Source organism: Bos taurus, chromosome 21 (genome assembly GCF_002263795.3).
Source record: "Bos taurus isolate L1 Dominette 01449 registration number 42190680 breed Hereford chromosome 21, ARS-UCD2.0, whole genome shotgun sequence".
Taxonomy (NCBI): Eukaryota; Metazoa; Chordata; class Mammalia; order Artiodactyla; family Bovidae; genus Bos; species Bos taurus.
In genome coordinates, this window is record NC_037348.1 from 60,725,544 (window position 1) to 60,797,243 (window position 71,700).

A 71,700-nucleotide genomic window follows, 5' to 3' on the forward strand; every position below is an offset into this window, starting at 1 on the left:
GAATCAAAGCAAATGGAAAGTGGTCAAACAGAAGATGGCAAGAGGGAACGTCCACATTCTAGGAATCAGCAAACTGAAATGGACTGGAATGGGTGAATTTAACTCAGATGACCATTATATCTACTACTGTGGGCAGGAATCCCTTAGAAGAAAATGGAGTAGCCATCATGGTCAACAAAGGAGTCTGAATTGGATGCAATCTCAAAAACGATAGAATGATCTCTGTTTCCAAGGTAAACCATTCAATATCACAGTAATCCAAGTTTATGCCCTGACCAGTAATGCTGAAGAAGTTGAAGTTGAACGGTTCTGTGAAGACCTACAAGACCTTTTAGAACTAACGCCCAAAAAAGATATCCTTTTCATTATAGGGGACTGTAATGCAAAAGTAGGAAGTCAAGAAACACCTGGGGTAACAGGCAAATTTGGCCTTGGAATACGGAATGAAGCAGGGCAAAGGGTAATAGAGTTTTGCCAAGAGAACGCACTGGTCATAGCAAACACCCTCTTCCAACAACACAAGAGAAGACTCTACACATGGACATCACCAGATGGTCAACACCAAAATCAGATTGATTATATTCTTTGCAGCCAAAGATGGAGAAGCTCTATACAGTCAGCAAAAACAAGACCAAGAGCTGACTGTGGCAGACCATGAACTCCTTATTGCCAAATTCAGACTTAAATTGAAGAAAGTAGGGAAAACCACTAGACCATTCAGATATGACCTAAATCAAATCCCTCATGATTGTACAGTGGAAGTGACAAATAGATTCAAGGGATTAGATCTGATAGACAGAGTGCCTGAAGAACTATGGACGGAGGTTTGTGACATTGTATGGGAGGCAGGGATCAAGACCATCCCCAAGGAAAAGAAATGCAAAAAAGGCAAAATCGTTGTCTGAAGAGTCCTTCAAATAGTTGCGAATAGAAGAGAAGTGAAAGGCCAAGAAGAAAAGGAAAGATATACCCATTTGAATGCAGAGTTCTAAAGGATAGCAAGGAGAGATAAGAAAGCCTTCCTCAGCGATCAATGCAAAGAAATAGAGGAAAACAATAGAATGGGAAAGTCTAGAGATCTCTTCAAGAAAATTAGAGATACTAAGGGAATATTTCATGCAAAGATGGGCACAATAAAGTACAGAAATGATAGCAACAGTTAGCTTTTATTGAGAGTTGACTCTTCCAGGAACAATCCTGGTGACTTCACACACACACACATATACAAACACACACACACACACACACACATACACACACACACATCTTATTTATAATCTTAAATGTCGAATAGGCATTTTCTATATTATTATTGTCTCCATTTTTCTTTAGCCTGGCAGATAATACAAGGAAATGGTTAGGAACATGGATTTGGGGGTCAGGGAGACCAGGTTGCAACTCCCAAGTCCAATCATTTGCCAGCCGTGTGACCTTAGGGAATGTATATAACCTTTCAGAAAATCCTTCAGAGAAGGGTTGGGGCTTCCCCGGTGTCTCAGTGCTAAAGAATCTGTCTGCAATGCAGGAGCCACAGAAGATGTAGGTTCGATCCTTAGGTCCCCTTGAAGATCCCCTGGATAAGCGCATGGCAACCCACTCCAGTATTCTTGCCTGGAGAATCCCATGGACAGAGGAGCCTGGCGGGCTACAGTCCATAGAGTGGCAGAGTCAGAAATGACTGAAGTGACCTGGCACACATGCATGCAGAGAAGGGTTAATGAGGTTAAAAGGAGCTCTTGTAGATAAAACCCTTAGTATTAATACGTGGCATGAGTTACGTCCTCTAAAGATGTCCCGAGGAAGACCCAGAGGACAGAGGGCTTATCTAATTCATCTTTGCATCCTTGGTGCCCAGCATTCTGCCTGACCTCCAGGGGACACTCCTGACAAATATGGGGGGGGGGGGGCAGTTCCTGTGGTGCAGATGGACGTCCTGGAAAGATGTGGCCCTGACGACTCACGAGCTTCCTCAACCTCAGCGTGTTCGTATATTCCCCACCTTTACTGAGAAAAGCGTGAGGAATAGCAATATGATGCAGAGGAAGTCCTGCCTGTTGTCTTCTTGCTCCCCTCCGCCCCCACCATATTCACACTGTAAAGGATGAACATGCTGGCTTTGACTTTGACACAAGCCAATTATTTTTCAGATCTTTGTGAACAGTGAATGAGATGTTCATCCTGTCAAATCACATTTCCCCACAGGCTGCCTTGTTTCTTGGAACAGGGGGGCCCCGGTACAGGCTGTGCATGGAACGTAAGCTCTGAGCCTGTATTTATTGTCAGCACTGGGCTCCCTGACCAAATCAGATGTCCAATTAGAGCTGCATATTGGAAAGTCTAGGCTGAAGAAAGAGCCAGCTGCCAATATGGCGCCAGGAAGCAGTCCTTCTGGAGTTTCTGTGGACCAGCTGCCAGGCTGCCACCACCCATAAAAACTGATTGGAAATTCAGGAATGTTGCTCTCGATTGCACTGGAAGATGCTGGATCTCCACTGTGGAGCATGGGCTGCGATGCCAAGTGGTTTTCTCAGAAAACTGCTGCCTTTGGACCTCTGTTCCATTTTTTATGTTTTTTGTTTGTTTGTTTGTTTGTTTGTTTTTGTTTTTACAGCTGCTCTGGGTCTTCCCTGTGCATGTGAGGGCTTTCTCTCGTTGCAGTGAGCGGGGGCTACTCTTTGCAGCGGTGCAGGGGCTTCTCTTGTTGCAGAGCATAGGCTCTAGGCACTTGGGCTCAGCAGTCATGGTGCATAGGTTCTGTTGCTCCACGGCATGTAGAATCTTCCTGGACCAGGGGTCGAACTCGTGTCCCCTGTATTGGCAGGCAGATTCTCAATCACTAGCCCACCAGGGAAGTCCTTGGACCTCTGTCTCTTAAGATACAGGGTGGGTTTGCAGGGGTTTTCAACAAGAGTTACTGGCATCTCAGTAATACTCACGATGATGATGGCAATACTAATAACTAGGAAAAGTCTTGTCACAGGGCCAACAAAACCCACTCGGGCCATGGTATTCTCTAAAGCCCCACAGGGATGGGATCTGCCCTGGTGAGAACCCCTGCTAGGATGCTGGAGCTTTCTTGGCCGGGGAGATCCCTTCTCCTCTGTGGGTGAGCTGCCTCTTTCTCCTGGCAGGCACACCAGAGAGGACAGTAGGGTGAAAAGGGGGTGTGGGCTTGGTCCAGGCGGGGGAGGCAGCAGGAATAAGAGGTCCTCCGAGGAGGAAGGAGGTGAGGTTGCCTGCACCCAGCTGCTGAAGAGCGGCGGTGGGGATGTGGGTGCTCGGACATCAGGAGGCCCGGGCTCTGCTTGCTCCGAGGCACCCAGTGGACCTGGACAGGGTATCTGTTTCACCTGGGAAAGCGGTTCCTGCCTGTGATGAGGTCTTTCACAAACTCTTGTCCACTCTCCCTGGCTTTGGGATGAATTTTGGGGGTCTCCCAGATCAGGCTGTAGCTTTACAGTTCACATTTAAGGTGCACCTTAGGTGCTAACACTTAGCTACCAGGTCTGGGGAGGAACCCGGTTTTGTGGAAGGTGGGAAGTAATTTAGGACACATTGCGCATAATGCAGGCAATTGGAGGGGCCCCAAATCTCAAAATAGTAAGGTACCCCGAGTCAGATTAAAGGGCCCGCCCCCAATGTCGGCAACTGGGTACAGGGAGCGGGCAGGGTGGGGAGCTGCCAACACCGGGCTTGGTTTGAACAGCATGAAGCTGTTCCCGACATCTGACATCCCGGGTCATCTGTTGGGCGTTAAGGAAGGAGGAGCGGAAAGCAGCGAGCTGAGTGACCCGGGATTCCAAGGGGAAGAGACAGTCAGCGCAGCGCAGGAGCAAAAATCCAGGAATGAGGGAGAGAGAGACCAGAGGAAGGAGGAGGCTCCTCCTCCGCCCGCGTCCCCAGGTCCCCAAGTATGCCACGTGGGTGGGAGCGTGTCGCACACACCCACGCGCCCACTGCCACAGTCCTCGCGTGCCCGACCCGGCCCTTGCAGTAGCCGGGTCTCCACGGCCACGTCGCCGCCACCTGCTGCTGCAGCCCTAGCGAGGGGGAGGCGCATCTCCGCGGCGCCCCCCCTCCCCATCCGCTCCGGCTCGGTGCGGGCCTTCCCCCACCCCGTATCCTCCAGGCCAGTGCTGGAGGACGTCTTCCCCGGGGCCCCCTCCCCAGCGCAGAAGGGGAGGCGGAGGGAGGAGCTCGGGCCGCGGCCACCCGCCCTCCCCGCACTGCCCCCTCCTCGGAGCTCCCCTCCCCTCTCCTCCCCTTCGCTCTGTTGCCGCAGCCCCGCTAGTCGCGCGCGTCAGCGTGGGCTCCCCGGAGCGAGTCGCTAAGTAACGGGGGCTGGCTCCGCAGACCCCGGGCCGGGGAAACCCGCGCGCGTCTTCAGCAGCGGCGCCGCGGGGCGGGGGCGGGGGCGGGGGCGGGATGGGGGCGCACGGGCCCTCCCCCATCCGGGCCTGCGGACCGGGGCTGGCACGCCGCCCGCCTCCCCGGCTCCCTTAAACCCGCGCGGCCAGTCGCCGCCGAGGTGCCCCTCCCCTGCAGGGACCTCGACGCCGCCAGCCCTTCCCTCCTTCCCAGCCGGTGCGCACAGCTCCGCGCGCGGCAGATTGGGCACCCCGCGGCCGCGATCGCCGTCGTCGCCGGTAAGCCGCTCTCGGGGACCCGGGCCGGGGAGGGGAAGCGAGATGGAGGGGGTGGGGGGGAACGGCCGCCGGACCGGCCATGTGCTAAAGTTTCTGGGGCTCCGTGCCCCACCAGGCGGGCGCGCAGAGCCAGGCGCAGCGGCGCGGTGGGTGGGGCGGCGCGGTCCTGCCGGGCGCCCGCCGCCCCCGGACCCGCGGGGCGCAGCTCTGCGCGCACTCACGCTCTCTCTTCCTCTCTTTCCCTCCGCGCCGCCTCCCCGAGGTCCTCCTGCCGAGCCCCGCGCGGGGCATGAGGAGCCCCGGGGCGCCGCCCGGAGACAACCAGGCTGCGCGCACACCTCGCCAGCGGCGGACGGGGACATGAGCCGCGCGCGCGGGGTCCGGCGCCGGGCGGCCAGCCCCAGCAGGCGGCGGCCAGCGGATCGGCGGTGCCCGGGAGAATGAGGCGGGAGCCGGCGGCCGCCTCCTGGTTCTCCACCTCGTCTTCCTCCTTCTCCTCTTCGCCTTCCTCCGCCTTGGGCGCCCCGGGCCCCGGCCGGGCTGTGGCTCTGCTGCGTGCCCCGCGCGCCCCCCCGCCCGCCTCCGGATGCGCTGCTCGGTAAGCCAGGCCCTCCGCCACCGGAACAAAGCCCCTTTGCCACGGACCCCGGAGGCTGCCTCTGAGCCCCTGCCCGGCCCCCACTCACCCAGAGCCTGCCTGCGGCGCTTCCGATTGAACCACTGTTTTCCCCTATTCCCCAAGCCCTGCCTGGAGGCCGAACGCTGCCGGGCTGCGTTCGAGACCTGGTGCCTCCCTGGGCTATCAGGGAGGTGGATACGGGCTTGACACGCAGGCAGGAGACCTGTTTGGTCGAGATAATGACATAGGCAACCTGGGTTCAGTGTCCATCATTTGTGGGAAAGAGACGACTCATATATAGTGACCTGGAAAAGGGTGTCCAGGCTGTGCAGGGCAGGGAGCCTCCAAACCACCCGAGGAAGTGGGTTCCCCTTCTTCTGCGGCTCAGATGAGGAAACTGAGGCCCAGGGAGGTTGATGACTTAATCAAGGTCACAGGGCCGGGAAGTGCAAACCAGGGAGACCACAGATTGGCAACCAGGGAGCTCTTTCCCCGCTCCCTGGAGAGCTGATCCCTTTGTAACAAACACACCTGTCCCAGTTCTCCTACTACCTGCTTTTATCTGGGGTTGCTGTGCCCATGTGAAAATAGTTGTGCTGACGAGTATCTGCTCGGATGACATAAATCGCTGGTGGTGTGTATGTTTTCATCCCTCCCTTCATCATGCAACTGCTCAGCCTTAATGTGAACTGTTCAGTGCTCGGCCACTTCTGTTCAGGTGGGAGGAAGAGATGTTCCCCTGGGGGCTCTCTCTCTTTTATTCTTTTTCTCCCAGACCACTTAAAGGAGAGAAAGGTGGGCATTGGCATCCTCCTGTGTGCTTCTTCTGTGCTGCGTGTGCCTAGCACATGCTTGGCTTCAGAACTGAGTCCTGAACCTTTCTAAAGGGTGAGGGCTCATCAAGGCTGGTTGGGTAAGTCTTGGAGATGGTTACTTAACTGGCTGATCCCAGATGGCCACCGTGTAGGAATCAGCCCTGTTGGAAATTTCATCTTGGCTCATGTTTGCCAACCCTCCTTGTCAGCAGAACGTCCCACAGCTCAATCCAGAAGAAAAGGAGAGGGGTTTTCATGTAGATTGGAAGCCTTTGCTTGCTCCCAGCTCTCTGGTTTTGCCGCTAACTGTCTGCTTAAGTGCACTTAGAGCGACCCTCAAGGGGGAAGCCACACAGAGTCGTTTGGTCCTCATCTGAATGGCTTGTTTAGTCGTTTGAGTCAGCAAGTGTTGGACATGGTTGTCTACAGGACTTGGATGGTACTGGTGTCAGGTCAGGGAAGGGCCATCGGTTTCCCTGATAGTAAAATGTCAAGAGTTACACTAGATGAACCCTCAGATCCCTTCCAATGAAATGATTCTTCTAGTGGGAGAAGGGTGGGTCACAGGCTGGAGCTGGGGTGTGTGAGCTAGTCAGACACATACGTTTGGACGGATAGCTCTACACTGAATAGGTTGTTGATCTCCAAGAGGAGGACGTGGTGCCCGAGGGAGCTGCAAAATTCAGGTTGCATCCACAGGAGGTGAAGCCCAGGCCGTGCTTTAGTGGATTATTTATTGGGCTAAAGTGTGATAGCTGTCAAACGTCCCAAGGTGCCAGATTGGGGTTATGGGGCAGGTTAGGCATTGCATTTGGAGAGATGACATTGATCTCTAAGAACTGATGAAATACAGCACATCGACTGGATGTCCAGCCGGCTTGAAAGCGGCCAGCTGGTGAGCCTGCCTGTTCTTTCCAGAAGGAATCCATCGTAGTTGCAAGGTAAAACCTTCTCCGACTAACCCAGTAATGCCAGGAAATAAAGTGATTTTTAGACGCTCTTCTCTGCACTGTTTGCTGATTGTATTAGCGAATGGTGACGCTTGCCTCAGCAGGTATTCAGGGGGTTTGTCACATGAAACGGGCCACAAGGCTGTTTAGACCTTGACTTAGTCTTTGCCTGTTGATTACAGCTAAATTCATCAACTTGACCTATGGGCTCTTAATGGAGTTGTCATAGGTCTTTTAAAGATCTGGATTAATGAACCTTTTAAAGCGTTACTGAATCTCCAATGAGGCAGGCATGTCCCACCTTTTTCCCCAGAAACTAAGCTCCCAGTGGGTTTTATGACTGTTTGTTGTTCACAGAACCAGAGCAAAGCTTTTATTTTTGACAAGCTCGCAGGGTCTGTGAATGGCAAGTAATGCGTCTTGTGTGGGCATATTAATCTCCCAACATTGTGTGTTTTAGTGCCTCATGTCTAATGGGTGAGATTTTGAATAAAAATGAATGCAGAGAAACAATTTTCATGAAGTTACTTTTGAAAATGATAATGTAATTATGAGAGAACAGTTTTTGTGTCGTATATCATGCTGTTGCTACCCAAAGCCGAGTTTCACAGGAAAATGTTACCCTTGTTCCTCATCTATAGTTTTTAATTCATCAGTTCTCTCTTTATTTTTTTGCTCTTTTTTTTTTTTTTAACCTTCCTGGTGGGAAAGTGTGCGATTGAGAACAAAATCTCCATTTTCGATTCTGCTTTGTCTTAAACCCACTTCTTGTCTGGAAGATCTCTAAACCGGACCTCTTCCACACCACACCTATAATGGCCTCATGTTCAAATATATTTCAGTGCCTCATGTTTCTGTTGAGACAGCAGGAGAGGTCTTATCACAAATGAATGACAAGATGTTTCCTCATGAGTGTCCCATTTCTAACTAGAACGTTTAGACCGGGAACTCTTGACTGGGGCTGACTAGCCCCTGCCTTGTGAGAACCCAGTTTGGACACTGCGGTACTTGTACAGGGTTAAGGATGTACACAGGTACTTACGGGGGTGGGGGGGTGGGTGGGGGGTGTAGAGAAAAGAAACATCTTCCAGAGGCCAGGAGACCTGGAGATTATTTTTGACTCTGTTTATTGGCTTTGTGACCTTGGACGAGTCACCCGCATTCTTGGGGTCTTCATTTACGTCTGTGCCATGAGTTTGTGTGTCTGTGTGTCTCTGTGTCCCTGGGTGTGTGTGTACATTAGTGCCAGGAGGTCCTCTTCAACTCTTAAGCCCGACGAGTCCTCGGAATCTAGATGCAGCTGGTTATTAATAGCTCCAGAATGCTCTGTGCTTTAAGGTTACATAACGTTTCCTATTAAATATCCGTATAAACAGTAAAGAACGGGCCATTATAAACAATCGTCTTGATAATCCTAAGGGGGAGCACTACCCTGAGTATGTGATGAAACAACTTTTCATCTCAAAAACAGCGATGCCAGTTTCCCCATCGGGGCGCCTTGCGGGGTGGAGTCTTGGCACGCATCTCAGAGGGCTGAGCCGGGACCCTCTTTAGGGTCCCTGTGCCAGGAGCCGCAGGAGCCCTTACGTAATTTGGGTCCATGGAGTAGGAGAAATGTCACGTCTAACTGTATAGCTTGAGGTCCAGGGGCCGTGGAGGTTTCTCCGTAGTCTTTTCAGGCTGTTCCTGGAAGGTAGGAAGATAAGTGTGTAATTACCGTTTGCAGTTGTTTTGAAAATGGAAAGTACTTTAATTAGAGCCTTGAATTCAGCTGAAGCTGAGAAATGGTGAGAAGTTCGTCGATTTGGCAGTGGTGTTTTTGCTGGGTTCCCTGGGCAGGCTGGCTTGTCACACTTAAGCAGTCTGAGGTCAGAGGTCAGCATTCCTAGCGAAGCTGCGATTGTTGTCAGATACAGAGGGTGGAAGAAAGGAACCACCAGTCTTTACACATTTAATCCTCCTGACTCTGCTGCAAAGTAGATCTTATGAACCCCTGTTCTAGATTCAGAGCCTGAACTCAGAGAGCTGCGGTGTGTCACTCAGGGTCACATAGTTACGGAATGGCAGAAAAAAGCACGATTTCAAGTGCTGGGGTTGAAAACACACCCCCGCCCTTGCCCCTCAGACTTCATTCCCATGGGTGCTGCAGTGTGTCTGGAAACCAAATTGTGTCTTTCTTGTCAAATTTCTAAATAGCGCCATGGCACAGAGAGAGCGTGTAGCTCTGACGTAGGTAACATGGGTGGTGGGGGGCAGCTATCTAGTTCTTAAAAGACTTCTGCATTCAAGAGGTTGAGTTTCTTTGAACTCTGTGTCGAATGTATTAGATTCGAAAGATAATTAGAAATAAGTCAAGTATTACCCTATAAAGGTTAGAGTTGGTGGTTCTTTGGAGGAAGCTAAAATAGCTCTGTAGGTCCCATGTCACCCTGGGAGCGATCATGGGCTGACACGTGGGATATTTTGAAAGGCATTGCCAGCCTGCACCTCACAAAAAGGGACACAGACTAAAAGTTATGTAACAGAAGCTTCCGAAATGAGTATGACTCTGGTTCCAGGATGCTACACGGGTTAATCCTCCCCCAGACAACAAAGGAGAGAAGGAAGTAGGAGGAACATATAAAGGTCCACCTCCAGCTCTTAAGAATTTCCAGGGCTTGGAGGAGGGAATGTCAGTTTCAAGAACTTTTCAAGCCCTGGAATAGAGATGCAGTCATAGCAGAAACTTGGTGGAGCCTGCAGAAGTCACCCACGTTAGTGTAGATGTTGCCATCTTTGCTGATAGCTCCACAGATCTGGAAGATGTCATCCATACCCAGGAAGGAGACTCCAGAATCCCGTCTGCAACACACAAATTTACACAGATGCTAAAGGGAGCTCATTGAAATCACCCATCCTTACATTCTAGCAATGATACTCAAGCTGACTGTCTTCACCAGCAGTTTAAATTCCTTTCAGCAGTGATTCTGGCCTTGCCCACATCAGAGCAAGTGATGTCTTAACAAAAAGGACCCTCTCTCCATCTCCTCTGGATTCCTAAACGGCTTATATGCCAAGAGCGTCGAGATTTGTGATAGGTGATTAATGAGAAAAAGCAGACAGAATGAGTTGAAAACTCAATTGTGATTCATCTGTCATCGGTAAAGTACCAAAATGTCTTAGCAGCCAGCACAGTGTTTTTGATTTGGTGAACTAGAAATTACATGGTTTGTCCCCAGTGAGACCCATAGAATTTTTACCTTTTGCACCCAAACCTTGAGTGGACAGATTCCTGGTAGCTTCACTTCTGGGCCAGATGTTCAGTATATGGTTATTCAGTGACAGAGAATGCGAAACTGGCAGTACAGAGGCTTTAGGGGTGACGCAGGAAGGCAGTACAGTCCCTGGCCTCTGATTGGTGATTCCTATCAACAGTTATTGGGGCCCAGTAAGTAGAAATGATTTAACGTCCATTTCCAGCATTGAGAATCACAGAATAAATTTACTAAAGAATTCTAGATATCTCATGCCTTCTTCATATGTGGCTTGTGACAAGTGTAAATGAAATCTTACATGGGGTTAAAAAACCTGCACCTTTGTAAAGCCTTCTGGTAGACTTCGAGGACCTGTCTTAGTATTTGCTAGGCTGGATGCTTCTGCACTCAGCATCGTTGAAACCAGAATCACAGGTCAGACAGGGTGTTGGGGAGGGTCTGTGTATTCTCACTTGCTTCAGTTTCTTAATAAACTGTGATGAGCCACTCTGTATGCCTCATTTAGCACCTCTGAGCAGAAGCACACATAAGGAATGCCCAGGGCTTCCTGTTTTTTCATCATCCCAGCTTTTGAGCCTGTATCTGCTAATATAGTCTGGGAGCCTGACCAAGACTGTTTCATTCTGCCACAGATAAACCACGCAAGTCACATTGGCCTCAACATGAGCCCCCTTCCCCATTGAAAGATTCTTGATTTTTTTAAAATTCAGAAATCTTTTAATGATTGATATCGACAAGTCTTCTCTTTTTAAATACAGTGAATGGGCCTTGAGAGCATCATGCCTAAACTGGAAACAGTTTATGAGCGCATGTTCCTGGTGAGAGGGCTGTAATGAAAACTTCTAAGCGAGTTAGCCTGGCTTTGCAGTGTTACACTCTCAAGATAGACATGGAAGCCTGCATTCTCCACCTGGAGGCAGGAGTGGAAGGATACACTTGTTCACTATGAGGGAAGGCTGAGGCTTTTCACAGTTTGACCGAGATAACGTGGGTCCGAAATCTCTGTAGATGCTGAGGTTGCTTTTCCACGAGGTCTGGCTGTCCTTGGCCTGCTCCAGGACAGCCCTGTGGAGTTGGAGAGCTGCCCCGTCCATCTGTCCAGGAGTGTTGCCATCTCCACCCTGTGTGCCTCTCTGGTCCTGCTTGATCACTGAGATCCGCCCCCATCATTCTCCCATCAGACAGGTGGTGATCATCAATGGCTGAACAAAAATCTGTTGTACACCAGCTCCGTCTAGGCACTGCTGGGCATTGGGGCCAAACTGGTAGACGATGGACAGCTGCAGTATATCTGCGCGTGGCTCCTCTAGGCCTGGGAGGGCACCCCTGCCCATCTGCAGCGGAACAAAGGAAGCCAGTGAGGAGGGCCCAGCCTGGGAGTCAGGGGGCCTGCTTGTCAGCCCGGCGCCCCACTCTTGTCTCACCTGGGCCCCTGGGACAAGCCTCTATCCCACTCTGACTCTCTGCTGGCTGTTAGGTTCAAGGATTGAGTCATAACATAGGGTTTTTCCCAAGTGGGATACAGTGGGACCACTTCCATGAAAGCATCTGGGGAGCTTACTAAAATACAGATTCCTGGGTCTTGTTGTGGACCTACTGAGTCAGAACCTCAGAGGGTGGGGGCCCAGAATCTGTATTTTAGCACCCTCCAGGTAATTCTTAGCTCAGGAGCAATAAGCAGGTGAGAACCCCTGGCTCTTGCAGGTGGTTGATCACTCATGCCCCTTCCTGCCCCCAAACACCTAGAATACAGCATCCAACTCATGCTGACCCATCTCTCCACCTCCACCCCGGCTGCTCTTATGGCTCTCAGAACCTTTTGTTGTGCTCCCCCGCCACCCTCGACAGTTTGCTTTCCAGCCGCTGCCGGAGGGAGCCTTCCAAAGGATCGGGGTCGTCTCTGCTCGGAGCTCGCCAGTGTCCCCGAGAGCACTGACAGGGGCTGTCTTCAGGGCCCTGCACCGCCTGGCCCTGTGTCCGACCTTGCCTGCCCCGCCCCTCGCTTCTCCCCTTCTAGCCGCACACCGGCTTCCATGCTGTTCCTGAAACCGTCGCAGCTGCCCGAAGCCCTGTCACTCTCCAGGAGCCCACGGGGCCTGGAGGCTGGAGGGGAAGGGGGCTCAGCAGGTGGGGAGCAGCCCTGATGAGCTGCCATGCTCCGTGCCCCCACGGCTTTGAAACCTTGTCCAGGTGACGCTGTCATGCTCACGGGGCCAGTCTCAGCTTCCAGGCCCTCCGCCACATATGCACTGTTTTAGGAGCAGCCCTTTAACTCAGAGCACCGGATTATAGGGTGATTCATCCCTGATGGGGTCATCGAAGTGGGTCTGGAGTTCTCTTCCACAGGAATTTTTCTAGAAAGACCCTGATTCCATTCCTTCCACTGGGTGAGATGTTTCTTCAGCCACAGTTAATCCTGGGGTGGGGGCCTGCTGTCCCTCCTTCTCTTTCTTCCAGAAACATGCCCAGAGCACCAGCTATGTCCAGGCACCATTGCAGGCCCCCCTTACACGGGAGACGCAGTGGCTCTGGCGTCTGCTTGCTTTCATCTCTGATGCTGGCTCTTGCTTTCATGCAGATGCAACAGTGAGGCCTGGGCTGGAGTCCTCTGGCCTCCGTCTTCCACCGAGGAAGAGGTGGAAGGTTTATCAGAGTGACTTTCTTGGGCCTGCGTGAAGCAAACCACACTCAGAAATATTGTGTGCTGAGTAGGAGGGAGAGATGGACCACTTCGTAAGATTTGTCTCCAAGCAGAGCTGAGTGCGTGACCTGGTATAGAGATGGAAGATATAAAGATGATCTTAGATGGGTCAACACAACGTTAATTCATGGTCCCTTGAAGCCAGTCTGCCTGTCAGTGTATCACTTGAAAAAGGCCATGCAAACCTCAGGACCTTCTGGGTCCTGCCCACAGTAGGTGCTTTTCCTTGAATCTTGTGGAAGGAAGCCTGGTCACTCTTAGCATCCATCTTGCACATCCTTGCAGTGGACACATAGACCAGGCCATCACTAAGAGCCCATCAGGGAGGATGGTGTGGGGATGGAGACAGGCAGGATGCTCTTTGTCCTCAGGGGACTCAGAGACAGTTGGGGAAACGTGTGACTACCTGTAGCTAATTAGATTGGTTGATGTGCCCTGCGAAGGCGGAGGTGGGTTTAGATGGGGGAGGGTGGGGGGCGTTTGCCATGAGTCTTGAGAGACAAGTAGGGATTTGTCAAGCAAAGATGAAGCCCAGAGGCATACCAGGCAGGAGGGAAGAGGAGAGCAAAGGTGCAGAGGCTGGGCCATTGCAGGTAGATGAGCAGGTGGTGCAAGGCTGTAGCATCGAGCTGCAGGAGCACAGGTGAGTCAGTTCTGGCCCTGCGGGAGTGTGTCTGGAAGACCGGGTCTCTCAGGTGATGGGAGCCATGGGAAGTGCTTGAGCGAGGGTGTGGCTTTTAACCAGATAGCTGGTGATCCTGTTTCACACTCCCTTTATAAAGTCTATATTACCGTGAAGGTGTGTAGAACACACAGGCGTGTAAAAAGAAGACATTGTCTCTGCGGGATGAGCGTGACTGTCTGTGACCTGCACCCTGCTACTGCTCTGTGTCTGCTGAGGGATAGATACAGTCTGGCCCCACTGCCCAGACCCCAGCTCCACCGACCCTGCCGGACTCCGAGGGAGAGCGAGGTAGCCGCTGGCTGCGGCGCTGGCTGCCCAGCCATCGTGGCCTCCAGCCAACAGGAAATGGAGCGGGCAGTGTCCCAGCCTGATTCACTGAGCCGTGGGTCTCCCTGCGCCTCTGCAAGTGCATTCAGGCTGCTCCTGGCCTAAAAACGATGCTCCCAGACCTACATCCACAGCTGAGAGAATCCAGGGTGTGTGTTTGCCGGCTGGCCTCCCTGAGCTCCCCCCAGTGATGGACTCAATGCGTGGGAAGAGGGTCAGTGTCAGGAACCTAAGCCCGTGCCGGTCGAAACGTTAGCCTTGAAATCGGCATCCTTGGCAGGATGGGTGACTTCTGCAGAGCCGGTGGAGTGGGCACAAGGCAGAGGGTCCGAGGGGTCACTAGTGGATGTGGTTATGCCACTTCCATCCTCCACCTTCTTGTTGCCAAGAGAAGGAGAGGGAGATACAGAGCGTGTCCTGTAGGCCAGCGGGCAAATTCTTAGCTGTTTCTGGGGAGTTTGGCCCTGGAAAAAGAGCCTTCCCTAGGGCAGGCTGACTGCCAGATCATGCCAAGGGCAGAGCATCATGGGCAGTTTGAAGAACTGCTGTCCACTGGCAGGCTCACTGTCCGGGAATGTGGGCTGGGAGAAGGGATGCAGCTCCACCTCTCAAAGGCCCCGTTTGTAGGTCAAGAAATAGAGGCCCAGAGAGGTGAAGCAACTGGCCCAAGGTCACACAGTGGGACTGGAGCCCAGCAGGGCATCAAATCAGTCTGGAGCCGGTCATGATCTTTGAAGTTGGCCAGTGCCCAGGGTTGGCGCAGGTCCACTTGGAGATGGACAGTTTGTACTCACACTGCTTTGCCCCCAACCAGTCAGGAAGGATGTGGCCTTCTCCTTGCTCCTTTGCCTTTCCTCTTGGAAAGCCCAGAGTCAGGGTTCTGGGCAACCCCAGTTGGAGGGGGCTGGGAGTGACCCCCTAGGTCTCTGGCCCTTTTGTGGTTCATTGCAGTTCTGCAGCGTGTGGGGATATGTGACTCGAGAGAATGGTATCAGAGCAGATTAGAATGCTTCTCAGGATCTGGGCATGCGTAGCACTGAGGCTGTGGTCTGTTTGGAGCTCGGGGTATCCGGAAGAGCCCCGTCAGTCATCCAGGAAAGCCTGCCACCCAGGTTCTCCAAGTTCCTTGGATGTACCCGAATTTAATCCAAAGCACCCATGGTATCCCCATCGCTGTCTCTGTTCCTGCATGTCCAGCACCATGGACAGAGTTTCCTTAGCGTCGGAGCGACTCCAGGCCTCTTAGGGGCTGAGTGAGGGGTGCTGTGTGGAAAGGGGCTTGTTTGATGAACTTCTGTAGCAACCCGCCTCTCCCGGCTGTGTTTCGCCTTATCAAGTAGGTGCTCCCAAATGCGTGAGAGCTGATTGATGGCAGTACTGTCGGCTGATTTCACAACAGTAAAACCTTCAAGGCTTTATTAGGCAGATATATAAGTACAGTTCCCGTTCATAAAATGCATCCATCACAGCCCTCAGGAACGTGAAGGAATTGTTTGCAAACTTTCCCAGGTTATTACCCCCCAAACTTGTTTGAATATATGTATTAGATAAATAATCTTGGGAGGCCCGTGTGTTATGGCAGTTTGGGACAGAAGTAATCTACCTGCTGGCAAGTTTCACAGGTTTCACTGCCTTATTTATACTTATTTTTAACGAAAGGAGAGAGCAGAGCTAAAAAATATTATCCTCTTGTGGAGGGAGGCTAAATGTTCTGGAAAATGTCTGAGTGCCATGCAGATAGGCAGGGTGATTATTTTGAAGATGTTTTGAGTGTCTGCCTTTAGTCCCTCTGCTTTTCTGGTCAAGAACATAGCTCCTCCCAGATGGAAATGGCAGTTCTTCAATGAGAATTTTTTTTTTTAAGTGCCTTTTACAAAACTTTATTTACTTAGTTATTTATGCCTATGCTGGTCTTCATTGATGCACGTGGGCTTTCTCTAGTTGTGGCGAGTGGGGGCGATTTTCTATTTGTGGTGCTCAGGCTTCTCACTGGTGTGGCTTCTCCTGTTGCAGAGCACAGGCTTTAGGAGTGTGGCTCAGCGGTTGCGGAGTCCAGGCTCAGTTGTCCCACGACATGTGAGATCTTCCTGGATCAGGAATGGAACCGTGTCCCCTGCATTGGCAGGCAGATTCCTCACCATTGGACCACCAGGGAAGTCCCGTCAATGAGATTTTGACTACTGTCACAGCTTCTTCCAGGGGGCATGTGTTTTAGTTGAACCTGTTTTTAGAGTCAAACCATGCAGAATCTAAGTCACTGCGTGTGCAGTTTGCTTTAGGCTCTTCAAGCCCTGTTTCTCTTCCGTACAGTGGTTGTAATAACAATGATAATCATAGCATTTACATACTAGGTGCTTAATCTCGGTGGAAACTGTGCTAAATGTCTTTCCATGGGCTATTTAATCTGAGCAACAGCTCAAGAAAGCAGTTACTTTTATCATTCCCATTTTACAGATGGGGAAACTAAGGCTTAGAGATTGCTGCCTATAAAACATCTCCAAATAGTGGCTTTTTAAACACTAGGCATCCTTTATTTTTCCTCAGGAGTCTAGGGGCCACCTGGGCTCAGCTAGATGGTTCTTGCTGAAGGCCTCATGTAAGATTGTAGTCAGGCTGTGGTTATGGCTAAAATCATCCAGAAGCTTCCTCACTTCCACGCATGGCATTGGGCCAGGAGGATGCACACAGCCTGGGGGTGTGGGGGAGGGGGCTGGCACAGCTGAGGCTCCTTGGATCTCTGGGCAGTCTGTCTACATGGTCTGTCCAGCAAGGCAGGCCAGGCCAGCCGGACTTCCTACACTGGCTCAGGGCTCTAGTGCGCATGTCCCAAGAGGGCGCCGAGGGGTGGGAGGGCTCTCTGTATCTCCCTTTTATGGTCTTGGAACTCACAGTGTCACTTCTGGCGTAAGCTGTCCCTTAGAAGCAAATCACTAAGGCTGTCTACATCAGGGCCCCTGTTGAAGGGAATTACGTTGACGAATTTGGGACACATTTTAAGCCACCATGGAGAGCTTGGGTGGCTTGTACAGGTGGTGGTCTATGGTGGGCGGCCGAGTGGGATGTGACTCAGGCGATCGGACCCTGAGCACTTCCGGTCATTCTGCTGACATTTACAAACACTGACCACCTTGCTCTGCGGGAAACTGGAGCTCCCTAAAGCCCTGCACCCTCCTGTCCGCCTTCCAGGCATCTTCCCTGAAGAAGCACACAAAGCTGCTGAGAGTCTGATGTCTGCTCGGTGGTTCAGAGAGGCGCTGGTGCAGACCACGTGTCATCACCCCTCCTCGCCGCCTCTTTCATTCCCTCGCCTCCCTCCCCTGCACCCAGGCCTCCTGCTCATTTTCACCGGCCCTTTTGCCTCCATGGGCCTTTCCGCCTCAAAAAGTATTAAAAGTTGTATCTCATGATTGAATTAATGTCACGAGGAATACTTTTGTATTATATATTGTAACATTTTCTTCTAAGTACAAAGTTGTGTTTTTTTGTTTTTTTTTTTTTCCTTCTGACTTTAAAAGAGATGGAAACGTGCTCATGGGTCCTCAGCCCTGTGCTCGCTGCATCTCATGGAAAAGTCAGACGTCCCTGCATCTCCTTCCCTGCCTCCTTTCTCTCCCAACCCCGCCCTCCCATCGCTCTGTGTCCTCTCCTCTCTTCTCCCCCAACCTGCACTGCTTCTCAGTTGATTCTGGTCCCTGCTCTGCAGGCCATTCTCCTGCCTTGGACCATGATGCCCTAGGATCTTGTCTTACATCCTCTGGGCTGGAACCAGGACTGAGAACAGAACGTTTCCGATGACTCTGGGCCGCCTCTTTCACCTGGTCCTTCATTGGGGATGGGCCTTGCTTGTGAGAAGGGACTTAGGCAGGGACTTCTTCCCCATAAGCCCACAAGCAGTCACCCCTGTCTGGTTCTGGTTTCTGGCTCTCTCACTTCTTGTTTTCCCAGAAGATTTAGAGAGGTAACAGTGCAGAGAAATGACTTCTCTCGGGGCTGTTCCCAGGGAAGTCCTGTGTCTTGATTGGCACATGGGGTGGCAGGAATCAGACTCCCCACCCCACCCCAAGTAGGCTTATAATTATCTTTCCATCCACCCAGAGACTTTTCATTGAGCAGCTGCTCTGTCCCAATAGGACCCACCCAGTGTCTGCCCTTATGGAACCCAGAGGGGTGGAAAGACGGAAAAATCAACATGTGGATTATTATAAGCCCTAGGAGATGGTGGGTAAGGAATCAGCACATCACGGAGACTGAAAAAAAGTGCAGTCTCGCTTCACAAAGGAGAAGCAGTCACAGAAAAATCGTCAGCTGTCAGGACGCCTCCCTTCGCCCTGTCGGGAGCCTGGGGTCTCCCTTCACCCTGTCGGGAGCCTGGGGTCTCACCACCTGGCACCTCCCTCCTGCTCCCGTCTCTCAACTCTGGCTCTCTCTTCTGTTCCTCTGAGCTTGTGGCTCAATCGTAGTCATCCCCAAGTGGCAGCCTCAGCCCTATATCTGCATGACCTCACAACTCACCCCCTCTTCTTGGGGGCCTAGATTCCCAGGAGACAAGCTGAGTGGCCTGGCTTGGGGGTAGGAGGCTTCTGGTCTAAGCACCTGTAGCTGGGCTGCTGGAGTCACGTGGCGGGGAGAGCTGACTGTCCTTACATGTAACTGGGATGGTTCCCCAGGAAGCGCATGCAGAGGGGAGGTTTCACTTCCCCATTTCATGGTGTAGGGTTGCAGTTGCTAGCCTTTTGATGTCCGCAGGTGGGGAAATTTGTTTAATCAAGGAATCAGCATGAGATTGCCAAATTCTGATCTGCTCTCAGTTAGCGTCCTCAGTTGATGAATACTAAGGAAAAAAATAGGAAGACTCTACTATTGGAATTTCCAAAGAGTATTTATTTTTCATTAATTCACTTAATTAAATCTAATTAATTAACCAATCAACATGTAGTGTTCTTTTTTTTTATTTCATTTTGCCAAAGACAGCTAAGATCTTGGTCTCCTTAATGCCTGTGGGTCCCCCTTATCTGGTCTGTGAACTCACACTGGGGATCATGGGCATTAAGGAGCCTGTAGAGGTCACTTGAAAGTGAAAAAAAGTGAAAGTGTTAGTCACTCAGTTGTGTGACTCTTTACGACCCGACCCCATGGACTGTAACCTGCCAATCTCTTTTGTCCATGGAACTCTCCAGGCAAGAATACTAGAGTGGGCTGCCATTCCTTTCTCCAAGAGATCTTTCTGACCCAGGGATTGAACTTGCCTCTCTGGCATTGCAGGCAGATTCTTTACCATTGAGCCACCAGGGAAGCCTCAGAGGTCACTTAATGATAGTGACCTGTGCTGGCCCTGGGCTCAGAGCCTGACATGCACCATTTAATTCCGAGCCTCCTGTAGTCACTGTTATTGCCTCCACCTTGTGCGATGGAGAAAACAAAGCTCAAAGCCTTGTCCAGAGTGGCACAGATGGCACGAAAAGGAGTGAGATTTGATTCTAGGTATTGACTCCTTAAAAAGGGTCTTTTTGGGTGAAGGTGATGGTCCCATCTATAACAGAGGGAAGCATGTGATATGGGTGAGCTAGCACAGTGAACATGCTGCTCAGAGACTAACAGAGCTGCCCTGGAAATCTCCCCAAAGAGGTGTTTCCTTAGTCAGCCCCTGAAGGATGAGAAGGAAGCATTGGCCCGAGGAAGGAAGAATGCTCCCCAGGTTGGGGATGGACGCAGGAATGTGGACGCAGGTCTGGGAGAGCATGGAGAACCATGACAGTCAGAGCCAGCCCAGCGTGGGGTACACTCTGTGACACCAACCAGTCTGTGATTTAGAAGGACAGCCCGCTTGGTAATGTGGAGGTGGAAGCAGCATTTGCAAACGAGAAATCCTTGCTGGAAAACACTTTTAAATAGAGCAAATGTTTTCAGTATGCAGAGACACTCAAATGAGTCAACTGATTTTTGAAAATGCATTCTGGTGAGAGCTATACTGAGTTTCACTTCCCTAGAGGGCAGCCTTGAGAGTAACGTCGACTTTGAACATTAATTCCCTTCTTGGAGAAAACCACTGGCTTTTAGAACAACTTCCACTTTGTTTCATGTTGTTACTGTTGTGTTGCTGAGTTGTGTCTGACTCTTTTTCAATCCCATGGACTGCAGCACTCCGGGCTTCCCTGTCCTTCGCTGTCTCCTGGAGTTTGCTCAAGTTCATGTCCATTGAGTTGGTGATGCCATCCAACCATCTCATGCTCTGACTCCCCCTTCTGCCCTCAGTCTTTCACAGCATCAGGGTGTTTTCCAGTGAGTCAGCTCTTTGCATCAAGTGGCCAAAGTATTGGAGCTTCAGCTTCAGCATCAGTCTTTTCAGTGCATATTCAGGGTTGATTTCCTGTAGGATTGACTGATTTGATCTCCTTGCTGTCCAAGGGACTCTCAAGAGTCTTCTCCAGCAGCACAGTTTGAAAGCATCAATTCTTCAGCACTCAGCCTTCTTTATGGTCCATCTGTACATGATTCCTGGAAAAATCACAGCTTTGACTATACGGACCTTTGTCAACGAAGTGATGTCTCCACTTTTGAATACACTGTCTAGGTTTGTCATAGCTCTCCCATGAAAGTCTTGTAATTCATACAACCATTTTGTTCATAAAGCCCATCTTGGGCCCAGTTGAATTTTGCAGCTCTGTGGGTGGATGGGTGGAGCTTAATGGCCTGAAATGACAGGTGACAAGGCTCAGACTGCCTTGGGAGCGTGCCCAGAGGGTCACACGGGTGGAGCAGGAATGTGGACCAGGGTCTCTGTACTACCAGGTCTCACCCCATGGACGACTTCCTACCACATTCACAGCCCTGTGATTCTGCGCAGCACCTGCTTATGGGCAGGGCTTTTTGATCTGACTGTTCCTTTGTCCGGTGTCCTTGCTGAGTGCTTAGTTTCCTGGGCTGTAGTAACAATAACACAAGCTAGATGGCTTAAAACAACAGAAATGCATTCTGGAGGCCAGAAGTCCGAAATCGAGGTGTCAGCTGGGCCACGCTCCCTTTGAAGATTTTAGGGGAAACCTTGCCTTTGCCTCTTGCAGGTTTCCCGTGGTTGCTGGCAATCTGGGTGGTGTTTGGCCTATAGCTGTATCATTCCAGTGTCTGCCTCCATCCCGTGACGTTCTCCCTGTGAACCGAGTGTCTCTGTACCAAATGTTCTCTCTTCTCTTATAAAGACACCAGGCATTGGATTTAAACCCATACTAACCAGTATAGGGGCTTCCCTGGTGGTTCAAGCTGTAAAGAATCCGCCTGCCAATGCAGGAGATGCAGGTTTGATTCCTGGGTCAGGAAGATCCCCTGGAGAAGGAAATGGCAACCTGCTCCAGTATTTTTGATTGGAGAATCCCATGGCCAGAGGAGCCTGGTGGGCTACAGCCCATGGGGTCGCAAAGAGTGGGACACGACTCAGTGACTAAGCAACAACAGTCCAGTATGGCCTCATCTTAACCTGAGTACATCTCCAGAGACCCAAATAAGGTCACAGGTACTGGTGGTCAGGACTTGAATTTGTTCTGTTGAATTGTATCTTTGGGGGGAACAAAATACAATGCATCTTCTGAGAGACTGCCTGGGTGGTGGGGTCTCGAGTGGACCATGCCTTCAACCAGAAGGTTCCGTGAGTAGTCACTTATCTCTGGCCCAAGGGGGTCTCACCTGTCCCCTTCTCAGGTTGACTTGGCACATACTCCTGGAGAGTCCTCTGGCTTCTGTGTTAGCATGGGGCAAGAAGTCAGCTGCTGTCAGCTTAGAGCTCACCGGGACGGGTTGTGCCTTTTGGGCATCTGTTTGGGATGCTGCCAAAGCCTGGATGCAGTGAGTGGGTGGCAGCATGGGCACACGGCATATTGGAGGATGCAGGGCGGCCCGGCTGGCTGGAGCATTCTTCTTCAGGGCTCCAGACGGCACCTGGCGCCTTGCTCAGTCTGGGTGTTGTTCTGACTTCAGGGAGACCAAGGGGCAGCTGTGTTTGGGGAGGTGGCTCAGTGCTTAGACGTTCAAGCTAGTCTGGCTCTTTCCCCACCAGTTCGCAGACATCTCCAGGGCAGGGATGTCTGGCCAGTTCTATTTTCCCTCCAGCACAGTTTTGGGTGCATGGGATCCGCCACGTTTTTACAAACTCAGTCACCCCATGGCAGGCACTGGGGGCCCCTGAGATACTCGTGGGCGAGTCTCTTTGCTTCGTGCGCACTTCAGGGCTGCTTCAGGATGCAGTGAGCTGGTGTGTATGTTCATTAAAACCCCATACTTGAGAAATGTCAACTCTAGTCATAATGTAGGAGATGTTTGAGGAGAAAGTGGCAGGACTTGATTGAAGAACAGAGCATTGTCAAGGACGGCTCCACACCATCTGGCTGCAGGGATGGGTGGGAACAGATCTGAGGAAAGGATTGGGGGTGGGTGGAGTTGGCCCTCTGGTAAACTTGTTGTATTTGCAAGTGGAAGCGTGGACACGCCTGATGCTCTAGATCTGTCAAGTCTGCAGCAACTGTGGCCCACAGGGTGGGAACATCTTGTCACTAGAGGAGACCAGAGAGAGGAGGATAGGCAGGGACCCTTTGTGTGTGAGTGTGTGTGTGTGTGTGGTCAGTTGCTCAGTTGTGTCCAGCTCTTTGCAGCTGTATGGACTGCAGTCCACCAGGATCCTCTGTCCATGGGATTTTTCCCAGGAAGAATACTGGAGTGGGTTGCCATTTCCTCCTCCAGGGGATCTTCCCAATCCAGGTATTGAATCCAAATCTATTGCATCGCTCCCATTGCAGGTGGATTCTTTACTGCTGAGCCACCAGGGAAGCAGGGAGCCTTTAGAGAGTTCTAGAAGGGGTCTTCTGCCAAGACCTTAGAGGAGAACCAAGGAAAGAGAGGGCACCAGGGGCGGGGGCAGTAGCGGAGTTTGGGCAGGAGCAGTCTGTCCTGTTGGTAGCAGAGAGGCAGGCTGGGACACTTAGGTTTGAAGGATGGGAATTTCGGGTCTTGGGAGATGGAAGTCTGGGGCAACCTGGGTGGGCATGGGTGTGGCAGACCTGAAGATACTGCCTGCCTGGCCCTTTAAGGAAGAGGGGCCGCCAGGAAGAATCCAAGTGGCCCAGGACCCCAGCACAAGGGCCATGCCCCACTAGTTCCTTGTAGCTCTGACAGTTTGGAGCTGGCTTCCCCCTTGGTGTGTGGCCCTGGTTCCAGAAGCTGCCTGAATGCTCCCTGAGGGCAGGGCTGTTTCTGAAAGACCACAGGCTCCCCCAGCAGCCAGCAGAGCGCCCAGTGCGCCATACATGGGCACACTGAGAAGACCCGTTACCCAAGGCTGCGTGCCCAGTCTGCAACCTCAACTGCCTGCTAGGACCTCCTGGAGAATCCTGATGCCTGGGCCTCCTCATTTTGCATTTGTTGTTGTTCAGTCACTCAGTCGTGTCTGACTCTTTGCGATCCCACGGACTGCAGCACGCCAGGCTTCCCGGAGCTTGCTCAAACTCACGTCCATTGAGTCGGTGATGCCACCCAACCATCTCATCCTCTGTTGTCCCCTTCTCCTCCTGCCTTCCGTATTTCCCAGCATCAGGGTCTTTTCTGTTTTGCATTAGGATTCAGCTAGTCTGCAGTGGGGCTGGGACAGCAGTACTTGAGAAAGCTCCCACGGACACTGCCTCCAAGGCTGAGATGCGAGACGGGGACTGACCATGGCTCCACTGCTGGGCCTGCTTCATCCTCCAGCCTGAGGCCCCGCCTTGTAGACGTGATGCGTGTGGTGGATTTAGCACAGTGCCTGGTGCCCAGACACCCTTGTGCCCGTTGACTCAAACCAGAGAGCCAGTTGACTTTCCTGGAGGCCTAGTACTTCAGTGTCCACGCTTCCATTGCACGGGGGCATGGGTTCAATCCCTGGTCGGGGAACTTAAATCCTCCATGCCGTGCAGGGCACAACCAAAAATTAAGGAATAAATTAAGATATGTTTTTCAAAAGCAGAGAGCCGATTTGCCACGCCCAGACTGGGCAGACTCTGTTCAGGGAAACGGCAAGTTTCTGGAAGAGGGAAGAGGGGCAGCTTGTGCCGGGTGGTCCCGTGCTGGGTCAGTGGGATGGGGGAGTGTTTCAGGTAAGAAAAGCTCATGTCCTTCGACTTGGTGTCCTTTAGGGGTGAAACAAACACCGTTTTGTCAGAACTTGTGTGCTTGGGATTAGGCGAGGCAGTTCCTGCTAATGAGCTGTCATTGAGTGCACGCTCTTTGCCATGTCTGTGCAAGGAAGGGTTGCTGCTGTGGCTGCTAAGTCGCTTCAGTCGTGTCCGACTCTGTGCAACCCCATAGACGGCAGCCCACTAGGCTCCGCCGTCCCTGGGATTCTCCAGGCAAGAACACTGGAGTGGGTTGCCATTTCCTTCTCCAATGTGCGAAAGCGAAAGTGAAGTCACTCAGTCATGTCCAACTCTTAGTGACCCCATGGACTTCAGCCTACTGGGCTCCTCCGTCCATGGGATTTTCCAGGCAAGAGTACTGGAGTGGGGTGCCATTGCCTTTTAAGGAGGGATTGGGGACCCCTAAATGAATTAGTTTAGATAGTCATGCCCTGATGGAGCCCAGAGGGCTTTGGGTTCCCTCCCCGGGCTGCCTGAGATTAGGGGAGGGAGAGAGGCGGTCTAGCTTCGTGAGGTGGTTCAGGGGTTTGCAGGGCCTCTGTGGCTTTCATGCTCATCAAAACATTTTTTTTTTCCCTGAGTATAAACTGTTCCTGGTCAACAGAGGAAGAAGGCTTGGCATCAGGCCCATGACCTTCTGCAGGTGCTCAGCTGTAGGTCTATAGATTGCTAGGTTTTTACATTTACAAAAAATCCCTAAGGCTGTGCCTGAAAGAGCAGGCTTTTCCACCAGTTGACCTGCTTCTTTTTGCACCACTGCAAAGCTTCAAGAGCTCTAAATAGAGGAGCCTGCCTGCCAGTCCCCGCGGCAAGCTGCTGATGGGCGTGGAGGGGCGTACAGCCAAGGTCTGGAGGTATTTAGTGACTGGCAGGATGGGAGGATGCACCTCCACTGGGTGGAGCGTTCATCCGTGTGTGCCCTTGCCAGACAGCATCTCTTTGGTGGCACTGGGCTGGAGCCAAGGGCAGAATTGGACGATGCAGGCTCACCCTTCTGGGAGTCAGGTCAGAGAGCGGCATCTCTGGATGATGCTCAGAGCTCAGACCAGCACTGAAACCAGAATAAGCTCCTCAGAGAGGTTTCCTGGGGAGGGGCCCTCTGAGCTGTATCTTAAAGGAAAAGCAAGAATCAGCCACGTGAAAGAGGGCAGTCCAGGCAGGAAGAACTGGGGAGGGGAGCGTGCTAAGTCAATTCAGTTGTATCTGACTCTTTGGGACCCCATGGACCCTAGCCTGCCAGGCTCCTCTGTCCATGAGATTTTCCAGGCAAGAATACTGGAGTGGGTTGCCCTGTCCTTCCCCAGGGGAATCTTTCCAACCCAGAGATTGAATCTGCGTCCCTTATGTCTACTGCGTTGGCAGGTGGGTTCTTTACCTGGGAGCTCAGCTCTAGGCAAAAGCGTGTTGGGACCTGGCAAGGACCAGTGGGAGGGGCAGGACATGAGGCGTGGGGCAGGAAAGGCAGATTTGCACGCAGGTTTGATCTGATGGGAGAAGTACTGGACCCCAGCCTAGCTCTGTGCCCACGGAACTGGATTCCAGCAGAGCACGTGTGGGCCTGCTTTTGGTGCATGTGTGTTCACGGGTGTAGGGTCAGGGCCATGGAGAGTTGCTGTAGGATGAGTCAAGCCCAAATCCGGGCACTGGCATGATGGAGTCAGCCAGGCTCCTGTGCTTTGCCGGGTAGTTACCATTACAGCCTCACAGTAGGTCCCAGGAGTCAGCCCCCACATCAGAGTCAGAGATCACTGAACCTCACATTTCCGCAAAGTGAGACTTACTGCATTCTAGCAATGATGTAGAATCCCTACAAGGTCCCATCAGGGATTTAGCCCACCACTAGGCCTAACGTGGGAGGGGGGCGTCTTTGGTGAGGAAGGCTTCCCAGAGAGAAGGCTGGAGGGAGACTCTACTCTTTACACCCCTAAACTGTCTGCAAACTATACAGCTCTCTACTGCCATATTCCATCAACAGAAAGTTGTTGTTTTTCCAAATAATACAGACACAAAATAAGTCTGCAGACGTTTTGGGGGGCCTGGGAACTTTAAAAAACGTATTTTCTGAGTAATATTCCGTTGCATATATGTACCACTGTTTCTTTATCCGTTCACCTGATGATGGACGTCTAGGTTGCTTCCACGTTCTAGTGACTGTAAATAGTGTTGCAATGAACGTTGGGGTAGCATTTGCCTTTTTGAATTTTGGTTTCCTCAGGGTATATGCCAAGTAAGTCAGAAAGAGAAAAATGAATATCATATATTAACAAAAATATATGGAATCTAGAAAGATGGTACTGATGAATCTGTTTACAGCTCAACAGTGGAGATGCAGACACAGAAAACAGACTTATGGACATGGGTGAAGAAGGGGGAAGGAGAGGGTGGGACGAGCGGAGAGGAACATGGAACCATATACACTGCCGTGGGTAAGATATAGACAGTCAATGGGAATTTGCTGTATGACTCAGGGAACTCAGATCAGGGCTCTGTAACAACCGAGAGGGGTGGCAAGGGGCGGGAGGTGGGATGGAGGTTAAAGAGGGAGGGGACACTTGTGTACCTACAGCTGACTCACGTTGATACATGGCAGGGGCCAACACACTATTGGGAAGCAATTTTCCTTCAATTAAAAATAAGTAAGTTTGGGGGAGAAAAAAACTATTTGCAGGTGAGGTTCAAACAGCTCCTCTAGTGCTTTTATTTACTTATTTATATAACTGTTTTCCCCGTTACCCTTTCATGACACTTCCGTCTCCACATTTTGGAAGCTGAGGTTATCAGTGTTTTGGAATTCTTCTGGCCTTTCCTCTCAGATTCAGAATCACACACCTTTTATGGTTGATGTTACATCGGGGTTGTTCCCATTTACTTCCAGTCCTGTATTTTCTGCCACATGCTTTGTTGTAAATTGACTCTAAAAATCAAAACCAACAGGTGACTTGATGTAATAATTGCTGTATCAGAAGTGTCTGATGCTGGGTTAAACCATGTCCTGGGATTCCACTGCTTCCTCCAAAGATCAGCTTCACAACCCCTGGGTCCCTCATGGCAGAATGCTCCATAACAGATTCAGATGGATTCTCTTTGCTGAAACTCCGTCCACTGTTTAAAATCATGCCGTATTTTTGTTTGGATCCTGACCTTATTGTGCCGAGTTTTGTGTTTTGTTTTTTCCTCCTTGCTGGAATTTCTCACTGTCTTTCTTTTTCCTTCTTGCTTTATCTGTGTTTATCGTATCTTCATTTTTTCATACTCTCCCTATTTTTCATACCACCTGCTCTATTAAGCCTCTCCCAGTTTTTTGTTTTTGCTTTTTGTCCTCTCAAGACCCTCTCTGTTCCTGAAGCAGGCTGCTTCCTCTGCATGTCTGCTCCCTTGAGATCATCTGGGTTTCCCTTTACTGCTTTCCAGGGTTGGGGTCTCCTAAGAAAAGATACTTGGAAAGTAAACTGTCTGAAAATGTCTGTATTTTATACTCACACTGAGGGCAGACTTCCGGTTCAGAATCCTTTTCCTAAAGAATCTGGATGACTTTAGAGCTGTCTGCCTTGCTGATGAGAAGTTTGATTCCAGATCCCTTGTAGATTTTCTGTTGTCATTGTTGTTCACTTGCCAAGTTGTCTGACTCTGGGACTCCATGGACTGCAGCACACCAGGCTTCCCTGTCCTTTACTATCTCCTGGAGTTTGCTCAAACTCTTGTCCTTGTTTTGATGATGCCATCCAACCATCTCATCCTCTGTTGTTCCCTTCTTCTCCTGCCCTCAGTCTTTCCCCGCATCAGGGTCTTTTCCAGTGAATTGGCTCTTCACATCAAGTGGCCAGAGCGTTGGAGCTTCAGCTTCAGCATCAGTCCCTCCAATGAATATTCAGGGTTGATTTCCTTTAGGATTGACCAATTTGATCTTCTTACAGTCCAAGGGACTCTCAAGAGTCTTCTCCATAACCACAATTCAAAAGCATCATTTCTTGAGCACTCGGCCTTTTTTATGGTCCAAGTCTCACATCTGTTCATGACTACTGGAAAACACACAGCTTTGACCTTTGTTGACAGAGTGATGTCTCTGTTTTTTAGTATGCTATCTGGGTTTGTCATAGCTTTCCTTCCAAGGAGCAAGGGTCTTTTAATTTCATGGCTGCAATCCCTGTCCACAGTGATTTTTGAGCCCAAGAAAATAAAATGTCACTGTTTCCACTTCTTCCCCATCTATTTGCCCTGAAGTAAAGGACCGGTTGCCATGATATTAGGTTTATGAAGTTGACTTTTCAGCCAGCTTTTCCCCTCTCCTCTTTCAGCCTGATCAAGAGGCTCTTTAGTTTCTCTTCACTTTCTGACATTATAGGCATATCTGAGGTTGTTGATATTTCTCCTGGCAATCTTGATTCCAGCTTGGGCTTCATCGAGCCCAGAATTTCTGCATATAAGTTAAATAAGCAGGGTGACAGTATACAGCCCTGATGAACTCCTTTCCAATTTTGAACCGGTCTGTTGTTCCTTATCTGGTTCTAACTGTTGCTTCTTGACCTGCATAGTTTCTCAGGAGACTGGTGAAGTGTGAAAGTGCAAGTGTTAGTCACTTAGTCATGTTTGACTCTTTGTGACCTATAGACTGTGGCCCACCAGCCTCCTTCGTCCATGGAATTCTCCAGGTAAGAATACTAGAGTGGGTTGCCATGCCCTCCTCCAGGGGATCTTCCCAACCCAGAAATTGAACTTGGGTCTCCCACATAGCAGGCAGATTCTTTACCCTCTGAGCCACCACTGATGCCCCATCTCTTTAAGAATTTTCCACAGTTGGTTGTGATCCATATGGTCAAAGGCTTTCACGTAGTCTATTTCCCGCTTTTCTTTCCTGGCAGACGTTAGGAATTTTTCCTCACCCTTCACATTTATGCATTACATGAGGATACATTTCATTCATTCATTGCTCTGGACACTTAACGGACTCTGTAAACTGAAGACGTAGTCCCTTAGCTCTGGGTGATCCTAATATATTTGATTTTTTAACATATCTCTAATTTGTGTCCATGCTGCATTTCTGAACCCCTTACTTGTTGGCTCTTAAACCTTCCAGAATGGATCAAGATATTTCCACATTTTTTTTCCTCATATTTTCTTATTTTTTTGACTTTCTGCTATTTAGTCTAGATTTTGTTGATTTCATTTTCCAGTCCATCTTTTACAATCACTTTTAAAAACATCTTTGCCGAAATATTTTTAAATCCTAAGAGCTTTCCCTTATTCTCTGCTTCTTTTCCTGGTAGGAAATCTATTTCTGTTTCTGAAGTCTATTTCAGAATCTATTTCTGTTTCGTAACTATTATTATGCTGAGTGGTGGGATATGAATTAAAAATTGTGATTTCTTTATGTGCTTTAACCCATGAGTTATTTCTCTCCTCTAAGGTCAGTTGTTGTGTTTGCTTATCTGGGTCTTTCTCTCGTGTTGCCCATTGGCTCCTGTGCTGTTTATCTGGAGTTGAGAAAAGCCTAGCGGCTGCTGTAAGTTTCTTCCCAGGCAGATGAATGATCGGACTGAGAAAGACTGAGGAGCTGGCCAAGGTCCCACAGGGAGGAAGAGCAGAGCTGGTGCACCCAGCCCTGTGCTTTCTGATCTGCTCTTCTCTGCAACTTTGTTTCTTGGTAGCTGAGTGCTTCTTTCTTTTCATATATGACTAACCTGCTAAGTCGCTTCAGTCGTGTCCGACTCTGCGACCCCATAGACGGCAGCCTACGAGGCTCCCCCGTCCCTGGGATTCTCCAGGCAAGAACACTGCAGTGGGTTGCCATTTCCTTCTCCAGTGCATGAAAGTGAAAAGTGAAAGTGAAGTCGCTCAGTCGTGTCTGACTTTTCGCGACCCCATGGACTGCAGCCTACCGGGCTCCTCCGTCCATGGGATTTTCCAGGCAAGAGTGCTGGAGTGGGGTGCCATTGCCTTCTCCAATATGACTGACCACCTCACCCCATAAAAAGGTTTGTATCTTTCATGTCTGGATGCCCTGCCCTCCGACTCCCATCCATCTGAGAAGTTCTGGGACTCCGTCAATGTCAGTTATTCTCTTCTGCCACCTCTGACTGTGCTGATTGTACTTGTGCCTGTCAGGCCACGCAGACTGATTTAGGGTTTGGAAACACAGACAGCAAATTTAGGGCATCCATCCCCGTGCTTTATAACGAGTAGGTCTTCAGTACCTGTTTTTCAAGAGACTTGATTGATTTTAGGCCCAGACTCATTCACTTTGCTGACTGTCGGAGTGCTGGCATTTTCTGCTAATAGTAGGTTGTGGGAGAAGGGTGGCATCAGTGTGTCAGTAAGCAGAGGAGAGATTTGATCCTCAGAGCCCTGGAAACACCAGTTCTAAACGAAATGTTGCAAATGCATCAGCTTTTCTGTAACTTTCCCCTTTTGCAATTCAACAGTTTTCTTTTCCATTTTTAAAAGGGCAGAAAGAAGGTTAGGGCAAACAGAAGGACTATAACAAATGACCCCAAAATGTACTGTCTCAGATACACTGGAAGTGTATTTCTCATGCATAAACCGTCCAGTGGGTGTGCCTGCTGGGTGGACAACTCTCCTCCAGGCGGCGGCGCGGGGACCCAACTTCCCCATCTCAGACTTCTCCATACTCTTAAGACCTTCTCGCCATTTGTCCCAGGCTGGAGGAATAACAAAGAGGGCAGCCCGACTGCTCCACCTCCCAAAGCCCTGGCATGCATCACTTAGCTCGCATCCAGTGGTAAGATCTCAGTCACATGGCCACACTTCACAGCAAGACAGATGGGAAATGAAGCCTGGCTGTGTACCAGGGAAAAGGAGACCTTGGACTTGGTGAGGCAGTCAGCAGTCCCCACCAGAGTGGGTGTTGTGAGCCATCCCGGGGATTTGCTGGAGCCCCACCCATCAAGTATTACTGTGTGCCCGCAGCGTGCCAAGCCCTGTGCTAGGTGCTGGCCATCCAGAAAAAAGTAAGATGCATTTCTCATCCTACCAAGTGTAGGAAGAGGCTGAGGGTGGTCAGAGCATCGGTGAGATGCAGCATGCCTTGTGCAGTACCAGGGAGAGTAGTTGGCCCAGCTTCTCAGCAAAGGAGGAAGAGTTATTTCTGCTGGCAGATGCTGGTGGCTTCAACAGGTGCCTGGCTTTCTGATCCCAATCTACTCTCTCATATATTTCCCGACTGAGGCTATTGAATAATGGGATGCAGGAGCTGGAAGCAGCCCCACAGATTGTCTGGTGTCATGTCTGCCTCACTTAATTTAAAGATGGAAACAGCGAGACCTGCAAAGAGGGAGTGGCCAGCCTCAGTCACACAGCTGGACAGGGACACTTCCCAGGCTCTGCACAGGTGCAGATGCTTGCTTTTTTTATTCTCCTTTTCTCTCATTTCCTTTCTGACTGGGGTCACATTTCCCATGCACTTGTCTCTGCTGCCCCAGGAGGAGGTCTGCTTGAGTTCCTTCTGAGTCCCGTGGTTTTTGTCAGGGGACGTGCAGATCAGCCCCGGGCTGGTTGCTTCTCCCAGACCCCATGACCTTTCCCCAGGTGGGAGGCCTGCACAACCCACTCCCAGGCTCCCTGCAACCCCAGAAAAGACCTGAGTCCTCCCTCTCAGGACAGGAGACCCTCTCATTGAAGAGACTACCTGGGCACCCCAGTGTACCAGTGTACCAGCGCCCCCTAGAAGGACTCCTTGGTGCCCAGGGCTTTCTGCCTGCATAGGAAGAATTCAAAGGGGTTCATGACTCCAGATAAGGTGCAAAATTGGGAAAACGTGGAGTAAATATTAACAGCGGGTACTTTAGTTCACTTATCCTCCTCTTCTCCTAGTGAGAGCTTTCTCCTTAGAATGTTCTGACTTGTGGAGAGGAAACAATACACTTACTTAAAGGAAATTCACAGGAGCCCTTCAGCTTCGGAAGGTCCTCAAATCGCAGAGGAGATCTGAGATGCAGGCACATATTGGGAGCTTTTGGCTGTTCCTTGATGGTTTTTGTTTATTCTGCAAACTTGTATGAAGTCTTTCTGTAAGCGTAGAACAGTGCTAATTACAAGGGGTGGGCGGGGCAGTCTCTGCCCTCAGCAGGAGTCTGAGCCTCTGTGCACAGCGAGAGCTGAATGTTACTAGGTGAGGATGGCAGGACGTGGCTAAGGATGAAGCCGGGGCCAGAGCTGCAGAAGGCAGAGTCCTGTTCCAGGGTCCCTGGGCCCCAGCGGGTGGAGCCCAGGGCAGCGGAGGAGTCTGCCATTTGCAGCCTTGGGTTCCTTTTTATTTTCCCTGTTTTTTTTTAAATTGGAGTATTTGGGAGCTTCCCAGGTAGCACCAGCAGTGAAGAACCCGCTTTCTAATGCAGGAGACGTAAGAGATGGAGGTTGTATCTCTGGGTTGGGAAGATACCCTGCAGGAGGGCATGACAATCCACTCCAGTATTCTTGCCTGGAGAATCCCATGGACAGAGGAGCCTGGTGGGCTACCGCTGATGGGGTCGCAGAGTTGGACACGACTGAAGCAATTTAACACGCAGGCATAGTTGATTTACGATGTTGTGTTAGTTTCTGGTGTATAGCAAAGTGATTCAGTTATACATACATATATTCTTTTTCATGTTCTGTTCCCTGGCGGTTTATTACAGAATATTGAATATAGTTCCCTGTGCCATACAGTAGGACCTTGTTGTTTATCTGTTTTATCGGTGGTAGTTTGGATCTGCTAAACCCAGGCTCTGAGTTTATCCCTCCCCACCCTCTTTCCCCTTGGGGAGCCGTAGGTCTGTTGGATGCAGGCTGCAGACAGAGGCTGCCTCGTGCCCAGGGCTGTGCTAGGCAGTGAGTGGGTGGCCTGGACACAGTGCTCATCCATGTCAGCTATTCCTGTGTAGGACATGGTGCTCAGGGTCCCAGGCAGAGAATGGTCCCAGAAGGACAAGTGTTGCTGGATTTCTGACCACCTGTCAGCATCTAACAAAAGGCAGTAAAAGAGGGGCAGCACTGCCTTTAGAAGCAATGAACCCATCTGGCCCACATCCCCATTTTATGGACAGACAGTCTCGTAGCGGGAAGTTCTGGGCTGTTTTATGTGCAGATAGACAGGACTGAGGGAGCATGGTTTACAAGTGCTTCTGTTAAATTCCTTTTTCTCTCTTTTTCAGCCGCCTTTAGCATTTTAAGAGCGTGTTTTCCCCCAGCCTTTTATCTTCAGCGATCATTTATTGATTCTCTCTTTTATTTTCTAACATAACGTTTGAGATGAGTAGGAAGCGATTCAAGGAAGAGTTCCAGAAGGCGTGTGCTTAGCAGAGAAAGGAGCACAAGCTATCGTCTGGCTGGCGGAAAAGCTTTCTGACAAGAGCAACTGCTCGTGGGAGGCAGTGATTCCTGCAGCCCTGAGATGCTCCAGCAGAAATCTGGGCACCCCTGCATGGAAGATCTTAGAAAAGGGGTTGAGTGACCAGGGAGTGGTCGGATGGGAAGACCCCTGATGTTCCCGTCTCCTCTCCCCCATGTGAATCATAGACAAGGAATCCTGCTCATGCATTCAGACTTCTTTCTGCAGATGTTGCCTGAGCATCTTCTGGGCACCAGCCCCCGTGTAGGTGGTGTCGGTGTCGGAGATGTCAAGGGAGCCAATGTGCTTGGGTTGAGTCATGAAATAGAAATTATGCAAATATAGACACTTCCTTGGTGGTCCAGTGATTAAGAATCTGTCTTGCAATTCAGGGGATGCAGGTTCGATCCCTGGTCAGAGAATTAAGATCCCACATGCCCCAGAGCCACTAAACCTTCATGCTGCAACTAGAGACTCTGTGGACTGCAACGAAAGATCCCGCATAATGCAACGAAGATCCCACATGCCATGACTAAGACTTGATGTGGCCAAATAAATAATTTTAAAAAGAAAGAAGGTATGCCGATATAGACTGTAGGAGTTAATCTGATAGATTTGGGCTCACGACAGTGTAAGGGTTGATGCCCCTGGATCCTGCTGTCATGGACAAATTGTTTACCCTCAGTGGGCCACACTGTCTCATCTGGAAAATGGGCACTTATTTAAAGCAACTTTTGGAGTCTATTTGATTCACTTGACATTGTTCTTGGCACTGGGGCTTCGCTGGAGGACAAGATTGCCTTCATGTGGCTAATCTTCCAAGCAAGGAAGAAGAGGAAGAATGAAAAATAATATGCTTTCAGGTCATGATCAGTACCTTGAGGAAAATAAAGTAGGAATGTGAATGAAGGATGAAGAGGTAGGACCTTTACAGATGGGGTAGCCAGGAAGAGTTCTTTGACAGCAGACTATCTGAGCAAAACTTGAATACGGTGGGAGCAAGTCAGCACAAAAGTTCGGTCAAAGTGTCTGATAGAGGAAACGTCAAGTGCAAAGCGTTGGCGGTGGTATTTGCCAAAAGGGTTGCAGTTGGTACAGGAAGGACTGAGAAGGAGAGTCGGAGGAATTTGGACAGGTAGGCAGGAGCTATATTATATATGTTTGGGGGAGGATGAGGCCTGATAGCAAAATCCATTAAAAAAAATTTTTCCCCATTAGTTTTAGACACGCATTGGATCAAAATTGTAACCCTTACATGTAACCTCTGCATGTCAGTAGCAGCTTCTTCAGAAAAGCTGTCATTCAGATGCATGTTATTTCCAGCCAGGACACAAACACCCTTGGAGAATCCATATGCAGAGATGGGATTTTGGTATCTCAGTCGATGGTAAAACCCACCCAGCTGTCTAGTCGTGTCGAGAAAAAATTCACATTAAAATGCAAATGCTCCTGAGAAAGTGAAGTGTTGATGGGTACAACCATCCAAAGAAAAATATTCATGAAATACGGGCTGTTGATCCACAGCTAGCTGGCTGAGCTGTTTGCTCAGCAAGACCTGAGTGCTAAGAAATCTCAATTACAGGCACTGTGCTGTGTCCTCCGGAAACCCCGGGACCTCCCCCAGGGGAACTGAGAAATGGGGACACACAAGTGCTGGGTAATCAGGAGATGGGGTGAGGAACTCACTTCTTTAAAGCCACGGTCCCCAACCTTTTTGGCACCAGGACCCAGTTTCGTGGAAGAGAATCTTTCTGTGGACTGTGGGGTGGGGGCATGGTGGTTTCTGGATGATTCATTATATTTATGGTGCACTTTATTTCTGTCATCATTACATCAGGCATTAGATCCTGAAGATTTGGGGACCTGCTTTAAAGGACTTTCTGGCCACATCCTTTTCATATGCCAGTTAAACTTCTCAGCCTGGACTGGGGTGGGGGGCAAAGAATAGAGACTTTTGCTTCCATATCCCCCGCAGGAGGAGGGGTCCACATTTCTTCACAGTCACGTCAGCTTCTTCTGTTTCTCATCTGATCAAGACCTTCACGTTGAGTTTCCTTAAAAGGATTGTCCTTTCCCTGTGTGATTTTTTGGGGAGACTAAGGAACATGCATTTTCTCAGTTGTTGTTTGGTTGCTAAGTCATGTCTGACTCTTTGTGACCCCATGGACTGCAGCACGCCAGGCTTCCTTGTCCTTCACTCTCTCCCAGAGTTTGCTCAAACTCATGTCCACCAAGTTGGTGATGCTATCCAACTATCTCATCCTCTGTTGTCCCCTTCTCCTCTTGCCCTCAATCTTTCCCAGCATCAAGGTGTTTTCCAGTGAGTTGGCTCTTCGCATTAGGTGGCCAAAGTATTGGAGCTTCAGCATCAGTCCTTTCAATGAATATTCAGGGTTGATTTCCTTTAGGATTGACTGGTTTGACCTCCTTTGCTGTCTAAAGTGATTCTCAAGAGTCTTCTCTGGCACCACAATTTGAAAGCATCAGTTCTTCAGTCTCAGCCTTCTTTATGGTCCAGCTCACATCCATACATGACTACTGGAAAAACTGTACCTTTGACTATATGGACCTTTGTTGGCACAGAGTTGCCCTGCCTTTTAGTATGCTGTTTAGATTTGTCATAGCTTTTCTTCCAAGGAGGAGGGATATCCTTTATTTGCAATCTTCACCCACAAAATGTGGTGATGGGGAGAGACAGAGAGAGGTGTGCTGGGCACCAAGGTGAGTTCTCATTAATCTGCACAACACTTAGTAGGTAGGTGTTGCCATCGTATTTTGTACACCAGGAAAACTGAGGCTCAGAGATGAACAGAGAGAGGGAGGTTTGTGGCCCTTTGCCAGGAAGCAATAGAATGGGGTACTTGGGAGCATAGGCTTAAAGCCAGATGTGTGTCCAGATCTCTTGACACCTCCCAGCTGTGGGACCTGCTTTGGGATGTCCCTTCCTCTCACTGGCTTGACTTTGCTGCTTGGTAAAATATGATGGCAGCACTTCCTCCTCTGTGATTGTTATGAGGGTTAAAATTGTCCATGGATGTGAAGTGCCCAGAACACTGTCCAGCCCCTAGGAAGGGCTCCATCAGCCCGTGCTCCCCTGACTGCCCTCAGGGTGTCCAAGGTCCCTTGGCCAGCAGGAAGTGAGAGATGATGGCTTAGCCAAGTGGGACTGTCCAGGTGAGGGGCAGCCAGACTCGATACCCTGAGTCCCTGCTAGGTGTCTGGATCTATTTGAACTCAGATCCATGCATTTCAGAATGAAGCACCCCCCGCCCCTGGCCCTGCCCGCCCATACACACCCAATGACACATGTTGGACACAGATCTCAGATACGGCCAGCTTGGTCACCCAGTTCTCATCCGACTCCCTGGGGAATTGTGACACCCACTTTACAGATGAGAAAACTGATGTTCATGATCTTTGCTATTCTCCCAGAAGACACTGTCTGCCTGTTTAACTATCAGATTCTGCTGTAATAACTTGCTGTTACTTGAAGAAGACAAGCTTCTTTCTCCTGGAGGGTTGCAAACAAAAGCCTCCTTCAGCCAATGTTATCTCTTGCTGCATTGCTGTCATTGTTGTTCAGTCGCTAAGTCGTGTCTGACTCTTCGCGACCTCATGCAGCATGCCAGGCCTCCCTGACCCTCACCATCTCCCAGAGTTCACCCAAGTTCATATCCATTGAATGGGTGATGCCATCCAACCATCTCATCTTCTGCACAACAGCCAGAACTTAGTGGCTTAAAACAGAAGGTGTTATTATCTCTTAAGTCTCTGTGGATGGACTGGGCTTGATGGGGCGGTTTCCGCATGAGGACTCCTGCATTCAGGTCGTGTGGTTTGAAGGTTCATCCACTCAGACGTTTGGTACCTGGGTGGGGCGGTTGGCACAGCCGGGGTTTTCAGCCTCTCTTTCCTCGTTCCTCTCCACGGGCAAGGATCAGGCCTCTCTGCAGCAGGCAGTCCTAGGGATGTTGACCTTCTTTGGAGGCACCTGGCTTCCCCTGGAGTGCAGTGTTCCAGAGGGTAGGAAGTGGAAGCCGCCAGTGTCTTGAGGCTGGACCCAGAAACTGGCACAGGGTCACTCCCAACTCTGTGCTGTCACCCCAAGGGAGGGGACACAGATCCAGCCTCTGCAGGGTAGAGTGTGTCAGAGGTTCTGTGGTCATCTGTGACCCACCACAGCTGGGGAAGAGGGTTCTGGCAGATGCTGTGGGCTGTGGATGTGTTTGACAGCTCACGTCCATGTAATGTGAGTTCTGCTAGTTGCCTGAGAATAGATCTGGGGTCTTGCCTGATACACCTGGAGATATGCTGCTTGGCCTGAGTGGCTGGCTGGGACCTGCGTCTTTGGGGAGCTGGGAAAAGGTGGTCTGGCAGACAGACTGAGGCCGGCAAGCAGTTGGCATTGTGGGTCTGTGGGGTATTGGGGGTCTGTCTGCTGGGCAGTGGGGTACACGTGCCACAAGATAGGCAGGGTTGAGGAGCAGGTGGGCATGGGCCAGACTCGGGAAGGCGACAGCCTGACCCCTCCAGCCTCAGGAGCAGAGTGCCAGCCACCAGTCAGCTTCTGGAGCAAAGCAATCTTTCCCTGGAGGATGGGGCGGACATGAAGGTCAGCAGCCCAGGCCCAGGGTCGCCGATCAGGCTTCTCAGACAGGAACTAGGAGCTGCACTCAGGCAGGGACCTGTTTCAAAGTGCAGCACAGGTGCATGCCGACCAGGCCTCATTGTGAGTCCGGAAATGCAGAATGTAAACTGACCGGAACCCGGGGCCCTGAGACTCAGCCCCTGAGCGGTGGAGGCCTGGAGTCCTGGGTGCTCTTGAGAAGCAGGGCACTGTAGGAGGGGGGCGGTGGGGTAGTGGTGGTGGTGTCTGCAGAAGAGTCGGGGAGCCGAGGGGCAACCTAGTCTGGGATCTCTGCAGAGACTGATTGTGGACCCCTTAGAACTCCAGCCTTGGCTGAGGACATTAAAAGGTGCCACAAGTTCCCTTCAGTTCTGGAGCTCCTTTCACCAAAGATTGGTCCCCTTCCCAGCCCCCACAGAGTGATTGACACTTTAGCAGGGCTTCCTGGGTGGCTCAGTGGTAAAGAATCTGTCTGCGGTGCAGGAGATGCAGGAGACGAAGGTTGTCCCCTTGGTCGGAAAGATCCCCTCGAGATGGAAAAGGCAACCCACTCCAGTATTCTTGCCTGGGAAATCCCATGGACAGAGGAGCCTAACAGGCTACAGTCCATGGGGTCGAAAAAGAGTCGGACACAACTGAGCATTCCCACACACACGCCACAGACAGTTCTGTAGGGCCCGGCAAAGGCCTGGTGATCTGGCAAAAGCAGTTGTGAAGTAACTGAATGATGATGCTAAGCATTACCTCTCAAAAAACTAATTTAGACTAACAGTTGTGGAAATAGCACAGAGTTCTCCTCCCCCAGCTTCCCCTCAAGTTCACGTCTTGCATGGTCAGAGTGCAGTGAGCAAACCCAGGCAGAGAGCATCGTACACGGCTACTAACTAAACCTCAGACCTTACTCTGAAGTCAGCAGAGTTCCCATGAAGGTTCTTTTCCTGTTCCAGCGTCCCACGCAGGATCCCACATCCCTTAATTGTCCTGGCTGCTTCATCCCCTCCTATCTGTAACAGTTGCTCTGTCTTTTCTTGCTCTTCATGATTTTGGCACTTTTGAAGAGCACTGATCAGTGATTTTGTAGAATGACCCTCAGTTTGGGTTTGTGCGATGTTCCGTCAGGTGTGAACCGAGGTGGTCCGTTTCGGGCAGGGATCCCACGGAGGTGACGCTGTGTCCTGCTCTCTGCCTCCTATCGGGTTTATAGTGTCTACATCTCAGGACTGGTCATGTTGACCTTGGTCACTTGTCTAAGGTGCTGTCTGCCAGGCTTCTCCACCGTCAAGTTCCTATCTTTCCTTTCAAATTAATAGGTGTCTGGAGGGAGGTACTTAGGAGACTAAGCAAATGCTCTTTCTCCCTAAATTTTCACCCATTAATTTTAGCATCCATCAAGGGGTCTTTTCTACAACAGTTATGACTGTAATCTTTGCCTAATGATAATTTTCTATCTCCTTCTTTATTTCTGCTTTTACTACTTGGAATTCTACTGTAAGAAAGAACTGGCCCTTCTCTCCCATTTATTTGTGTATGTGGTTATTTATAGCTATATAGACCCCTGGATAGTTACATTATTCTGTAAGCTATGATTTGTTACTGTGGCTATTTATTTTCTTGCTTATGTTGTTCCAGCTTTGGCTTCATATTAGGAACACCTTCAGTTTTGTACTTGTGTTTTTGACCATCCCCACTCATTTTTTTGTGAGCATTTCTTTATTTTTTCAAGTCGTAAGATGTTCAAAGTTATCTTGTATTTTCCTTTCCCAAATCCTGTGGCAAGCCACTTCTCCAAGGGTCCTGGTTCCTTTCATTGGAGAATGGCATATAGAAACCAAGATCTGGGTGTTGGGTGTGCTCATTGCTACTGAGGTGTCACTGCGTTCAGACCCTCCCAGGGACACAGCTGGGAGTTACATGGCGATGCACTAACACATGAATATATCCTCATCTGTATTTCTGTATCCACCTACCTGTATGTATATTAAAAACCGTAAGTCTATCCTGATAGCTCTAATTCCGGTTCAACAGCACAAGGTTCATTTAACCTTCCCTCCTTTCCTTATGTGTAATTCCTTTCTCCAGCAGTGAGAAGCCCAGTTCTCATTATCTCAGATATATGTATTTAACTCCAGTATAGAGCAGTTTCAGAATTGCTGACCCACATCCCTGTGAGAAATGCGTTTACTAAGTGATGCCAGCAACTTCTATCCTCAGTGCCACACTACACATTCAAAGCATGGTTTTCCAAAGCCTCTGAAGTTAATACTTTTCTTTCCCACCCTCTTCACTGTGGTTATATTACTTATTTATAGCAATTTGGTCCTTATGTTAGCACTGACATCCTATTTTGAGTTTCTCTCACATCTTGGTTGTTTTTAGTTGCTTTTTTGTGTGCATATGAAGGTCATACGAAACATCACAGTGCTTCTCCATCAGATCTGAACCAAAAGATATACTTGGAGGCGTGTCACTCCCTCTTCATCCCTGCAAATCTGATCTCATCCTTGACTTCTCTCTACCCCTTTCTTACCTCCTCTAGGTAGCCCATCTTCTCTTTCATTTCTAATTTAGCCTTTCTGTATTTCCTCTGTACTGATGAGCAGGTTGTATATCTTACAGCCTCAATCTTGAATGAATTGTAGCATTCCACTCTCACTGTTTGCTCTTCTAATTTAACCGTAAGTCCTGGAATGATCCCCAAATTAGTTCATATCACTCTTTTGCCCTCCTTCTTTACAGCTGCATAGTACTCCACCATGTGGCTATACCAGAGTTCATTCAGCTCCCCTCCTGTGTCTGAGTGTTTAGGTTGCTTATCACATTTTTGCATTTTCCAATGATGTTGCACTGAATAAACTGCGTGAATATTTTTGCAGTGCTGGGCGTTATCTTCAGAGCTCTGTCCAAGGAGTGAGCTTGCCAGCTTGGCAGATAAATGCACATGCAGTTCTATTGGGTGTTGCCAACTTTCACTCCAGTAAGCTTTACCCTCAACTGTTGGAAAATATTTGTTTCTTGAAAGTCAAGGTTTGTGTCCATCTTGAATTGATTACAGATGAGGACTGGAGACAGAGGATAATGTATTTAAGGTGACACAGCTCACTGGGGGCCAAACTGGAACTCAGATACGGCTCCTCAGAGTTCCCGCCTCTTTCCCTACTTCCTGCTTCTCCTGAGAATTGGGCGTGGGTTCTCCTGGCAAGTGGGGTCCATGGCCCAGAGGAAGTAGCAGGCAGGCAGATGTGATCTGGCTGGTGGGGTTGTGTCTTATTTCCACTGCTGAGTTTAAGCAGTCTTTCCCTGGAGCTCCCTGATGATCTCAGGGAAGTCTAGGCTAATATAATTCACTCTTCCCAAAACTAAAAAGTGTACTCTCATCTAAGCGAGAGAAAGACTGATTAATTTACCCTTAAAGGTTAGTACAAGGAGCTGTTTTTTCTGTTTATATGAGTATTTAAACTTTTCTTACCCTCCACATAGTAAACTAAGCCTCCCTTTCATCAGACTTCAAGGTGGGAAAGAAAACAAGCCCATCTACCGACAAGGGCCCCCATATCTTATTATCTGGACCCACACTCTCCTTGACCACACGGGTGAGCTGAGTGCAGAGAGATTTGCCCAGGCTCTTCCCCAGGTTAGGAGCAGGTAGGAGGCTGGTCCCAGTCTGTCCGTTGCTCACTCTGAGTGCAAATGGTGTCACCATTTGTAGATGGCAGACAAGAGAAGAAAGAAAGATGCCCTGGGTTTCCCCAGGCTCCCTTGAGTCCATCTTTTCATTCATTCATTCACTTGCTATTTCAGTACACTGAGCACCATTAGAAGTCCAGGCCAGGTGGGGGAGGGCTGGGATATGGAGATGAACCAGACTCAGTAGCTCACAGTTGAGTAGGGAAGGACCCAGATAAAGGGATGGTTACAGAATAGGACTGGTGGTGCTCAAGACGCAGTCTGCAGTGGGCCTCCCGATGTTAAGAAGGGATCCTTGGAGAGAGGCTGCCAAGTAAGCTGAACCTGAATGGATGAATGGCAGTTGTCCAAGCTGGGAGGAGAGTGGGCAGATGCGCTGAGGTTAGAGAACACGGTGGGAGTTAAGGGGAGGGGGCTGCAGGAGCAGAGTGAGAGGCATGAGAGGGAGGCAGAGGGTGAGCAGTACTTTGGCTCGATCCTGACTCAGTTTTTGAGTTCTGTGTTTTATTCACAGCCATATCCCTAGTGCCTAGGGCAGTGCCAGGCATGTTGTAGGTGTTCAGTAACTATTTTGAGTCTCAGTTCCGTGTCTCTTAAAGGGGACAAGCACTTCTTTTTGCTGCTGCTGTATCCCAGGACTCTCAAATAGGGCCTGGCACATAGTAGGTGCTCAGTGAATACTTTTCAAGTGGCTGACAGGCTGGATGACAATATAGAGTTTGGCCCATACCTTGTACTTACTGATTAGCAGCTACAATTGTTATCTTCTTGGGTAGCTAGAGAAGTAGTTACTGGTCATGTCATGATGGGTCTCATGTGCAAAGCTGGATCAAGCAATATCTGTCAGTAAAAGACAATGATAATGATGATGTAATAGAGGAGAACCTTTGTATTTTATTACAAGTTAATCACTAAAGGGATGATGCCTATAAGCTTACATTATACATAATGGCCCATCTCTGGGAACCCTGTCTCTGAGGTAATGAGCATTAAGCTAAAACAACTTTGTTTAGCTCACAGGAAACCTCCTGGCCAGGCCTACCTGTGAATAACTGCAGGAAGGAAGAAACTAGCACATCCCTTCTGGAGGCTGACCAGAACCAAGAAATGTTTGACTTTACTTCCTCCCCTCTTGGTATAAAAGAAGCCCAAATTCTAACTCAGGCAAGATGGTTCTTTGGGACATGAGTCCACCATCTTCTCAGTCTGCCAGCTTTCCAAATAAAGTAGCTATTCCTTGTCCCAACAACTTGTCTCTGATGAGCAGTACAAACTTGGACCCAGTAATGATAATAATAACAATTGCAAACCTTTGTGGAGCAGGTTAAATGCTTTACAAATGCTCTTTCTTCAACGGCTCTTTGGAGCCCCTGGGGGTAAATTTACAGGTGTGTCCGAGTTGCCATCTGCCTTGAGTAGCGTCTAATGAAGCACAGGCTGCTCTGTGGCTGCTTAGACTGGGTGTGGGCACACGGGCAGGAGTTTGTCCTCTGGAGAACTCTTGCCCAGCTTCTGCAGAGGACCTGACCTGGATGCTGGGTGTCTGTCCCTCAGACAGTGCTTCCTGGCTGATTTCCCGAGGCAGAGCTGGAGGCCACCTGGTCTGAACATTTCATCTTGGAGAGCGAGTTACCATTTTTTATTCCTGGGGTCTGATTTTAGGAGCTAAATGGGTTTTGGCAATTTTTTCATTAAGTTTCTCATGTGTGCTTGTGCTCATGCTCAGTCACATCCTGACTCTTTGTGACCCTGAGGACTATAGCCTGCCTGGCTCCCCTGTCCATGGGATTCTCCAGGCAAGAGTACTTGAGTGGGTTGCAATGCCCTCCTTCAAGGGATCTTTCTGACCCAGGGATCAAACCTGCATTTCCGTGTTTCCTGCATTGCAGGGGGACTCTTTACCACTGAGCCACTGGGGAAGCCCATCTCACGTATAAATAGTGTATATGTATGGTTGAGACAATAAATACGAAACTAGCATCCATGTACTTATTGCATAGTCTGTGAAATAAATTCCAAAGCTCTTTGTGTGGTTTACAAGAGCCCCTGTACTGGCCTCTTCTTCCCCCTGAGGCTTCAGCTCTCCCCAGACTCACTGGGATGCTTCATCGCCCAGACTCACTGCACGCAGCCTTTCACACATTCACCTTTTCTTTGCGCCTGCCAATCTCCTAACGCCTAGTTTTCTCTTACGATGGGCTGAACTAGTCCTGCTAGCTATTCGGGTCTCAGCTTAGCTCCCTCCCATCTTCCTGGGAGAATTCCCTGCATGCCTCTCACGTGAGTGGGGACTCCCCCACTGTGTGTTCCCCCATGCCCAGGGCTCGCATCTCCATAGTGATGTTTATGTCTCCCCCTCCCTGGGTCACGAGATGCCTGAGGGACCTGGTTTTCTATTGGTGGATGCTCTGTGGATGCTCGGAGGATACTGATGGGGATCCTGGTCTATGGGTTCCCCAGGGGATGCTGTGTTTTAAGTGACCACTGAGGTCTGTTCTCTAAGGAGATGTCAATGGTTCTTTAATGCTCTGGCATCATCCACTGGATTTGTCATCCAGCGTTTCTGAATGTCCAGGCAAAAGCTCATCCTTGTTAAATAGGATGGAATGAAACTTCCTCCCCCCAACAATATAAAAATGTCCTTGAGATGGAAAAACACTGGGAATTGCAGTTGAGCCAGAGCCACTCTTGGGAAGGTGGTCAGCAAATCCTGGAAAGAACTTGAATGAAATAGTCTCTCCCCTCCTTGTCTTGAATGAGTGGTACCTCTTAGCATGTTGGGGAGCACAGATTTAGTCCCAAGACTGGCGAATTTCTGCTAGAATTAAAGGGTACTGAAGCCAGGTCCATGTGCCTTGAGTATCTCTGGTGGAACAAAACACTGTCAGAACTTTTAACATTTGGCATTCCCACACTCAGCCACACCCCTTTCCCAGCTCAAATTCCAGCCCCCTCCCCACTTCCTTCCCCCAGCAGAGAGATATGTCACAGAGAAGGCTGCCTGCTTTGTCCTTTTCACTCGTATAGTGAATTTTCTAAGGCTCTTAGAAAGACAGAAGCACTTGGAGTCTTCATGGTTTTATTTACGCATATATGTGTTTTGAATATGAGGGAATATAAACAACGTGTGTTCAGTCGCTCAGTCGGGTCTGACTGTGACCCCATGGACTGCAGCACTCCAAGCTTTCCCTTTGCTGTCTCCTGGAGTTTGCTCAGATTCATGTCCATTGAGTTGGTGATGCTATCCAACCATCTCATCCTCTGCTGCCCTCTTCTCCTTTTGCCCCCAGTCTTTCCCAGCATCCGGGTCTTTTCCAGTGAGTCAGCTCTTCACATCTAAAGTAACATAGTCAAATACATGACAGAAAATTTCAAAATATTCTCCCCCCAGGCATTTTTCTTTTGTTCTAGTGAGGCTTTAAAACTATTATTTGGAATCCTAAGTAGGACTGAATTGCAATATCTTGTGGGGTTTTTTCTCCCATCTCATAGCGGGGGCATCTGCCTTTAGGCCACTTGGTCTTTTGATCCTCATTTTAAACTGCTGCGCAATGTTTCATAATCCTGTAAGTTTTTTTTTTTTCATTCCCTGTTTGCTGTTGATTGCCAAGTGGCAGCTGAAGGAAGATGTGTGACTTACTAAGCAGCTCTGAGAAATTGGGTGTAGAGAAGGGGACCCTGCAACCCCTAGGGGTTGCCTAGGGCACCAGGACCCAGCGTGGGTCCCTAGGACTGCGTCTCTCAGCCATGTCCTCCTCTGGCAAGGTCACTGGCGTGGTAGACCTAGAAATCTTAACTGGACTTCACGGCATCTTACAAAAAAGATAGACAAATATGCTTAGAAGGGGAAAGCAAACAATAGAAGTCAAATGACTTATGATGCTATGAACACGTTAGCATCACCCTGGAAATCTGGTCAAAAATTGGGACGTGAATCATCTAGACAACAGCGTGGAGGGTGTGCATGTCCAGTTTGTGGACGGTCTGAAGATGGAGGAGGACTGGGTGGGTAGAAGGGGTCCTCTGGAAGCTGAGATGGCCTCACAGGTGGCTCCATGGGCAAAAGTCAGCCTGCTGAAATGTAACAGAGTCAGAATACTTAGTCCTGGCTTTGGCTTCCACACACTCACTTCCCTCGGACAGGAAGAGGTCCACATGGCTCTGTAGCATGACGATTCCATAGCATGGTGTGGTGACCCCAAAGCCAGTGTGGTTCTGGGCAGCGTTAGTGGGTGTGCTGCCCCAGAAGGATGGAGGGGATAGCCCTGCCCCACCGGGCTGGGAAGACCTTGCCTGGAGTACTGTTTGCCTTGTAAATGCTGTGATTTTGGAATGGGTCTTTCCAGGAGCAGGAACGTGATTAGGCGAGACTGCACAAACCAGTTAGAGGTGGGTGGTGTTTAGCTGGAGGAAAGGAGGCTCCTGGGGCCACGAGAACAAGTGCCAATCACCATGCACATCTTCATCATTTAATCTCAGTAGCTGCCAGTCCTTGAACCAGACAGTTCACGGCCATTCTGTTTAGTCCTACAAGCTGAGTATTAACCCACACCTTACAGATTAGCAAACGGAGTCTGAGAGAGGTGAAGCCGCTTGCCCAACTCACACAGCTGGTAAACCACAGAGCCGAGCTAGGATGTCAGATGCATTTGAGGGCAGCATTGTGATTTCTTCCCACTGAATATCACTTTCTCAAAACCTGAGGCATTGTTGCCTTGCACAGTCACCTTGATCTTTTTTTTTTTTTAATTTGTTTTGGGATATAGCCAATTAACAATGCTGTGATGGTTTTAGGTGAACAGCAAGGGAACTCAGCCATACATATATGTGTATCCATTCTCCCCAGACTCGCCTCCCATCCAGGCTGCCACATAACATTGAGCAGAGTTCTATAACATCACCTTGGTCTTTGCAGAGAGGGTGGCCTCTCCCTGGTTACAGAGCACAGGGCTCCCCCTGAAATTTACACATACATATTTACATAGCTCCAGTACTCTTGCCTGGAAAATCCCATGGATGGAGGAGCCTGGTAGGCTGCAGTCCATGGGGTCGCGAAGAGTTGGACACAACTGAGCAACTTCACTTTCACTTTTCACTTTCATGCATTGGAGGAGGAAATGGCAATCCACTCCAGTGTTCTTGCCTGGAGAATCCCAGGGACGGGGGAGCCTGGTGGGCTGCCATCTATGGGGTCGCCCAGAGTCAGACACGACTGAAGCGACTTAGCAGCAGCCACAGCAGCAGCAATACTTGTAGTCTTTAGAGCCCTGTGGATCTTTTTTTTTAAAGTTGTTTTAATGAATTATACATTTGTTTTTATTATAAGCTTTGTTTCATTAGTAAGTATTCAGTTGAAATAATTACTCATTAAATAATTGTATTAATTATTGGATGGATATCAAAAGTCTATTTAGAAAATGTAAAGTGTAAAGCATCCATGTACCCACCTCCCCACTTAAGAAATGTTACCAGTACTTCAGGGGTCCCCGATCCCTTCCCCTCCCCCTCTCTACTTGGTAGTAATCACTCCCCTGGCCTTGTGGTTTATTATTCTCTTGCTTTTCTTTGTAGTTTTATCCCTGATAGATCAGTTGGTAAAGAATCCGCCTGCAATGCAGGAGACCTTGGTTCAATTCCTGGGTCGGGAAGATCCTCTGGAGAAGGGATATGCTACCCAGTCCAGTATTCTTGGGCTTCCCTTGTGGCTCAGCTGGTAAAGAATCTGCCTGCAATGCGGGAGACCTGGGTTCGATCCCTGGGTTGGGAAGATCCCCTGGAGAAAGGAAAGGCTACCCACTCCAGTATTCTGGCCTGGAAAATTCCATGGACTGTATACTCCAGGGGATCGCAAAGAGTCAGACATGACTCAGTGACTTTCACTCACTTACTGTATCTCTAAACAACTTGTTCAGTTTCCCCTGTTTCTGAACTTCATATAGATGGGGATATCCTTTATGCAGTCTTTGGCGGCTTACTTTTAAATCTACATTGTAGCAGCGATTCATTCTTGCAGGCTGCAGCATTTCACTCCTTTTCTCGCCATATAGAATATATGACAAGCCACGGTGGATGGACATTTGTGTTGTTCCCAACATGTCGTGAACACTGACATTGCTGTCTGTCAGCATTCTTGGCAGCTCTGGGACATTGTGCAGGTGTACCCAGGTATGTGCCCGCAGGTGGGATGGTGGGTCACCTGGGTCTGAGTATATGCATCTTTATGAGATGATAGCATCCTACCTTACAAAGTGACGGTGACCAAGCTGTACTTCTGCATGTGCTCAGTCGCTCAGTCATGTCTGTCTCTTTGCAAGCCCGTGGACGTAGCCCACCAGGCTCCTCTGTCCATGGAATTCTCCAGGCAGGAATACTGGAGTGGGTTGCCGTTTCCTTCTCCAGGGGATCTTCCCGGCTCAGCGATCGAACCCGTGTCTCTTGCGTCTCCTGCACTGGCAGAATGATCTTTACCACTGAGCCACCTGGAAAGCCCCAGTACTCCCGAAGCTGTGAACAAGCCTCCCTGTTGCCTTACAGCCTTTGTCAGTATCGAATGGCTTTCTCTGATTTTTTTACCTCTTGTCCATCATGCCTGTTGGGTAGTAACTCACTGTATTTTGTTTTATTTTTTTTTCTCATCGAATTTTAATTTGCGTTTCTCTGATTACTGAGGTTTAGCTTCTCGATGCTTACTTACTCTTTTGAGAAGTGCCTGAACATGATTTTTGCCCAGTTTTCTACTGGGAGTTTTATTATTTTCTTACTGGCATGACACTAACATGATATGTATGATATACAGTGTATATAGTATGTATATGTAGACACATAGTACATACACATGTGTGTGTATATATGTATCCAAGATTATGGCTTGACTTTATGACACTTTTTTTATAAACAGAGGTATTAAATTTAATGCTTTTGAATTTATTACTATTTTTCTTTATAGTTTGAACTTTTATGTCTCAATAAGGTATCCTCAGCCTCAAGGTCATAAAGATATTCACTTATATTGTCTTATAAAAGTTCTTAAGTTTTCCTTTTCGCAGTTGTCTGTAATCCACCTGGAACTGGTGGAATTTGGTTTGATTTTTTTCTATATAGTTACGCAATTATTCCAGCACTGGGAAGCTGGGATAAATGGGAAGCCCAAGTCCCCCAGTGATGAGCAGTGTCCATATATGTGTGGCTCTTCTTCTGTTCTTTGGACGTATTTTCCTAAGGGTTAACTCCTAAAGCTGTACAATAATTCATGATGTCTTATAAGGCAAGTTCCCTTTCCTTATTTTTCCTTAATAAATAATTTGCCTATTATTATCTCTCTGCACTTTGATATACATTTTAGAATCAGCCTGCTGCTCCTGCTGCTGCTGCTAAGTCACTTCAGTCGTGTCCGACTCTGTGCGACCCCATGGACTGCAGCCTACCAGGCTCCTCCATCCATGGGATTTTCCAGGCAAGAGTGCTGGAGTGGGGTGCCATTGCCTTCTCCGAGAATCAGCCTGCTGGGTAGCACCAAAGACCCTGTAGAAATTTTGACTGTAGTAGCTCTGTATATAGATCACCTTAGGTAGAAATCATGTTTTCTAGATACTGACTCTCACAATCCTTGAAGATGGTGTGTCTTCCTTCTTATATAGGTGCAACTTTATGTCTGTAAACTTTTCTTTTTAAAGAATTTTACATATTTTTGTTAGATTGATTTCTAGGTAATTTATATTTCCACTACTGTTGCAAATGCTCTCTTTTTGAGATAAACCTCTTTATTGAGATAAAATCCACAAACCACTGCATTCACCTCTTCAAAGTGTACAATTCAGAATTGTGCAACCATCACCAAAATCTAAGTCTAGAACATTTTAACATGCCCAAAAAAATGCCTTTCTCGTTAGGAGCTAACTCTCACTCCCCTTGCCCCACTCCAGTTCCTGGCAGGTAGGAATGAGTGACGGAATGAATGAATGAACTTATGCCTATGCATCTGGCTTCATGTCAGACGTTGCCTAGTCCCCAGCTTTCCTTTCTGTTTTATTTTGGTTCTGTTTTCCCCTCCCATCTCTGTTATTGGTCTAGTTTTCAGCTAATCTCCCAACCTCTTTCATTCTCCTCCACTCCCTGACCAGACAGCTTTTCCCAAGGAAAACCGTGTTCCAATCACTTCTCTCGAAGGAAACCCTCGGTGGCTCCCTTGGGAACCCGGCTGCACTCCCAACGCCATTTCTCTGGGGAGATTCAGGCTGATGACTCAAGCCCCTTGGAGGCAGACTTTTGGAATGTAGCTCTTGGGAGTCGGAGAAGGCCTCTTCTGGGCTCTTGGTTTGCTGCAGAGACCTCAGAAAGTAAACACAGTCGACCTGATTATTCTCCTCCACTTCCTCCTGAGTCAGAGCTGTCTTGGGTTAACTCGGGGAAGAGGCTAAATTAAGCCTTGAAACCAAGCAGCCTCCATGACTGGTACTTTGTTTTGCTTGAGTGACTGCGATGATGGGTGTTGGGTTTTAAGGGCAGAACTAATTGTGTCTCTTTAGACCAACCTTGGTGATCTTGTCCCTGCCCTGCAGAGACGGGGATGGCCAGATTCACACCCCCACCCCCACCGCTCCCCCAACCTGCAGCACCCACTCACACACTGCTTCAGTGCACTTTCCCCAAATGCCTGGTCCATGCCAAGCCCTGTGCTTGGTGTTGGAGATCAAAAGCTTGCTCTCTCAGGGCTTGAAGTCTGGCTAAGGGAACTACAAGAAACAAGAGACCCATGAAAGAGATAACTGGTGCTTGGGTAGATGTCTGTCCAGGGCAGAGAAGGGAGTGGATGTCCCTTTGCCTTCTTGTGACCCCATGCAAAGGCCATGGAATCACCAAGATGAAACAAGGGGCCAACCTTGCACTCAGAAACAAGTGAGTGCGTGCAACCACTTATACCTTATACCCTAGCAGTTCTTCTCTTAGGGGGATGGAGCCAATAGGAAATGGCACAGATTTACATCAAAAGAAAACATTGCAAACAAACCTTGACTCTAGTTAATACATGTAAACTGCAGTATTTAAAGGAAAGTATTTAAATGGATGATATTTCCCTGGAGAAGGAAATGGCAACCCACTCCTATAGTCTTGCCTGTAAAATCCCATGGACAGAGGTGCCTGGCAGGCTAAAGTCCATGGGGTTGCAAAGAGTCAGACATGACTGAGCACCCGACACAGATAATGATATTTGCAGTTTACTTTGAAATGCACCCCAAAAAGATGGCTGGATAAGATTCAGGGATAGGTATCTGAGAAAGCAAATGTTGTTCAGTAAGTCATGTTTGACTCTTTGCATCCCCATGGACTGCAGCACGCCAGGCTCCCCTGTCCTTCACTATCTCCTGTTTGTCATGCTCATGTCCATCCAGTCGATGATGCCATCCAACCATCTCATCTCTGTCGTCCCCTTCTCCTCCTGCCCTCAATCTTTCCCAGCATCAGTCTTTTCCAGTGAGTCAGCTCTTCACATCAGGTGGCCCGAGTATTGGGGCTTCAGCTTCAGCATCAGTCCTTCCAATGAATACTCAGGTTTGGTTTCCTTTAGGATTGACTGGTTTGATCTCCTTGCCGTCCAAGGGATTCTCAAAAGCGTCTCCACCACCACAATATGAAAGCATGAGTTCTTCGGTACTCAGCCTTCCATATGGTTCAACTGAAACATTCATACATGACTACTGGAAAGATGATGTGTGTGCTCAGTCATCTCCGACTCTTTGCAACCCCATGGACTACAGCCAGCCAGGCTCCTCTGTCTATGGAATTTTCCAGGCAAGAATACTGGAGTGGGTGGCTATTTCCTACTCCAGGGTATCTTTCCAACCCAGGGATCAAACCCACATCTCCAGCGTCTCCTGCATTGACAGGCAGATTCTTTACCACTGCAAAAAACCATAACTTTTTGACTATATGAGCCTTTGTCAGCAAAGTGATATCTCTGTATTTTAATACACTGTCTAGGTTTGTCCTCACTTTCCTTCTTCCAAGGAGCAAGTGTCCTTTAATTTCATGGCTGCAGTCGCTGTTCACAGTGATTTTGGAGCCCAAGAAAGTAAAATCTGTCACTGCTTCCACTTTTTCCTCTTCTGTTTGCCGTGAAGTGAGGGGACCAGATGCCATGATCTTCATTTTTTGAATGTTGAGTTTTAAACAAATTTTTTCACTCTCCTCTTTGTTTTTCATTAGGAGACTCTTTAGTTCCTCTTTGCTTTCTGCCATTAGGGTGGTATCATCTGCAAATCTGAGGTTGTTGATATTTCTTTTGGTGATCTTGACTCCAGCTTGTGATTTATCCAGACTGGCATTTCACATGATGTAATCTGCATGTAAGTTAAATAAGCAGGATGACAATATACAGCCTTGTCTTACTCTTTTCCCAATTTTGAACCAGTCCGTTGTTCCGTGTCCAGTTCTAACTGTTGCTTCTTGACCTGCATACAGGTTTCTCAGGAGGCAGGTAAGGTGGTCTGGTACTTCCATCTTTTAAAGATTTTCCACAGTGTGTTGTGATCCATACATTCAAAGGCTTTTAGCATAGTCAATAAAACAGAAGTAGAAGGCTTTCTGGAACTCCCTTGCTTTCTCCATGGTCCAGCAAATGTTGGCATATTTATCTCTGTTTCCTCTGCCTCTTTGAAACCCAGCTTGTACATCTGGAAGTTCTCAGTTCATGTACTGCTGAAGCCTGGCTTGAAAGATTTTGAGCGTACCCTTGCTATCGTTTGAAATGACTGCAATTGTACAGTAGTTTGAGCATTCTTTGGCATTGCCCTTCTTTGGGATTAGAATGAAAACTGACCTTTTCCAGTCCTGTGGCCACTGCTGAGTTTTCCAACTTTGCTGATATATTGAGTGTAGCACTCGAACAGCATCATCATTTGTGTTCTAAATAGCTCAGCTGAAATTCCATCATCTCCACTAGTTTTGCTCTTAGCGATGCTTCCTAAGGGCCCCTTGACTTTATACTCCAGGATGTCTGGCTCTAGGTGAGTGACTAAAACCAAGTATAGTAACATGCTAATAGTGACATTTAGTTGCTGAGTGGATGGGTGCTCAGTATAAATTTTTTCTTTTGCTGTTTGTGAAAATTTTCATTTAAAACATCGGGGAAATGCATATGTGCGTTTGCCAGCAGAAATGTAAAAGAATGTTCAGAACAGCATAATGACCTCAAACTGAAAGCAACCCAAATGCCCATCAGCAGTAAAATAAATGCATACGTAGTGGGTCTGTTTATATAATGGAGTACTGTTCACAATGAGAATGAACGAGCTGCAGCTACACACAGCATAACAGTGAAGGGGAAAGACTCAAAAGAGGACATCCTGTATGGTTCTGTTTCCATAAAATCCGTAAACAGGCAAAACTAGCCTAGGATGTTAGAAATCAAGGTAACGGTTTTCAAGAAGAAGGAAGAAAAGGATTGAATGGAAGAGGGAGCCTCCTAGGGTACTTGAAGGTTCTGTTTCTTGATGTTGGTGACAGCTAACAGGTATGAACACTCATCAAGTATGGTTAAAGTCTGTGCACCTTTCTGTTTGTGTATTACGCATCATCAAAAAAACTGTACTGGAAAGAAAAAGAAAGAAAACCAAACATGTCCAGCCTAGAAGCTTTGCCTAGCCAAAGCTGCTTTTTTCATTTAAAAAGCAATTTTAATTAGAAATTACATCCTGTATATAGATGTTATTCCAAGAAGTTTCATTCCATTGGCTAGGACAGAGTGGATAGCTCTGAAAAGACGAAGTCTTGCCCTGACCACTTTAGGGTGGTAGGAACCCACTCTGAGTCTGTCAAGTAAGCCAAAGTTGTGAAGGGAATGAGCCTTCCCTTTAAGGCACACATTTGTTCGTTTGTGCACACGTGCCTGTTACATCAGTCCCTTTGGTCTTCACCGTGTGCCTCTCCTTCACACAGAAATCTATCCACCTACACTGTGTCCTGAATCCAGACCAGATTCCCGAGGTGTGACCTGGCCCTTGCAGGGGTTCATGTGCCCAGAGGAAGGAAGAGGCATGCAGGCGTTTCACCTGGCAGCTGCCCTCTCTGCCACCTGGACTCCTTTTTTCGTGATTCCTCTAATATGTTTGTCCTGAGATATCCTTTGACCCCTGAACTGACTTGTCAGGAGTTCTTCAGAGAAGCAGAACCAGTGAGAGAGAGACAGAGATAGATAGAAAGATAGAGGCTTGTTATAAGAAATTGGCTCATATCATTATGTGTGCTAAGTCACTTCAGTCATGTCCAACTCTGTGCGACACTCTGGATCACCAGGCTCCTCTGTCTGTGGGATTCTCCAGGCAAGAATACTGGAGAGGGTTGCCATGCCCTCCTCCAGGGCATCTTCCTGACCCAGGGATCGAACCTGCGTCTGTTCCATCTAACCTGCATTGACAGGAAGGTTCTTTACCCCTAGTGCCACCTGGGAAGCGCCATGTCATTATGGAGACCCCCAAGTCTTAGGATCTGCAGAGTGAGTCAGCAACCAGGAGATTCAGGAGAGCTGATGGTTTCATTTCAGTCTGAAGGCTGGCAGGTTCAATACCCAGGAAGAGCCTAGGTTTCCCTCTGGATGCAAAAGCAGAAAACAGCTGATGTCCTAGCTCAAAGGCAGTTGGGCAGGAAGAGTTCCTTCTCACTCAGCCCTTTTTTGCTATTCAGGCCTTGGACAGCTTAGATGAGGCCCACCCACACTGGGGAAGGCAGTCTGCTTTGCTCAGTCTACCGATTCCAATGTCAATCTCATCCAGCAGCCACCCTCACAGACATACCCAGAATCATGTTTGAAAAATGTCTGGGCACTCCAGGATCCAGGAATCAGTCAGGTTGACAGAAAATTGACTGTCACCACTCTGAAGCCTGAAAAGCCTTCTAGCTCGAAAAAACACAGCTCTCTAATAGAAGAGGTGCAGCCAGGGGCCCTGGCCTGGTCCCTGTCCCATCTCATCAAGTAGGACAGGCTGTTGCTGCTGCCATCTCATACACATTAGTCATCCCCACCACCCCACCCCCCACGTTGTTTGGATTAGTCATCAGTGGAAAAGAAGGTTTCAGCTGCCCACCAGGCCCCCTGAATGGTCATATTATTTTAAAGAATAAATAGAAATATCTTTGTTATTGCAAAATACGTCATACACGTCAGGCAATCTCTGAAACAGTTGAAAGGATAAAGATAAAAAACGAACCTCGACATGCTTCCCGCACAGCCTCACAAATGGAAAATGACCAGTATATTGAAGGTCTCTGCTGCTGCTCTGAGGGGATTCCCGCTCTGTCCTTTCCTGTAAGTAGCCACTCTCCTGAATTCTGTTGGTCATTCTCTTGCATTTTACAAACACCTAAGTGCGTGTCGCTAAATATACTTGTTTGACGTGCCCTGTTTGAGTCTTTATGAATTGACACATGCTGTGGGTGTTCTCTGCACCATCCTTCTTCATACGAGACGGGGCCTCACCCACACCATCACGTGTAGCCGCTGTGCGTTCATTTCACTGCCGTGTCATATTCTTTGGTGTGGATGCGTCCATCGTAGGAGCCACGTGTCCTTCTCTTCAACTCTTGATGCCTGTTTGGGTAATTTCTGGTCCTCTGCCTTCCCAGCTGAAGCTCACAGGAGCATTCCTGTCACTGTCGCCAGGTTCACAGGTACAGGGATTTCTCTTCAATGAACACCTAGGAGGTCAGGAGCTCAGCCCAGCTGGGGACTATCTCTTTGCTTCTCTGGGTAATGCCAGGGAACTTTCCAGAATGATCTGACCAGTGTGTGCTCCCGCTGGCGGTGATGTGGGTTTCTTATGATGCTCTCTCCCTCCCCCCTTTCCATCCTCTCCGGTCTCAGTAACTTGCCTTCCCTAGGTTCGGTCACCCTTGTTCACAGGGTGGCCAGTGTTTAAAGCACAGTGTGACCACAGCGCCCTCCTACCCACTTCATGCACGAGCAGGACTGTACTTGTCTAGGGTGGGATCTAGCTCGTGAACACGTGTCAAGTTCCCGCTGCTGTGGGAGAGCCCACGTGCTTGTGTTCGATGACTGTGCAGCCGTCTGTCTCTGCTTCAAGGAAAAGGAGTAAAACAAAATCCCAGCAGAATGGGTGGTGGCCAAGCTGAACGCCGGGCTGAGCTCTTTATGCCAATATCACAGTCTTCATCCTTGAAAGTGATCAGCCATGCTCTGCCATTTCTCCATGGCCAAAGAGCAGTGCATCCCAAGGTTTTCTCCATGAGAGATTTTTCGGGCCCACCCAAGGCCTAGTCCCCAGACATGAAATCACTCCCCGACCCGGTCTGCCAGGCTTTGGAGAGGATGCTTATAAACTGTCATCTTTTTGTGCTGCCTCTTTCCAATCGCAGGTTAGTCTGGTGAGGAAGATAAAGACGTTTGCCACCAAGATGGTAATCACGAGTGGAAATGATGAAGACAGAGGAGGCCAGGAAAGAGAGAGTAAAGAAGAGAGTGTCTTGGCGATGCTGGGGATTATTGGGACCATTCTGAACCTGATCGTCATCATATTTGTATACATCTACACCACTCTGTGAATGGCCCAGTGGGCCCTCAGGCCTCGGGATGGCCAAAAGACAGGAGGAGTCCTGTGTGTTGGCAGATCAGTGACCGGACACTGTGCCAGCAAGCAGCCTTGACCGACACATACCGCCCAATCAGATGCACCTTCGAACTCGATAAAGGGTCACCAAAATCAACCAATCCTGCTGCAAGGAGCAGACACTAAAGCACAATGAATCCACCAAAACTCATTCACACAGCAAGGAACTCAACATCGTTGGCAAGGGACCCGAAAGGACGCTTGGAAAACTGCCCTTTGACACCATCAGGGAGTGGATGGGTGCAGAGATGGGTTATCCCAGGTCACTGACAGATGCCAAGTGTTCAAAAAGAGGAACGGGTGGACGCAGCTCACAGCAGACACAGCTCTCGGCCTGTCTCCCAGGACACGTGTTTCCTCCTAACTCGATGAACTGTTTGGTACCAAAAAACCACAGGGACAATCCTTGACAAGCATCTCATTCATCAAAAGTGTCTAACTATTTGATACCGGGGAGATAACTTATTTTTTCTTTTTTTTCATTGGCTTGATGTGTGTATCTGTTCATATCAAGGTTTATAAATATATATTTTTAATAAATGTGCTCTATTTTTTAGCATGAACCAAATATTTGGAGACGCGCTCCTGGATCCATACAGCTTTCCTTGGTTTTACCTGCTGTATCTACCTTAGACTGCAGTTGTTCTGTTGTGCAATCGCTCTAGTCCTTGTTCTCTCATCTGGAATCGTTTCCCTCTCGTGCTTTTCAGTCTGGAGGACATTTTCCCATAAGACCAGCTGTGATCTTGGTTGGTGCATGTTTTAAGATTGTCCACTGAGCGACTTTTCATTGTTATACTGGAGATGTAAAATGGTCGTGGGCATGTGGACTTTGGATGTACCGTATCCTTACTGAGACTTATGCATGAACAGGGCTGAGTGATATAGATCAGCTTAAAAATGTTTCTTTTTACAAGGAATACCATGGAGGAAGGGCACAGCTACATCTGTGGATCAACTATAGGAGTATTCAGCTTCTCATTGGCAGCGTCATTTCATTCTTGTGACCATTTGTCGATGAGATTTGATTTTGATGGCCACATGCCATGAAAGATGGGTGGGAAGGACAAGGGGGGTTAAAGCTCAGCACGTGCGTAATTCCCGTAGTGAGCCTCCTGGGAGCCTTTGCAAAGTAGGTGGGGGTGTAGATGACACTTGGACCCCACCCCCCAAGAGCTCACCTGGCTGTTTCAGGCTGGGAGGACACCCCTGCAACAGATGACCTTTCAAGAGCTCTAGAAGGGGATGCAACGGTCACCCTAAAAGATTGCTACATTTCTTCAAGCTCCTGGTTTACACCCACAAGAAGCTACTTCCTCCCTGGCAGGGACAGTTGAATCAGGATGAATGTGCCCTGTTCTCCTGCCTCCCTGAGATGGGCCTTTTACTGGGGGCAGCGGCATGGCCTTATAAACAGGGTTAGTGTTCCTTCTGCCAGCGCCAGCCTTGCCTGTGGGCAAAAGAAGCAGCAGGCTGCCTATGTGGAGTCGAAGGATGTCCAGGAGATCACCGCCAGGTTTCTCCCTCCCAGTGTCGTGGTGTCTGAAATTTCACCCTTAGAGAGTCACTTCTTGGACGTGTTAAGGACCAGGCTCTTTATAAAGCAGATGCCCCGAGCACCTGGCCCTCATCAAGAGTCTTCTCTTCCCCACCAGAAGGAACAGAAGTCGATGTGCGTTCAGGACATACTGTGTGCTAGGCGCTGTGCCCGACCCTGAATCCCTTCAGTCGTTGAATGCTCACAGGAAATGAGCTGGAGAGTCTCTGTCCCACATCGTAGAGGAAGAAAGGGGAACTCAGATGGTGAAACTTCCCCGAGGTCAGGTAGCTGGTAGTGGTGAGTCAGAAGGCAAATTCCCAGAGCTGTCTGATTCCCTAGCCCACTGAGGGGCGTCACATGCTGGGCAAAGAGGGAATGGAGAGGCAGGGACTGGCCGCGAGAGGGCCCGCGGGGCCGGATGCACACCCATGGTTTGCCGAGGGCCCGCTCTGCTCCCCGCCCTCCTTCCCTCCTAAGAATGAATAACCCCTGGCAACTCCTTGCATCCTGGCACAACGCTGGCCACGTGAGGACTCGAGGAGGGAGGCCAGGAGGAGGCTGCTTAGAAATATAATGGACTGTCGGGGGAGGGAGCCATCTCACGGGTTCCGTGTGGTTCTAGAAAGACTGTGTGAGAATTCTGAACAGTGTACACAATAAAGGTGCAATGGAAAAAAAAAAAATCTACCCATGTCCTTTTTCCACCCCCCAGCGTCCTGGTATTTTTAAACCTTCACGTCATTCCTTTACCTATATATATATTTGTTTTATTTTATTTCAGATTTCTTTTTTTTGATGTGGACCATTTTTGAAGTTTTTTGAATTTGTTAGTGTTGTTTCTGTTTTACCTTTGCTTGTTCTCCTATTTTATGTTTTGCTTTTTTTTTTTTTTTTTTTGGTTGGGAATCCTAACTCCCCAACCAGGGATCGAACTCACACCCTGTGGATTGGAAGGTGAAGTTTTAACCATTGGACCACCAGGGAGGTCCTGATTTTTTTTTTTTTTTTTTCAAGCAGACAAAACCGAATGTGACTCGGTTCCAATGAAACTGCTTTGTTTGAACTGTGGAAGCCCTGGTGATTTTTCAAGTGTACTAATTTGAAATTTATTGAGGGGAAAAACTGCCTTTCCGATCCTCTCAACAGCTCCCCGATGGTCCTTCTACACTGTCCTAATCCACAGCCTGGAAATAAAGGTGCCCATTCAATGACTGCTAACCCAAGTGGCAGCACTCTCTCCTGCAGAGAGAGTCTTTCATTTCTGCCCTCATTTAGCAAAGCCCAAGAACACAGACTGGGCAAACTCATAGTTTCCTCCATGATCTCAAGGTATCTCGTGGGGATGTGATGGGGAGGCAGCTGGTGGCCCTGGGGCTTAGTATGCCAAGCCCAGCCTTGGCATGAATAGCAACAACCCAAACGACCAGCCCGAGGGCTGAGACTTCCCTCCCATCCTAAGGGACCTTCACAACAGCCCGTGAGATCCTACCCCATCTCACAAGGTGAAGTGTGTGTGTGTTCACTCACTCAGTTGTGTCTGACACTTTGTGACCCTATGGACTGTAGCCCACCAGGCTCCTCTCTCCATCCCAGGCAAGAATACTGGAGTGGGCTGCCATGCCCTTCTCCAGGGAATCTTCCCTACCCAAGGATCAAACCCACATCTCCTGCATTGGCAGGCTGACTCTTTACCACTGAGCCACCCGGGAAGCCCTAGAAGATGAGGAGAAAGGTTCAAAAAGGCTGATCGACTTTTCCAAGGTCACACAACTCGAAACCAGCAGAACCAGACCTGTCCCACCTCTGTGCCATCCACAGACCTTGAGTGGCCCAGGCTGTGGGTTTGACTTCTGCTGGAATCTTTGGGCCAATCCAGTCACGTCACACAGCTTCCCACTACACCTGCCTCTCCCGGATTACAACAAAGCTGGTCTGGCCAACATGGCTGAATCGATGCCTTTGACTTCTACACCAGAAAGTGACTTGGAAAGCCCGGGTTCTGGCAGGGGAGGGCCAGGCACCCATGGCAGTGTGCCCTTGGTGGTTAGGGGCCACAGGGTGCTTGTCGATGGCCAGAAACAGCCTGGGCCTGACTTTCATCTGTCTTATATGATCGATATGACCAGCTTTGTGAGCCTCAGTTTTCCTCATCTGTCAACAGGGGCTGCTAATAGCCCCAAGTCTCATCAGGAGTTTTAACCTCGTTTTTATTGATACAGAAACTGTGGCCTGGAAAGGTGAGTTGACTTAGCAAAGGTTCTCTGGTGGCTCAGACGGTAAAGAATCTGCCTGCAATGTGAGAGACCAGAGTTCAATCCCTGACTCGGGAAGATCCCCAGAAGAGAATGGCAACCCACTCCAGTATTCTTGCCTGGAGAATTCCATAGAGAGGAAACTGGCGGGTTCCATGGGGTCTTCAAGAGTCGGACACGACTGAGCAAATAACAATTTCACTTTGACTAGGGCAATGGCACCCCACTCCAGTACTCTTGCCTGGAAAATCCCATGGACGGAGGAGCCTGGTAGGCTGCAGTCTGTGGGGTCACTAAGAGTCGGACACAACTGAGCGACTTCCACTTTCCTGCATTGGAGAAGGAAATGGCAACCCACTCCAGTGCTCTTGCCTGGAGAATCCCAGGGACGGGGGAGCCTGATGGGGTGCCGTCTCTGGGGTCGCACAGAGTCAGACACGACTGAAGCGACTTAGCAGCAGCAACAGCAGCAGCAGCAGGAGACCATGGCGTCATGTGGCCAGGGGCCCAGAAGCTGCTACCTTCACCTTTGCAGCCAAAGAATGTCACTTAAACCCGGCTAAGTTGCTTCAGTTGTGTCTGACTCTTTGTGACCCCATGCATTGTAGCCCTTCAGCTTTCTCTGTCCATGGGATTCTCCGGGCAAGAATACTGGAGTGGGTTGCCATGCCTGCCTCCAGGGGATCTCCTCAACCCAGGGATCAAACCCATGTCTCTTGTGTCTCCTGCATTAGCAGACAGGTTCTTTACCATTAATGCCACCTGGGAAGCCCCTGGATATGAGTACCATTTACTAAAGAAACACTGGATCAAAACCTACATTCACATTGCTTCTAACAAACACCTGTGTGTATCTAATATGGGAGCAGTTCTTATCTGTCTCTTTATGTCCCACATTCTCTCTCGCTCTCCTCCTCTCTCTCCTTCTTTCCTGTCCTCTGTTCATTTCCTCTCCCTCTCCCCCTCAAAGCCCCAGGGCCCCAGCTCACCATCTCTCACTGTTGCCATCACCCATACTTAGTCTGAGGGCTCCCTTTTTCTGTCAACTGCCTGCAGAACACCAGAAAGCCCACCCACCTCGTTTCACTGTTTTTCATAGAGACAATCTCATTGGCTGCTTAAACAATTTCCTAACAGCTACTTTGGGAACCCAGACTGGCTATGATCATGTCACACTTTAGGAAGAGAAAGTTCCAGAGGCCAAATTCCTGCCTTCTCTTCTGAGAGACTCTCCTCGAGTGCCCTGTAGCCCCACCCACTAAAGGAAGGACCTCTATATGAGACGGCCCCAGAAAGATGCCCCTGTGGACTGGGGTACCTTCTGACCTCACTACATAATGATTCTTTCCTCTTGTGGGAAGCAGATGGAATGGACAGACTTAATATTTTCTGTTGTTTGTGAACAAGTTGTACAAAACTGGTATGTGCTTTTCATAGAAGGGCTACATGTTGCCATGAGAAATAAGGTCACATAATATATAATTTTTCACTACAAGACTCATTGTAAGAGGTGTGCTTATTTACTCTATTTCTATTAGACAATAATGGGGAATGCAAAATTAGGTAAGAGTCATGATTGGATGTCTCTGCAGCATGCCTCTCCCTACCTGGGACAGCAGCCTGCCAGGTATGCAGAGACTTGGCTCCAAATCCTGGACATCAGCTCTGTCACCTGCCCCTAATTGCTGGAGGACAGCACACCCCAACGTCCTGTTCAGACATTCAAAGCATCCCATCTACTCCCCACACTCGGCAGACAGCAGGAAGCCAAAGGGTGACAGCTGAATGGTTCTAAGGTACTTGGAAGTAGCTAGTCAGCAATAAAAGGACAACATTTTAAACTATTATCTGTCTCATTGGGACTGGGCTTTCCAGGTGGCGCTAATGGTTAGGAACCCATCAGCCAATGCAGGAGAGGTAGGAGATGTGGGTTCACTCCCTGGGTCGGGAAGATCCCTTGGAGGAGGGCATGGCAACCCACTTCAGTATTCTTGCCTGGAGAAAGCCATGAACAGAGGAGCCTGGTGGGCTTCAGCCCACAGGGTTGCAAAGGATCGGACACAACTGAAATGACTTCGCAGCATGCATTGGGATTAAAGGAATCAAAGTTAGATCGAGCAGAGGTGGTCCAAAGTTTGCTCCTCACATCTCCCTGACCTGTAAGCTGACATCTTTTTCTAAACCAGGAAGATGCTTCTATCACGGAAGGTCAAAAGCACAAACTGATGATCCACTGGCATGGACCAGCCACAAATCAGGGCTCCTGGAATGCCTGCAGGTTTCTGAATCTCTGGGACCTCCAACCCAGGAAATGTGGACTTCAAACACTTCCTCACAAACCTGCACATTCCAGAATAAACTAGTAGGTTCCTTTGGAGTTCATACATCATTAGCTTAGCTAACCCCTTAGTCATTTCCCAGAGACTGGTATTTATAATTCTGAATAGGAATCAGGGAACACAGCCCAACATGCTTGTCCTTCTCCTGGTTGTATTACCTTCTCACCGTGTGAGCCTCTGTTGTCCTGGCCTCTGAGACATTACCTGATCAGACTGGCCCTGCTTTCTCCTTGGTCTCTTTGCTTTCAGTTCTAAAGAGTCCAACTTTAGTATTTTTAGTTCTGACGACTCTGCTGTAGAACTTGGGGTTCTGAAGTTCTAAAGATTCTGCCTCTGTATTAAAGAGATGTGTGAACTCAGCTTCAGTGGGACACTCTGGTTTGATGTGAGCTTGGCCACCAGAGCTGGGCAATAAGTCTTTTCTCCCACACTTTGCTTCAGAAAAACTGGTGGATAATTCCATCGCCTGTGGGTATTTGAGCAGTAAGCGTGAGCACCAAATCTATCACTCACTCCTCATCAGGGACCACTCTCTCATTTATTTTAAGGACCGGGATGACCTTCAGAAATGGGGCTGGGGCTTAAACCAGAAAATCTGTGTTTGAGTCCTAACTCTGCCACTGATTGACTATTGATCTTGAGACGGATCCTTAATATTTCTGAAAGAATATTTCATTTTCCTGTCATGAATTTAATAAATCTGATCTCTCAGTGCTGGTGTGTAGATTACATTTTTGTGCTGTGTGCTCAGTCACTCAGTCATGTCCAGCTCTTCAACCCCATGAACTGCAGCCCACCAGGCTCCTCTATCCATGGAATTTTCCAGGCAAAAATACTGGAGTGGGTTTCCATTTCCTACTCCAGGGGATTACATTTTTATGTAATAGCATTTTGGAAATGAAGGAATGCAAGCTTCTATTAGCTATTAATAGTTAGTGTTAGTGGCTCAGTCATGTCCGACTCTTTGGGACCCCATGGACTGTAGCCCACCATGCTTCTTTGTCCATGGGATTCTCCAGGCAAGAATACTGGAGTGGGTTGCCATTTCCTTCTCCAGGGAATCTTTCCAACCTAGGGATCGAACCCAGGTCTCCCACATTGCAGGTAGATTCTTTACTGTCTGAGACACCAGGGAAGCCCATTAACTATTAATACCAGCAATTAAAAAGCATGTCTTTAAAAATCTTTTCCCATTAAGGAATAACAATAACGACACAAAAATCAGATTCAGTGGTGTTTCAGAATCCTTTTCCTGACAATATTAAGTGATTCATCTCACCCGGGATGATGCAAAGGTCTATTTAATTGAAAAACTAAGTATCAGAGACTTGGAAGTGGCCCTATATTAAAATGAGAGCACAATCAGCTCTTCATCAGTAATTTGAAATTTTAGCTCTGTCTTCTACTCAAAAAGAAAATTTTAAAGTATTCATTAGGAAGACAAAGGTATGTATGTGAATGTGTTGTGAACAGTATGGCAGGATGGGAAATTTTAAAACTCTTTCGTGCAGACAGATTGTGCCCTGTACTTTAAGCTTCTGTATTCCAAGTGCTCAGAAGAATCTCTGTGGAATGGATGAAGCAGATGGAGACCAGCCTCCAGCCTCAGTCAGATATGAGCACATCCTTCCTCTGCTGGCTCTTTACTTTTCCAGGAGAAGACAGAGTCACAGTCATGGCTGCTGGAAGAGGTCGCCCTAGCGCTTGGTCTCTGCTGCTCTTACCCAGTGAGCCTCAGCTCGCTTCTGGGAGCCTCCGCTCTCTTATCTATAAAATAGGATGGTGTCTTGCAAAAACTTGATCAGGTTTATAGCTCTTGTGCCTAGCACATGTTCAGTGCCTAGCATGGGACCTGGTACCCAGAAGGTGCTTACTGAGCCATATTTCCCAAGACATCGGAGTACAGGATCCTCAGCTCCTTTGAAGCCAGCCTTAGTAACCACCTTAGTAACCACCCAACTAAGACCCAGTGCCATCAAATAAATAAACAAATAACTGAAAAATATTCATTTATTTGCTGTTCTGGGTCTTAGTTGTGGCATGCAGGATCTTTAGTTGTGGCCTTTGGGATCTATCTAGTTCCCTGACCAGGAATCGAACGTGGGTCCCTCTGTATTGGGAGCTTGGAGTCTTAGGCACTGCTTGGTTGGAAATGGTCCCAACCAACCATTTCTTCTAACATGACATTCTAGACCCCTCTTGCAAAGTGATCTTGCATTGAAAAGTGTAAGGAGTTGAAGAGTTCTGTTCTTTACTATTTGTATGGCCTTGAGACAAATTATATGTATGAGCACTTTTTTTTAGAGGCAATGATATCTGAATAAAGTCTCTAGGGATAGATAGTAACACCCCAAGACTTACTATTCCTCCTTAAATTTAAAATATTTTCCATTTATGAAATATAATTGAAAAATATTTTAAATTTAAATACTTTTATGTATGAAATATATTAATATAATTCTAATTATGTCTTCAATAATTTGGGTACAAGATAATTTGGGTGTCTCATTCTAGACCCTCCATCCTGTTTCCTCTCCTCCTTTCAGAGCTGGTCTTTTTGCTAGACACCAGCATGGATATACTCACTGTTAGGACTGGTATCTGTTCTTTTTTAGTTTTCAATTCCAAAACTAAATACATAGTTTATTTATCAGCATAAAGTTATAGAATAGAATTTGTAAACACTATTTGTAAACACTATTATAACTATATTTACAATTCACATTCTAGGCATTTATACCAAGTACCTTGTCATAGGTATAATTTAAATATTCTATGCCAAACTCCTCTATCAATATTTATAAAGAAATCACTGCTGTACTGTTTGCCTAATCTTGGCAGGATAACAAAAAGATGTTATTCCATAGACTGGAATATATAATATGACTATTTTTAGTGGTTTTGAGGAGATTTCCTGGCAATGACCACATAAAAGGGCCACCTTCTTTTTCAGCTGTCTGTGTTCCCAACTGAACACACCAACCTCATCTTTTGGACGAGTATTTAATATGCTTCCCACTTTAGAAAACAAGATCAAGGAACAAAGAAACAGCAGACAATCCAAAACAGATCTCTACATAAAACTAATCTAGATGTTTGTGCCACAAATCACAATGGATACACTGAAAGCTCATATCATAGCACTCTGAAACCTCTACGTACAGAATGGGATGAATCTAATCCTGGTAATTGTGAATGCCTCCGATGGATCCAGTACTTCTGGTGCAAAATGAGAGAGTCAGCAGAGCAAAGAGTTGGTGAACAGCCACCCTAAGAGAGGGGTACCAAATGTCCCCATGAAATGAAAGAATTGGGCATGTTTGCTAACATGTGTGTTGCATGCTTAGTTGCTCAATTGTGTCCAACTCTGCTACGCCATGGCCTGTAGCTCCCCAGGGTCCTCTGTCCATGGGATTCTCCAGGCAAGAATACTAGACTGGGTTTCCATGCCCTCCTCCAGGGGATCTTCCCTACCCAGGGATCAAACCTGGGTCTCCCACATTGCAGGCAGATTCTTTACTGTCTGAGCCACCAGGGAAGCCCGGAGTGTGAAAGTGAAAGTAAGTTTTCGTCACCTGTTGGAGAAGGAAATGGCAATCCACTCCAGTATTCTTACCTGGAAGATCCCATGGACAGAGGAGCTTGGCAGGTCCATGGGGTCAAGGAGTCAGACATGACTGAGCATGCACACATCCCACATACCAGAGGTCCTAGCCAGTACAATGGAAGGAAAAATAAGTAAGAGTTTTAAAGATTGGATCAAGAAGAGTAAAATCATCTTTATTCACAAATAATACTATTGTTTACATAGAAAATCTTATGAAATTCACAACATAGAAATGATGAGTGAATTTAATAAGATTGCAAGATTTAAGGTTGATATGCAAACAATTTATATATGCTGTTGCTGCTGCTAAGTCGCTTCAGTTGTGTCCGTCTCTGTGTGACCCCATAGACGGCAGCCCAGCAGGCTTCCCTGTCCCTGGGATTCTCCAGGCAAGAATACTAGAGTGGGTTGCCATTTCCATTTCCAATACATGAAAGTGAAAAGTGAAAGTGAAGTCGCTCAGTCGTGTCCGACTCTTAGCGACCCCATGGACTGCAGCCCACCAGGCTCCTCTGTCCATGGGATTTTCCAGGCAAGAGTACTGGAGTGGGGTGCCATTGCCTTCTCCATTATATATGCTAGAAATGAACAAATGAAAAATGATATTAAACATAACATTACTGTTTGCATCAGAAAACATAAAATAAGCTTCAAGAAGAAAATCTAAGCACTCACATAATCTAAGCATCCACATGAAGAAGCTACACCACATGGAGGGCTTCCCTGGTGGCTCAGTGGTAAGGAATCTGCCTGTCAACTCGGGAGACACGAGTTTGACTCCTGGTCTGGGAAGATCCCACAACCGAGGAGCAAATAAGCCCATATGCCACAGCTACTGAGCCTGTGCTCTAGAGCTTGGGAACCACAACTACTGAGCTCTCAAGCCACAAATACTGAAGCCCCACACACACTAGATTCTGTGCTGCCCAACAAGAAAAGCCACTGCAGTGAGAAGCCCCAGTACCGCAACTAGAGAGCAGACCCGGCTCGCCGCAGCTAGAGGAAAGCCCGTGCAACAGTGAAGACCCAGAACAGGCAATAAAGACATAAATAAAATAAAGAAGCTATGCAAAAAATGAGCAAATTAAGAATCCTGGTAAGTAGAAAGAAAGGGATAAAGGTAAGAGCAAAGTCAGTGACGTAGGAGAACAGAAAAATAGGAAACAAAGTCAGTGAAACTAAACGCTGGTTCTTTGGAAAGATTGATAAAATTATAAGTCTGTAAGACTGATCAAGAAAAAAAGAGAGAAGCCTCAATTTACTGGTATCAGGAATGAAAGGATATCACTATGTAGCCTGCTACTGCTGCTGCTAAGTCGCTTCAGTCGTGTCCGACTCTGTGTGACCCCAGAGACGGCAGCCCACCTGTCCCTGGGGTTCTCCAGGCAAGAACACTGGAGTGGGTTGCCATTTCCTTCTCCAATGCATGAAAGTGAAAAGTGAAAGTGAAGTCGCTCAGTCGTGTCCGACTCTGTGCGACCCCATGGACTGCCACCTACCAGGCTCCTCTGTCCATGGGATTTTCCAGGCAGGAGTACTGGAGTGGGGTGCCATTGCCTTCTCCAACTATGTAGCCTAGAGACATTAAAATGATAATAATTGCATATTATAAGCAATTATGGGCTTCCTAGGTGGTGCTAGTAGTAAAAATCTAGAGAAGATGTAGAGACTCAGGTTCTATCCCTGGGTTGGGAAGTTCCCCTGGAGGAGGGCGTGGCAACCCATTCCAGTATTCTTGCCTGGAGAATCCCATGGACAGGAGGAGCCTGGCAGGCTGCAGTCCATGGGGTGGCAAAGCATCAGACATGACTGAATCGACTTAGCACGCACGCATGCATGAACAATTACATGTCAAGAAATTTAACAATTTAGATGAAATGGATAAGTTCTCTTAAGAGACACAAGTTGTCAAACGTGACTCAAAAAGAAATAAAAAAAACCTTAAAAGCCCTATATATATTAAAGAAATTTAATTTGAAATTAAATACCTCCCCACTAAGAAAATTTTTAGCCTTTTAGTAGCTTCTCTGGTAAATTCTGTCAAAGACACAAGGGAGGAAAGAAAAAAGATAACATGATGCAAAAGCTTTAAGAATATAAAGTAGGTGGGAACATTTACTAACTCATTATATGAGGCTAACACTCCCTGATACCAAAATCACAGACATTTAAAAAACAATAACAATAACAAACCCCACTCTACACACCATTATCTCTCATGGACATAGATGCAAAAATCCTTTCAGCATTAGTAAATCACATTCAGCAATATATAAAAAGAATAATATGGTGTGACAAAGCAAGGTTTATCCAGAAAATCAATCCATGTAGCTTACCATACTACCAGAATAAAGGAGAAACATAAGATCATATCTCAATAGACACAGAAAAACAATATGACAAAATTCAACACCCATTTGTGATAAAAATTATTGGCAAACCAGGAATACAACATAACTTTTTCAAAGTACTAGGGGATATCCATAAATAAAGACTATAGCTAAAATTATCTTAATGGCAAAAAACTGAATGCTTCCCTTCCACAAATAATTGGGAACAAAATACTAATGCAAAAGAAGTATGATGTCACTAAAAATAAATTCAAAAGTATATGTCAGATCTGTGATCAAAGCAACAAATACTTGCTAAGAGACATCACTGACTTGATGGACAAGAGTCTGAGTGAACTCTGGGAGTTGGTGATGGACAGGAAAGCCTGGCATGCTGTGATTCATGGGGTCGAAAAGAGTCGGAGACGACTGAGCGACTGAACTGAACTGAACTGAAGAGACATTTTAAAGATCTAAATAAATAGACATTGTATATTCATGGACCCAGAAGCTAATATTGTTAAGATTTCAGTTTTCCCAAGTTTGACCTATGTATTTAAAACAATCTCTATCAAATTTCAGTAGGTTTTCTGGGTAGTGATAAACAAACTGATTCTAAAGTTTATATGGAAATTCAAAGGACATATAAAAACTAGTTTTTTAAAAAAAGAGACAAAGTTTGAGGGTATACTCCCTTAACTTCAAGACTCACTCAGAAGCTAGAATTAACAGATGTGTTGGTATTTGATGTCAAGAGCAACAAAGGGATCAATGGAACAACATAGAAAAGCCAGAAATGAGCCCATACCTAATACAGCAATTGATTTTTTAACAAAATTCTAGTGCAGTTTAATGGGAAAATTAAAATATTTTCAACAAATAGTGCTCAATCATTTGAATATCCTTATGGAGGGGAAAAATGAACCTTTACTCCCTGTCTTATACAAATCATACAAAATTAACTTGATATGAGTCTAAGACCAATGAAAAAGTTAAACCTATCAGATCAGATCAGTCACTCAGTCGTGTCCGACTCTTTTCGACCCCATGAATCGCAGCACGCCAGGCCTCCCTGTCCATCACCAACTCCCGGAGTTCACTCAGACTCACATCCATTGAGTCAGTGATGCCATCCAGCCATCTCATCCTCTGTCGTCCCCTTCTCCTCCTGCCCCCAGTCCCTCCCAGCATCACAGTCTTTTCCAATGAGTCAACTCTTCACATAAGATGGCCAAAGTACTGGAGTTTCAGCTTTAGCATCATTCCTTCCAAAGAAACCCCAGGGCTGATCTCCTTCAGAATGGACTGGTTGGATCTCCTTGCAGTCCAAGAGACTCTCAAGAGTCTTTTCCAACACCACAGTTCAAAAGCATCAATTCTTCGGCACTCAGCCTTCTTCACAGTCCAACTCTCACATCCGTACATGACCACAGGAAAAACCATAGCCTTGACTAGCCAGACCTTTGTTGGCAAAGTAATGTCTCTGCTTTTGAATATGCTATCTAGGTTGGTCATAACTTTCCTTCCAAGGAATAAGCGTCTTTTAATTTCATGGCTGCAGTCACCATCTGTAGTGATTTTGGAGCCCAGAAAAATAAAGTCTGACACTGTTTCCACTGTTTCCCCATCTATTTCCCATGAAGTGGTGGGACCGGATGCCATGATCTTCGTTTTCTGAATGTTGAGCTTTAAGCCAACTTTTTCACTCTCCACTTTCACTTTCATCAAGAGTCTTTTGAGTTCTTCTTCACTTTCTGCCATAAGGGTGGTGTCATCTGCATATCTGAGGTTATTGATATTTCTCCCGGCAATCTTGACGGTAGGTGTTGCAAGAGAGCATCAGAGGGCAAACACACTGAAACCATACTCACAGAAAACTAGTCAATCTAATCACACTAGGACCACAGCCTTGTCTAACTCAATGAAACTAAGCCATGCCCGTGGGGCAACCCAAGATGGGCAGGTCATGGTGGAGAGATTTGACAGAATGTGGTCCACTGGAGAAGGGAATGGCAAACCACTTCACTATTCTTGCCTTGAGAACCCCATGAACAGTATGAAAAGGCAAAATGATAGGATACTGAAAGAGAAACTCCCCAGGTCAGTAGGTGCCCAATATGCTACTGGAGATCAGTGGAGAAATAACTCCAGAAAGAATGAAGGGATGGAGCCAAAGCAAAAACAATACCCAGCTGTGGATGTGACTGGTGATAGAAGCAAGGTCCGATGCTGTAAAGAGCAATATTGCATAGGAACCTGGAATGTCAGGTCCATGAATCAAGGCAAATTGGAAGTCAAACAAGAGATGGCGAGAGTGAATGTTGACATTTTAGGAATCAGCGAACCAAAATGGACTGGAATGGGTGAATTTAACTCAGATGACCATTATATCTACTACTGTGGGCAGGAATCCCTCAGAAGAAATGGAGTAGCCATCATGGTCAACAAAAGAGTCTGAAATGCAGTACTTGGATGCAATCTCAAAAACGACAGAATGATCTCTGTTCGTTTCCAAGGCAAACCATTCAATATCACAGTAATCCAAGTCTATGCCCCAACCAGTAACGCTGAAGAAGCTGAAGTTGAACGGTTCTATGAAGACCTACAAGACCTTTTAGAACTAACACCCAAAAAAGATGTCTTTTTCATTATAGGGTACTGGAATGCAAAAGTAGGAAGTCAAGAAACACCTGGAGTAACAGGCAAATTTGGCCTTGGAATATGGAATGAAGCAGAGCAAAGACTAATAGAGTTTTGCCAAGAAAATGCACTGGTCATAACAAACACCCTCTTCCAACAACACAAGAGAAGACTCTATACATGGACATCACCAGATGGTCAACACCGAAATCAGATTGATTATATTCTTTGCAGCCAAAGATGGAGAAGCTCTATACAGTCAGCAAAAACAAGACCAGGAGCTGACTGTGGCTCAGACCATGAACTCCTTATTGCCAAATTCAGACTTAAATTGAAGAAAGTAGGGAAAACCACTAGACCATTCAGGTATGACCTAAATCAAATCCCTTATGATTAGACAGTGGAAGTGAGAAATAGATTTAAGGGCCTAGATCTGATAGATAGAGTGCCTGATGAACTATGGAATGAGGTTCATGACATTGTACAGGAGACAGGGATCAAGACCATTCCCATAGAAAAGAAATGCAAAAAAGCACAATGGCTGTCTGGGGAGGCCTTACAAATAGCTGTGAAAAGAAGAGAAGCGAAAAGCA

The 71,700-nt window shown here is 48.1% G+C and overlaps 1 protein-coding gene across 1 annotated transcript; it reads left to right on the forward strand.

Moving 5' to 3' along the window:
• Positions 1–4,527: 4,527 nt before the first annotated feature.
• TUNAR (transmembrane neural differentiation associated intracellular calcium regulator) lies at positions 4,528–58,622 on the forward strand. The gene is made up of 3 exons (NM_001416147.1): positions 4,528–4,646; positions 4,909–5,244; positions 56,149–58,622. Exons 2-3 carry the CDS (start codon positions 5,233–5,235, stop codon positions 56,332–56,334), a joined length of 198 nt encoding a protein of 65 aa, NP_001403076.1. The 5' UTR covers positions 4,528–4,646; positions 4,909–5,232; the 3' UTR covers positions 56,335–58,622.
• Positions 58,623–71,700: the final 13,078 nt, after the last annotated feature.